Raw genomic sequence first — 72,089 nt, 5'->3', positions numbered from 1 at the left:
CAGACACTGCCAGGAATCGGTCGATTCCCCCGCTGATCCAGGTGCTCCTTTTCCTACGATTCGTGGCCACCGGGGCACACCTGCGACTTGTTAGGGACAGTTTGAATGTGTCAGAATCGTCTGCAGGAAGAGTGGTAAAATCTGTGGCAAGGGCAATTATTGAGGTGTTCACACACCTTATTAAATTCCCGGTGGGTGAGTCAGGGAAGGATTCCGCCGAATTGCAGGTAATCATTGTACACACTGTTTAGAGTTGTATGCGCCGTAAAATGAAAGTTGCCGCTTCTGCTTTAAAAGCACAATAAACATTGTAAAAGTAAACAATTCTGAGAGTTCAACTTCTTAACATTCCGTAATAAAGGTGTTTTTAAAAGCTAAGACATAAATGTTTCTGATTAAAGCTTGTACAGACATCGAACATAATTCACACATCTCCAAAGATGATTGACTTTTTGGGTTTTTTCACTCAAAAGAGTTCCGCAAAGGGCAGTTACCGAATAATAGGTGGTGGATCCAAGAGAGGTGTATTACTAAAAGTCTGTTGCACTTGTCAGTTTGATTATCAAGGATGTTCATTGTCAATTGGTTTACAAATTATTACATGTATATCCAACACACTAAAATCAGAGTACTCATACCACTACCACCCTGTGATAAAATGACTGAACATCTTAAAACAACCCACTCTCAAACACCCCCCCAACCCTCTTTCAAAATATGTATGATTAAAGTACCCTTCTTCATCTTTTCATAGCAATTATTCACTTAATTTTTAAATAAACTAGATTTTACACTTTAAAGTGAATTTGCGAGTAAATAAATTCATTTGAGTCTAAATGTGGTGAAGGGGGTGCTAGGTCAATGCAGATATTACAAATGGATACCATAGTATTTAAATAAAATTTTGTACTTACATGTAGTATATAAGATGGAATACCTTTTTCAAAGTTTATGGTTTTTTCTATATCTATCCCGCTGGGGTCTTAGTATTTTATTTGTTTTTTTTTTTTTTTGGGGGGGGGGGGCAAGTTGGTGGGTTAATGCTGGGGTTGGGTCAGCGTCTTTATAGATATACATCTGTAGCATTGAGAATCTTACAACATATTGAAATACATCTTGCAATATATTTATGGAAACAAATCTCGAATCTTAACCTGGATCACTACATGATGCGTACATGTATCATTGATAATACATGAACATACATTATAATATAAACATTTCTTTTTTCTTAGGATTTCCTAAAGTTCTAGGTTGTGTTGATGGAACACAAATAAGAATTTCCACACCGTCTGCAAATAACGCTGACTTTGTAAACAGAAAAGGATTTCATAGTCTAAATGTTCAGGTACTTTTTTTTTAAATGTATGTTTAAACGTGGACCTTGATTGATAAAAATCATAAACTTATATTGGTAAAATTTAATGCTTTATACTTAAGTCTGTAGACATTTATTTATTAAGATGAATAAAATTATAAAGTTGTTCAAGATAATCTGATGAGCAAATCGAAAGTTAAAAAATATGTATAAATATTGAATTAAATATGTTGTACAAATGTTTATCAACACAATACAGAAAATCAGAATGTCAGAATTTGTTAAACATTATAGAACATACCGTACTCAAAAATGTTTGCATTGTAATCACATTTCTCTACATAAAACAATATTTTTGTACATGTAGATGGTGTGTGACCCTAACTTTAGAATAACCTCCCTTTGTGCCAGATGGCCAGGATCCTGCCATGACTCAAGAATTTGGAGAACATCATCTATTTGTCAGCAGTTTGAAAATGGTAATTGCATGGTGTTTTAATACTTAACCTCAGCAATAATGCAATCAAATTCCTATATAATAAAATTTATGTATAACCATTCTATAAAAATCATGCAACTTTGTAAAGGTACTTATAAATACCATTATTTGATTTATATTGTGTTCATCAAGTTTTTGCAAATTTAAAATACAAAATATTGTTAAAATCTAGGAATGCATGATGGTCTACTACTGGGCGACTCTGGCTACCCCCTAACCAGATATTTGATGACCCCTATCTAACACCACGGACCCCTGCTGTGGAGAGATTTAATGCCAGCTTGTGTCGCACACGGGTTCTGATTGAACAGACTTTTGGAATATTGAAGAGAAAGTTCCAATCGCTTCATTTTGGACTGAGGACATGCCCAGACCAAGCAGTAGAATACATAACTGCTGCCTGTATCCTACACAACATCGCCATAGACAGACAAGACACTCAAGTCAGGTACAATATTTGCAACCTTAATATCAGGGACTGTCAGCCTCAGCTCCTGCAGGTCCCTGCAGCACCTGCCAGGTTTGATGGAGTCTTGAAGAGAGCTGCCATCACCAATGGATTTTTCTGAGCCACTTTCAGGCTATGTACCATAATGCATAACAATAGACTTTTGAAGTTTGATTTTAAGATAATTTATTTCTGCTAAGTAACATAATTTTAATATCTCTCTCTCCCCCTTTCTTTCTCTCTCTCCCTTTCTCTCTCTCTCTCTCTCTCTCTCTCTCTCTCAAATTATAATATGTAAATTGTCATTAACATTCAAGCAGTGATGACAACTGTCCCACTAGACATGGGAATGATGTCTGAATTTCAAAAACTAATTTTTGCTTTTGTAGAGTAAGGACCTCCTTCTTCAAAACTAAAACTTCTCTTTCTACTCTTATTTTAGCAATCTCATCCTGCAGTCTTTGGTTATCGAGAGTTATGTTTTCTCTTTCCAGTTCTTCTAAACACCTTCTTTGGGATTCTTTCTCTATTAAATTATTTTAACATATTAGTGTAATAGTAAAGCAGAGCAAAAACGATATTGATCCATGTAGACATGTATATAATATGTATTCAATTATCTCAGTGTCAATCAACTTCGTGCAAATTTATAAAGTAATTGTTTAAAATTATTAAAGATCATTTATTAATATGGTTCTATGTATGATAAACACATGATTTCTTTATTTGTTCATAAATTCATTAGTTGTGTTAAATGAATCGATCTACATGTATTTATTTTATAGGCACATAGCTGAATTAATGTATTTGTTAATAAACTAGTATATGTTTAAGTTTATAACATGTACCTTTTTTGTTGTGCTTCTTCTTTTTACATCCTGAATGTTCTGGCACTGGTAGAAAACAAAGTATAATATTAACTGATATAGTAAACTACATATACTCATATATTATATTATATTAAATCTATTATATATTACACTTTTGACAAAAATACCCTCTACACTCATATCACTTAATGCTTTGTATTTCAAAATGTGTACAATATTTCAATTCCTATCAATAATACTTGTTAGAAAAGTACGTGGAAATACCGGTACATGAAGCAAATGTATAGCAGTAAATTTGCTGGACTGGGATCTATATGTCTAAAGCTGGGGCATATGCTGACAGCTTTTCTTGCTAGGTTGTATATACGTGTATACCACTTAACAATCAATGATGATTACTTTAAAACCAATCATGGTCAATAAAATTACCACCATACCATGAATGCTGATTTCTTCTACTGCTTTTGCATTTTCTTTGTCCAAATTTTCAAGCTTTTCTGCTACTGCATTAAAATATTTTAAAACTGCAAACTTAGGTGCAAAACATGAAATAAAATGATAGAAAATAAGTGTCATATATACAGAATAATACATATCCTTTTCCATATCACAGCCAGTATCAGCCCGACGGATGATATTGGTCGAGGGCTGATACAGGCTGTGATATAGAAAAAGGGTATCTATTATAATATTCATTACATTCTTAGTAATAAAACTTTTTAAAAAGATCAACTTGAACAAATGATTTTAAATATCATTTAAAGGTAGTCTGTACATGTATTAAATAAAAATATGAGATCTTATTGTTTTACTAAACATAAATCTACAGAACCAGAATTTCCCCAGGTTTTCAAATTAACTGCTTCTATACAGTTGCTAGCATTGGTAGTTTTAAACTGCACTTTAAAATGTCAACTGTAGCAAATGTTTTATTTTTCGTTTGTAAACATGCACAAATACCGAAATGAAAGAATTAAGGCAGAGGAGTTCCGCAAGTGGTGTGATACCGATCCGTACCAGCCCTAGGGCTGCATGATAACCTGTGTTGTGATGTCGTCTGTATCACATATGCAAAAAAACTGTATTTACTACTAAGTATGTAATCAAATGTTATTTTCTTATGGATGTATTATATATACGGTATATACCGGTGTATATTATACAACATTCTCAAAGACAAGTACAAGTAACTTTATTTTACCTTCTGATGTACTTTGTTCAGATAAGCAAGACATTTCAGCTGTCGATGAGGACTGACATTGAACTGGAGCTTAAAAGTAAAGAGTGTATATTTATTGTACTATTTTAAAAGCAAATTTTATTTCGAAGCAGTAATCATATGAAGCCAGCTATTTCTCTCTCTCTCTCTCTCTCTCTCTCTCTCTCTCTCTCTCTCTCTCTCTCTCTCTCTCTCTCTCTCTCTCTCTTAAGTTTCTTAAAAATTGATGAAGCTTTTGTAGTTGTCAAAAATATATCTAAATCAAAATAATGATGCATGAAACACTTAAATTAATTGTAAGTACCATCAGTGTCAACTCCACCTTCCAATCCATGGATATTTGGCTCCCCATCAGAGAGCCGAAGGAATGTCTCTTCACAAAGTGTAAGAGGTGGTAAGGGGGGACCACCTCCAGTTTTTGGTCTTTAAACTCCATCTAATTTTTCTTTACCTGCATGCAAGAAAACTTATTAATGCACTTTAGCTATTTTGTCCAATGACCATGAAAATTATGTTTATATAATGAATAATATCAAATATTTATATCAGTTATTATTACAGCTTTAATTTAATACTGTTTATGAGCTATATACATCTATAAAACAATAAAATAAACTTTCAAAAGGATTGTAATGATGTTAATTATAACATACTTCTTGATTTGATGTTGTAATATTTCTTTTTTTATCTCGTCCAAACCCCTTCTCTTTGTGTCAAACATACTGAAACAGTAAATAAACTTCATCAATATAAAGACGATCACAAGGGATTTTCCGATTCTATTTTTAGCATCTCATAACCATTTTCAGTAAATGATAACCAGTATTTAATCACAGCGTTTTAACAATATAATGCAGATTAAAATGTTTAAAATATGTTATCCATTTTCTGTATATATACACATGTTACGTTGCATGACACTTGCCACAACTGACTGTGTTTCCGATTCAAATTTATACAGCATCTGTGCACTTGAATCCATGAGTGTTGTAAAACGAAAGTACAAGTAGGTCAGGCCTATTTAAGAAAAATGTCACCCAGATCATTCTTTTTATTGAATTTCCTTTAAAAAAAACTTACGAATTTAGTCTGTCTGCAATACAACTCCATTCCTTCTCTCTAATATCCTTTATTTTCCCCTTCATCCCGCTTCCCTTTATTGGACCAAACAATGTAAGGGACCTTTCCTTGACGTTTTCTATAAGCGCAATTTCTTCTTCTGCTGTCCAGTTTTGAGCTCTCACTCTCTGCTTTTTCTCTTCGGTTTCCATGATAATAATCAGGTAGCAGACGACAAAAGACAGAGGAAATTACGCATTTGTTTACAGTAGATACGGACATTTTCAACCTTTTTAACACAGAAGAGCTCCACTAGACCCCTTTAGTCATTGAAAAAAAATACGCGAAAACCGTCTCGCGAGAACATAAATTTGAGAAAATTCTCAACTCAAGTCTTGAGAATTACTCAGCTAAGAATATTCTCAAGTGCCTTTATGGCGGTGATTTTGAGAATATTTTTAGCTGAGTAATTATTTTGAGAATTCTCAAAGTTTTATGGCGGTGGACCCTGAAGAAAATGAAAGCGCTTCTGTTTTACTCGATCATTGTGTTTTCATTTATTTAAGTTTTATATATATTTCACCGACCACTGAGGTTTTCCTTGGAATTACCTATATATATATATATATATATATATATATATATATATATATATATATATATATATATATATATATATATATATATATATATATATATATATATATAAATATTTAATATAATATAATTAAATATTAATATTGATATTAATTAATTAATTAATATTAATTAATTAATATAATTTAATATAAATATTTTTTATTTTTTATTTTTCTTTCTCGGGCTTGAATTCTTAAATATAAAGATGTAGCTGCCACGTTTTGATCCGGTGTTTAAACTTAATCTAGTTTTTATATATCATTTAGTTTAGTTTAGTGCTAGTTTTGTAGATGTTTTTCTTCTTTCTTATGTAGTTTGTATTTTGTTGTCCTGAAGAAGGGACGGGTTGTCCCGAAAATTTGACAATATTTTACTTTATTGTTCGTGTCGTTGGTTATTTTTTGTGCTTTTATATATATATATATATGGATTGGATTATATCGGATCGATCATACGCATTAAATGTTATTACTCGTAATGATTATCAAACGAGTGATTTATTCATTTCTCTTTCTCATTGCATTATTTAAAAAATCCCTAATTCTGAATTTTATGCTTTCGACTTAAAATATCTACAATGACTCTATCTGCCAAAGTAATTGTGGGCTGCAAACCATGTCAGCAATCCTATAAAATGATTATATAAATAAAGGTAAAGTAAAACGTTTGTTCTTAAAAAAAATATAGTATTTTGAATATGTAAGATATTACAAGTTTTTGACAAAGTCATTTTACAAGGAGATATGAAAAAGTTCAGACAAGGCATAGAAAGTAACGTTGTTTATGTGCCTATGTTATATACCTAATATTTAAAAAAAATCCAGCCAAATGCGATGTATTTATTAACTGTGTATGTCAAAAAACGTATATCGTTCAGAGTTCACGAATTTTTTCCCATAAATTTAAAGTTATTTATTGTGACAGCTAAACTGCTTCGTCCGACGCCAAATCTCGTCGTACTCGGGAAATATTAAAGAAAAGTTTAAAAACTGCATTCGGGTAATGATTTGATTTTCCACAAAAAAAAATGTCTTTGAAAAACATTTATTAAAAATGTTCATTCTTGAATTTTAAATGTTGATTTTTACCACATACTTAAATACAAATAGAAACAACAACGTAAACTGTGTCTTAATATTTTTATTAGCTCCAAATCAAACTCTTATAAAAAAGGAGCTGCCACTGAGTATGGATATTAAAATATGTTTGTTGTTCTTAGATTTCGTTGTCCGTAGTTTCCAGATGCAAAACAAAATTTTAGAGTTGCGTGGATATTTCTTTCTGCACCTACATGTACGTACAACAATATACCATGATTTTCAAGACAAGTTTTATAAAATTACTTTAAATCTTTTAAAGCTTGGAAATTGTCTATTGTATATTCAAATTGAAACATTCATGAAAATATTTACTTTTACCTTTTCTCTAAACTGTTCAACTCTTTCCAACGGTTTTGATGAGTCAGTGGTGAGTAACCTTTAGCTGCACCAGATTTTATTCTATTCTCGTCCTTCTCAAAAGTTGATTTTCCTATTAAATGAAAAATAGATGACAAAAGAATTTTTAATTTTTAACATGATGATCCGAAAAAGAGACTAAAGAGATATTTTTGAAAGCACGAAGATTAAATCTAAACAATAATTCGTTTTATTTTGTATTCATTTTCGATTTCTTCCTTTAAAATGAAGCAATTTAATATTTTAGAATATACCCATGATATATTCTTGACAAACTTTATTTACTAGTCAATTTTTACTGTATTTAAAAGTTATTTTCTCTGTCAAAAGCTAATTTGAATGTATAAAATCTAGTGTTTGAAACGACAAGAGTATATAATGCATTATAAAAGGATTACTTACCGCACTTACAATCACAGTTTATTTGCAGGTCCTTTACATACACTTGCTGATTACAACACAACTCTATTTGAGGTTTGTAAATTCCTTCTGAAATCAACAACCAACGACTTCAATTCACATGGGATAACATAACAGAAAATAGTACGACTATAATGTTTTCTTGCATAAGTTTAAAGCAAAAACTCTGTCATGTTCTCTCTTTCCCTTTTTCATATTGCAATTTGCTCACTAGAAAAGTAGTCCGTATATAAACAAAATTTTGAGTTGTTTGAACACTTATTAAATACTTGCCACCACAACAATCAATTTCCATTTCCTCTTGATATCTTGCATGGACACCGGATCTTCGGCAACAAATCTGTGTTGTTTGATTAATCTTTGCGCTGGTAATTTGGTCAATCTTTGAATATACACATTCTCCATCTACAACTACATGTACATTCCAGGTCAAGCAATCTGCATTTGCAAATAGTGTATTGGTCTAAATTTTCAAAGGTTTTTTTACGTATGTATGTACCAGTACATACCTTTTAAATCCGTAGAGTTTACGACCGTTATTATGAGACGAAAACTTAGCATCAGGAATGTAAACGCCTTCATATTCTTCTTGAAAAATATTGATCCAAAGGTCCCTGGACTTCTTTGCTCAAGAATCGGGCAGTGATGTATTTGTTTAATATGATATATTAGATTGTTATACTTTCATGTTAAATACTGAAATCTGATTGGTTAAGACGCAGTTAATAATATTTACTATAACCCTCAGCGTTAGCAACGCACTTGGCAACGGGTAACATTAAAAAATGTTACATGCGCGAAAATTATGCGCGTACGGTTCGCTGTAGAATTCACGTTATTCCTATATAAAAGCAGTAACATTTTCTTAAAATTTTTAAAAAAGACATTCAGTATAACAAAATAAATAGTGCCTGTTTGGGAGGATAACAGTTGAAATTGACACCCCTCGAAAACCATTGTCAACCTCCGCTTCGCGTCGGTTGACAATGGTTTTCTCGGGGTGTCAATTTTAACTGTTACCCTCCCAAACAGGCACTATTTATATAGTATATCATAGCATACTCCTTCATATTCGGAATTTCCTTGCATATATCAACCCACGGGTTTTATCTTCTTTTGGATAGAACTTGGGATTTGTCATTTTGGATTTTCCGCTATGTTTAATTGGCCACTAATCTGTGTCCGATAAAATGCATATTGTCAGGTAGTTGTTAATTTTATCATCGTTTGATGGAATGTACATTGGGCAGCAACATTTAATATTTTCATGTACTTTATTAATTTGACTGGTTAAAATGGACTGAGTCTGTATGATTTCATAATCTTCATATATAAAGATATCAATTTTTTTGTTTTATAATAAAGGATCATATTTAACATTCGAGCAATTGAATCGAAGAACGTTTGGAACAACACACGACGACAAAACAACACATATCAAAGCAATGAAACAAATGGCAATTTTGTTGCAAAGTGTAAGTCAGAATTTAATGATTGTTTTATATTTATTAAAATTCCAATGCTATATTTGTTATGTAATGGTACAGGACATAAAATGTGAAACATATTAGTTAAACAAACAACCAAGAATACGCTATAGTGAGGATTAAATATACAGTGCGCAAAAATATGTGAACGGTTTATTCATGAAAGTCCAATCCTACGAAAAAGATATCGTTGAAATCATTAATTTAAAGAGCATTTATAAAGTATTTGCTTATCATAAATACTGAATGAAAAATTTATAGGACAAACTGTAAATACAAATCTGGCATGATACACTTAAAAAGAATGCTGAGGTTATAATTACCTTGACATTTTTTATGACATGTTTGTGTGCATTGAAATCCGGTATCTAAAAACGCGTATCAGCAATTATATATCAATGAGGCTTAAGAACACGATCAAAGCTCGTTTTGAAAACATTTTTTGCCTCACATCGATTAATTTATCATATTTATCTACACTGATTAAATTACGAAAAAAAGGGTGGAGTTGGAAAATCTTCTTTAATCATAAGGGATTATAATTATTTAAGAATATATTTAGATGGTTGTGAAAAAGAAATAAGTAAATGTACCTACAAAACCCTTTTAAGTTTAAATAGGTTATCTTCAAGAAAAACTGCGCCAGTTTGGATTACTTGTAAGCATTCTCTAGATTTCTACCCTCATTCATATATCGTTTCAAATGATGAAAAAATCTAGGATTTCAAAAGAAAAATATTTGCGTATTTCTTACGTTTTTTTAAGTTAAAGGTGGAAATAAATTGCAATGAACAAATTTGAATTGAAAATTTGTTCAGCACATCTATATTTATACTTGATATCCACTAGATCTAAACTATTACCCAAGAAAATATGAAATGAAATTAATTTTTAAAATTTTCAGCTTTATGATGCAGACGATCACTAACAATATTACACAATTCAAGATCAATGTCCCCTTATCTTGTCAGATAAAAAATGTAATAAAAAAACTTTTGTTGTTTCTAGTAGGCAAATGGCTTAAATATGCAATTTTGAATTAAACTTCTAGTTAAAACTGTTAAGCTTTAATATGCGGACGATCACTAACAATATCACACATTTCAAGATCGATGAATCCTTATCTTGTCAGATAAAAAATGAATTAACCAATTGCCGTTGATCTGTCAAATGCATTACTTTGGGTAGCTGTGGGTATCTACAACATTGACGAAGCCTGCATGTATTCATAACCTTAATGGTGAGTTGATATTTTGATGACACTGCGTACCGGAAACGCCACTGGGCCATATACTGTTAAGTAAGACACTTGTTTGAAATTTAAAGACTTAAATTTATCAATCTTGGTCATACTTTGATAAATAAGAAAAAAAATATTTACTCCACCAAGAAAGTACCTTTTCCCCATGGTTCTAATAATTAAGGTTACTATTTTAAGCTCCTTCAAGTTGTCTTAAATGTTGCGCGACCTACTGCTGCATTATTTACGTTTATATATAATGTTACTTATATTTTGAAATGAAATAGAATGTACGCACTACTTGCAAATCTGTAAGTCTAACAAACAACACAGATTAGGTTACTTCGAGGATTACCCCAGGGCGCAAAACTATGTCAATGATTCATTCACAAAAGTTCGTTACGACAATTCATACCTACATGAAAGGTATCTTTTCAATCATACATTTAAATAGCAATTACAATGCATTGCTCATTACAGTTACTTAATAAAAAGTTTCACATGGCAAACTGAGATTTAAAATCTGGCATTATACATAAATAAAGAACAATGTGGTTTACCTTGACATTTTGCAAAGTTAAGTGCATTCGTTTGATTATTTGTTGGGTATATTGAACAAAAGTATCTAAAAAGGCGAATCAAAAGTTGTATATAAATGAATCTTTAAAACACGATCAAAGTTCCTTTTTAATGCTTCCTTCACATTAAATAGAATATTCTATCATATTATCTGCATTGATTAAATTAGGGCAAAAAGGATGGTATCGGACACTTTGTCTTGAATCATAGGGTTTTTTTAAAACTTATATTTGGATGTTTGTACAAAAAGTGAATATCTGTCAAAACCCTTTTAATTTGAAATAAGTTATCGTCAAGAAAAACTGTGTCAGTGTGGATCACTCATAAGCATTCTCCAGATCTATACCTTCATTAATGCACCGGATCAAATGTTAAAAAATCAAGCATTCCAAATGAAAAAAAAATGCTTATTCCTTATATATTTTTTTTTTGGGGGGGGGGGGGGTAAAGGCAGAAGATAATTTACAATGGACAAATTTCAATTGAAAAAAAATTCAGCATATCTATATTTATCCTTGATATCCACTAAATCTAAAACAATACCCGTGAAAATATGACATAAATTTTTAAGCTTTTTCATGCAGACGATATCTAACAATTTTAAATGTGATTCATGCCTACAGGAATGGTATCTTTTCAATCATGAATTTAAAAAAGGTTGGTAATTTTTTGTCTGTTTTGTTCTTTCAATAATACGATATCTCAAAAAATGCACAAATTATTTTCGATTTAAAAAAAATTATTGATACCATGCATAGAAGATCAAATGGTCTTCTACAGGAAAGAATTACATTTTTAAGTCAGTATAGAAACTAATCTACACTTTTTAATGCTTAAACTCGAATTGGTTATTCGTTCGGCTGTTAAATATAAGTTTGTCCAAAAATCTTTACCCTTGTTTTCGTACAAAATTAATGTCTAACCCATCAATATTAAGACTTACAGATATTTATAAATAAGCTTTTTAAAATCTCTGTATTATATAATAATCAAATATTAAATGGGCATGGTCACGATTTAGTCATTTTTTATATTGTTTATTGTTAAATTGCTTTCGTCATCCTCTTCTAAACAACCAAAATGTGGATGTCAATTAAAGAGTGATAAGCAAACATATATCTCACAATAGCTCGTGCCATATTTTTGTGTTACATTAGTTCGATAAACCAGTAAAAATTCTATTTCAAGCTGATTTTTCTGTCTGTTAAATCGTTTTGAACAAACATAAACGGTTTCAAGCATATCCATTCTAGGTCTAAACCTTACATATTCTTGTCAACATTCAAAGGAAAAAACCATACAAACATGGCCTAAACTTTGTTTATATACTAAAAACTTATGACTCCTGTATCTCTCTTAAATCTCGTCGACTGACACTCAAATTGTGATTGATTTGAACGGCTTACCAAAGCATTGTGACCATGCCAAGTTACAACTGAGGTTCTGGTCACTAAAGATTTAAGTACTTGGATGCGTTATTAAATTTTTAAATAAACCAATGCCTTTATTGATAGGAATTTAAAAAAGTCAAATTCATTTATTTATTTTACAATAGAAAAACTTACATTTTTCAATTGCCAAAATTATCACTTGTTTAAAATTAGAATTTTCTAAACATTATCTGAAAGAAACGTTTTGGCCGTTTGCTTGCTAACAAGTTGAATGGGTTATCTAATGGACTAGCTACAACAGGTTCATGTCTTTATCGTGCTCATTGTATAATCTGCGCTTGAAAATGGGGACATTCTGCCTATATACACTTCTGTTGCTATATAAACACACCCATTACACACACCATAAAATTGGCTGATTAGCTGGATTCTAAAAATATGTAAATTATGTATTCAGAGTTCTGTGTGTTATTTTATGAGTTCACTTGGATTTAATTTCGGACTCGGAAAACAATTTATGGGGGCGATTAAAGTGAGAGGTGTGGAAATCCATTGTGCAGTTCAGAGAGCAATTAACCTTTTTTATCACCACACTTAAACACAAATACGCTAAATTTGAAGAAAAAAAAATCATTATATTGAAGCTGTTATTAACGTACATACAATAATGTAATGTAATATATTTGACATAAAGCTAAAAACCTGATTGAAGAGCACATACAAAAATTGATAAAAATACTTAAATTTTGAGTCAAAAAAAGAAATGTTTACACTTAATCGAACTCAGTTCATAATTATAATTACTAAAATAAGCATAAACATTTACATGCACAATTTATATCAAAGCGTGATCATGTATGCAATTTTTTTAATTTATGATAAAAAATCGCAAACTTTTTTATGCATTTAAAATGCGAAGTTTTTTTTAGTATTAACAGTTTAATAAAATTTTATAAATAATGATATCAATATATCAGCCTAGATGTTTCAACGTCTGTAAATTACAAATGCATTTTGTATGTTGTCTATTATTTTGTACTGAACGTCAACTACACAACATAATTTTGACAAAAATCAGTATTTTATTTTACATAAATACATGTAGTATATACATTGTAAATGCTGCTCTTTTAATCACGTAATAAGAATCGGTAGCTCTTAAATACCTTTGAATAATACACGATATTACTTAACGACACTTCAACATTCTTGCTCTGGTTTTCAATGTCTCCAGAATCGGACATAAACCTTTTAATTTTTTTGACCAAACAAAGAAAGTATTAGTCAGCTTTGAGGGGGATTCATGGAAACTCAATGGAAAGTTTCAACTTATGGTGATATATATTGAACTTTTTTAAACTAAGCCTCAGGTAAGGCGTTTAAGAAAGATCTCGGTCAAATAGCAACAAGCTTTCCCAAAAAAAAAAATGTGTCAGCAAATAAAGGGTTTTCTCCTTGCCATTTCTGTCACATTCTATTTGCATCATATATAAGTTGTAAACAAGAACCCTGGTATTTTTATGGATTGACTACCAATAGGACGTTCCTTATTTTTCAAAGAATAAATAGCGGAAATATTTTTTGTTTTCATTTTGTCGTATAGAATTGCACTGGTGTGCTCTCAAGCATTTAAACTATGATTAATAACTCAATTTTAACAAGACTAATTTTCTTTCGTATAACATAATTTAACAGCCCTGAAAGCAGTTGCTGCTTCACAGGTAAATGTAACTTTACCCATCATATCCCTGTTATGTGTTTAGAATTCAAATGAGACAAATAAGTAGCATCAGTTTATCTGTCAAATCTATATTTATATACCAAGAACTAAAAAAGATCCTCTGCATATGGTAATGAGAGACATTTGGACTAAATACTTGCTAATAAAAAGGTTAGTAGGATTTAGACAGCACAATTCAGGCACGATTAACACCGTTTTTGAAAGGGTGGGAGAGACTGATCCAAAATTGTGACAAGCCAAATAAAAAAAATTAAAAGTGGGGTGGGGGCAACTCTCTCTTTTTATACGTATTTTTAAGACAGATGTTTCCTGGGGGAAAGCGGGGCCCAGTCGTTAACTCACATATATTGATTTAGAAGTATTTAATTTAGCAGATCAGTAAAAGCATGCGTTCTATATAAATATTGTTTTATAAAATGAGTAATGCTATATAATTCTTGTGGTTTCCTAAAACTATTCATAGGAAACATTTTCGGTGTAATATTCAAAACAAATCTGTTTCACATTAAATCTTAATGATGAGAACAATGATGAGTTTGCAAAATACGACTTGCAAATTATCTCTGAGTAGATCACATAACTCTTGCTGGAAATTTTTAAAATAGCATAAAAATAAATAAGGCTTTTAAAGAAACAAAGCATGACTTGTATCGTGATTAAAAAAGTATTCGTTTTTGTTAACTGAACTTTATCTTTAAAAATTCAATAGACAAATTTTACAACTTATTTACCTTTGCGTTATTTATATTTTCTGTGATGTAGGAATAGTTTATTCGGTCTGCCAAGATTAGCTGTGGTATTTCCGACAAAGAGTAGTTGAAACCACGTTAATATTCCTCATACTGTGACGGATGTTAATATAAGGTGGGGGGGGGGGGGGCATTAACGTTGCCGGAAGCGAGAGCAACAGGCGAGAACTCACGTGTCCATGCGGGCGACTATCATTACCTTTCATATACAACCACTGTCGATCAAAGGGAAATGCCTTGGGTTGCAGGGATTGTATTGTCCTATATTGACACTCAGTCATAATTTCATGAGATATTCATTTAATTATATATGAATAAAAATATACGTTAAATATCAAAGCTGATTATAAATCAAGAAGGTTAAATGAGTACTCTTGCTTTAAAATTTAATGTTTTCAGAATGACAATAACTTGACAGTCACTGTTGAAAATGCAAAAAAAAACTGTGTCATCTTTCATGATGATATGTAGTTGTTCTTATGTATCACGTTTTTACAACTGTGAACATGTCTCCGATAAAGAGTTCAAAACAATTATGGGTCAATAATATTCTTTCCCATAATTAAAAGATATACCCTGTGTCAGATAAGCCAGTAATACTGAAGTCTTGTGGTTTTTTATGAATGAAGTTTATCCATTTAAAGAGCAGAATAAAAAAAAATATCCTTTTATATAACCTTAGAATTATCTGTGCTACGAATAAAGACTCTGAATACCCATTCACCTATATATGTGTCATTTAAATTCTTTTCTGTAGATCTCATTAGTTTAGCTAACGATAAAAATTCTGTATGCATAATCAAAAAATCAAGACGGTATTTGGAGCAATTCTTTAACGAATTAAAAACATAACAAGCAAATTTGCAACACATTCATTACAACTGTTTATACAAAATTAACAGACTGAGTAAAGGCTTTGTTTTTATGCCTGTTAGCAAATATTACGAATTTATTGATGTTATTTTACAGTCAGTGGATGTTTATAGCTAAGAAACATTGTCAGTTAAGCGTTTATAAAAAAAAATACGATGTTGATAAGATCATAATTAAATTAATTAATCTTAACGAATGATTTATTTGATTTTCTTTCTAAATGCATTATAAATCCCCAATAATTCTTCATATCATGTCTTAGGCAGACTCAAACTTTTTTACAATGACTCTATCTGCCAAAGTAAATGTAGGCTGCAAACCATATCAGCCATGCTATAAAATGATTATATAAAAAAAACTAAAACGGTTGTACTTCGCGCAACAAAGTATTCTATCTCATATTTTGAATATCCAAGGTACATGTATCATAATATTTTGTAATCTTTACCGACAACGTCCTTTTACCAAGAGTCATGAAGGCGAAGATCCGATTAGACATAGAACGTTAGGTTGTTTAGGTGCGTATTTTATCTTCCAAATATTTCAAACCTTTCAGCTATTTGTGATGTTTTAAATGTGTTTGTCAAAAACGCATATCGTTCAGTGTTCAGGTACTCTTTACCATTATTTAAAAGCTACTCACTGTATCAGATAAACCGCCTCACCCGACACCAAATATCAACGTATATTATTGAGACAGCAAAACATTACATTTAAAGAATAACGTATTTTCTAAAGAAAAGGTAAACAACTGCATTTCGGTAATGATTAGATTTTCCAAATAAAAGTCTTTGAAAAACTTTTATTCAAATTTTCATAGATTTAAAATGTTGATTTTTACCGTTTAATTAAATACAAATACACAAAGTTGAACAACGTAAAATGAATCTTCATATTTTTATTGGCTCATAATTAAACTCTTATAAAAAAGGATTTGCCACTAAGTATGGATATTAAGATATGTTTGATGTTTTTAGATTTCGTTTTCCGTAACTTCCAGATGCAAAACAAAATTTTAGAGTTGCTTCGATATTTCTTTCTGCACCTACGAAAATATATATTGACATGAATTTTAAGACAAATTCATTATAATTACTCTAAATCTTTTACAGCTTTAAAATCAATCTATCGCATATTCAAATTGACACATTTATGAAAATTTTTACTTTTACCTTTTTTTCAAACTGTTCAACTCTTTCCAACGGTTATGACGAGTCCGCAGTGAGCCAACTTTAGGCACACCTGATTTCACTCTGTTCTCGTCCTTCTCAAAATTTGATTTTCCTATAAAATGAAAAAATAGAATGACAAATAAAATTAAGATTTTTTAACATGATAATCCGAAAGAAGCCTTAAGGGATATTTTTGGAGAGAATAAAGATTAAATGTAAACAATAATTCTTTTTATTTGATATTCATTTTTGTTTTCCTTTTTTTGAAATGATGCAATTAAATTTGTAAAAAGAAATAACCTCAACAAACTTTATGTGCTAGTCAATTTTTACAGTGTTTGAAAGCTATTTTCTTCGTCAAATACTAATTAAATGTAGAAAATCAAATATATACACTGTTTGAAACGACAAGAGTTATATACTGCATGATAAAAGGATAAACTTACCACACTTGCAATCACAGTTTGTTTGCATTTCCTTTACGTACACTTGATCGTTGTAACACAACTCTATTTGAAGTTTGTAAATTCCTTCTGAAATCAGCAATCAACAATTTCAATTCACATAAAATAAAATTACAACAAAAATATAGTACAAAAATATTTTTTCTTCCATAAGTTAAAAGCCAAAAATCTTTTAAATATTCTATCTTTCTTTTTTTTCAAATTGCGATTTGCTCACGTGAAAATTATTCCGTATATAGACAAAATTTCGAGTTGTTCAAACATTGTTTTAATACTTGCCACCACAACAACCAATTTCCATTTCCTCTCGATATCTCGCATGGACACCTGACCGACAACAAATCTGTGTTGTTTTATTAAACTTTGCGTTGAGAATTTGGTCAATTTTCGAGTACACACATTCATCGCCTACAACTGCAAATACATTCCAGGTCAAGCAATTTCCATTTGCAAATTAAGTGTATTGGTCTAAATTTTCAAAGGTTTTCATACGTATTTATATATCTGTATAACCTCTTAAATTCGTAGAGTTTGCAGTCGTTATTATGAGAAAAAAACATAACATCCAGGGTGTAAGTGCCTTCATCTTCTACTTCCAAATGCTCAGTCAACGACTGGACTTCTTCGCTGAAGCATCGGACAGTGGTATAGTTTTATAATATGTTACATTAGATTATATTATAGCATACTCCTTCATATTTGGACTGTCCTTGCATAATTATATCAACCCACGGGCTGTTTTTTTTTGGATAGAACATATGCTTTGTCATTTTGGACTTTCCACTAATGTGTGTCCGATAAACTACGTTTAGTCAGGCAAACTCATCGTTTGATGGAATGTACATCGGGTAGCAACATTTAAAATGTTCATGTATTTTATTCTATTACTGGTTAATATGCATTACTTTTGGGCATCTCCAACATTGACGCGGCATGTAAGCATGTTTAGCATTTAAAGGTGATTTGATATTTGAGGACCCTGCGAACCAAAACACAACTGAGCCATTTCCTGTCAGGCATTGCTATAAAATTCGAGACTTAAATCTATTTATCTTGCTAATGCTTCTAACAATAATAAAGATAAGAAATAATCACTTACACCACCGAAAAAATTATCTTTTCCCATGGTTCTAATCTCGAAGGCTATTTGAAGCCCATACAAGTTTATTAAAATGCTGCATTACCAACGTGTATACAACGATATTCGTTTTTATTTGTTTTATATTAAAGTATTACACTACTGGATCTAAAAAACCCTGTCCGTATGAAAATCCCCTGTCTTCCCCTGTCACCCCCTGTGTTTTCACTGTCATCCCCTGTGCATCCCCTGTGTGCCACTGTACAGAGCCCCTGTATACCCTGTCATCCCCTGTGCGCCCCTGTACACATCCCCCTGTGTGCCACTGTAAGCCCCTGTCACCCCCTGAACGCCCCTGTCATCCCCTGTAAGCCACTGTATACCCCTGTGCATGTCCCTGACATCCCCTGTACGGCTTTTGACTGGGTTTTTTTTTCAATATCATTTTCTTAATTCAACTATTGAAATCACATGTGTTATATTTTGAGCTAAAAGTCAATATTTGCACTCAACAGCGCCGAATCACAAGACACACTGTTATCGTAATTTTAGAAATCACATTTTTTAGTTGATAATTTGTTGATACTTCAAAAATTATGCTAACAACTGAAGATTTGAGATTCACCGGGTGGTAAACCTCAGGTGAGGGCGGGAATTATTTTTTTATATTAGGTGTGCAAGCCCTTAGGGCATGTAGTCCTTTTGAGCTCGGGAACATCGCTACTCCCTAATATTTGAAAAACAGACATAAAAATACAACATATAATGAATTATTAAGTTTTTAAAGTTGTCTACAGATATATGTACACTTTACTTAAGAATATCTTAAGCCTATGGTAATAAACATACACTAGAAACTAAGATCAAGCGCGGAACATGGTTTTGTATATATCTAAACATATAGGAGCGCACTTAAACCAATAAAGCAGTCAGAATAAAGAATTTATAATCAGCTATGTAACGATAGAGTACACCTTTCTTCTTTTTTCTAACCAAGTTCTTGGTTATACCTTTATTAATTTCCCGTGAAAAGCAAAATAAAGCTTCAATAGCTTATATAAGTTTGTCTAAGAAATATTTTAGTATGTTTGTTCAATACGTTTCTGACCGGCTTATTGGACTCTTGAATTGAATTAAAACTCATGTTTTAATCTCATAATCAATTTCATTAATTTCCAAAATCTATCCAAGAGAGAGAGAGAGAGAGAGTGTGTGTGTGTGAGAGAGAGAAAGAGTTTGAGAGAGAGTTTGCATTGACTTTGAATTAAATTTATTAATTATATAGTTTACCCGGGAATTAATTTCCTAATAAGTAAACATGCAATCCTAATCTTTATTACCTATTCTTTATCATTCCGCAGCCCATGTGGTCAGAACATACACAACATAAATGTAAATGTAGAACTAGTGTTTTCTATACATGTAGCCTATGGAGTTTATACACTGAGAGAGAGAGAGAGAGAGAGAGAGAGAGAGAGAGAGAGAGAGAGAGAGAGAGAGAGAGAGAGAGATTGCATTGATTTTAATTAAATGTTACAAATAGTTTAAACGGGAATTAATTTCTTAATAAGTAAACATGCAATCCTTATTAATTTTTAAAACCAATTTTCTTTAGTTATTTAGATTAACTTAGAGCTGTCAAATTGATTTTTAATTCATGTATGTTTTATACTACTCCAGATCAATTGATCAAAAAACTTGAAGACACATGATTAACAACTAGCTGATTGAAGCTACAGTTTTCAAAGGAGATGATGTTGACATAATTTCACTCGTTCAGTGATTATATAATAGCTACTGTACACAGCCCTTCTTGACAATTTGCAGTTCACGGTAGCGAGATAAAAGAACAAGAGATGATAGACACCCGTGTACACGTATATATACACACACTTCCTCAGATCTGAATGGTCGGTCAGTGATTATATAATAGCTATATACTGTATACAGCCCTTCTTGACAATTTGCAGTGCACGGTAGCGAGACTGGGAACAAGGAGGTGACAGACACACGTGTACTGGTCTGGATGCTCGGTAATGCTACACAATAATGCAATATGTTGTTTAAACACCCCTTATGACCTTTTTCCCAGTCTGTCAAGTAAAGAAACAAGATATTGAAAATTTCAATTTTTCAGTTCTGAGAATTTCAAACATGAAAAGATTGATGAGCTTTAAATTCAGAACATTATTTGGCACAGTGATATGAAGTAAAACTGTATATTGCTCTTTTATATTTTTCATTTTTCAAATGAAATAAAATTAAAATAAATGCCTGATATTGTTCTGATCCGAAACCCGGACCATTGTTTAATATAATGCATGTGTGTATAATTAAATGGTACCCCGTTACCGGCATTTGCATACAATCATGCATTAAATCGTTCATTAACGGTATCATTGCTCTACAGTGTATATGCATGTGGACAATTCTATACAATAATACATATGAATAACTAAACTGGAAAATGCACACTAGCTGATAGAAGTTTAAAGTGTCAATGGACCGGTCTAATCCCCCTTTCCGAAAAAAATCAACTCTCTCTCTCTCTCTCTCATGATTTATAAAAAAACAATACTGACAGCAATTATCAGCGATTTACATTAAATTCATAAAGGCTGTTTAATTCTATGCATCATTGCACTGGTCAAAACAGTCAAAATATAGGTGATCATTTCGAGCGGTGTGTGGTTATCTGCACGTGCTGATCATGTTGTGTTATTATTATTATGCGCTTTCTCTCAGTCAGGTTACATGGCACAGAACATTGCAGATTTCACGCACTCCTCCACTTATTTTTCTTTCTTTTTTCTTTCTATTTTATTTTTACAAAATACAGAACATGGTCATTTGTTTAAATGCACGTAATAAAATAAGCGGTTTATCGGTATACAAGTATATCTTGATTTGTGTCAATGTTGAGTCAAAATTATTCACACTTGTAATAATATTGCCTTCTATGAAATGCAAAGAAAACCTGAAGCACCGTCTAAAACATGAATGCTATATATAAATTTTTAAAAATCCGAATTAATTAAAAGCTATTTAATTACTTAGCGAGCAGTTAAAGACCGTACAGGGGATGTCAGGGGCATGCACAGGGGGAGACAGTGGCTTACAGGGGATGACAGGGGCGTACAGGGGGTGACAGGGGTTTACAGTGGCACACAGGGGGATGTGTACAGGGGCGCACAGGGGATGACAGGGTATACAGGGGCTCCGTACAGTGGCACACAGGGGGTGTACAGGGGATGACAGTGAAAACACAGGGGGTGACAGGGGAAGACAGGGGATTTTCATACGGACAGGGGTTTTTAGAGCCAGTAGTGAATTATGCTTTACATTTGAACAGTTGAATCGAAGAAATTTGGAACAACCTACAATACAAACACAAAACATATCATAGCCATAATAAGACATTCGTGAATTTTGTTTTAAATTCTTACACAAAAATTATTGGTAGTTTAATTCTTATTTCAATTTCAATGTCATGTTGTTTTTATAATGTTACAATACTTATATTATAAAATGAAGTTTAATGTATTCACTACTTACAATCTGTAAGTCAAAGAAACAGTCTAGAATATGCTACCTTGAAGATTACTCATCCGGGGCGCAAAACTATGTCAATGATTCATTCATAAAAGTCCATCACGGCAATTCAAACCTACATGAAAGGTATCTTTTCAATCATAAATTTAAAGAGTAATTACAATACATTTGCTCATTACAATTACTTGATAAAAAAATGTTTACATGGCAAACTGTGATTATATATCTAGCATTATACATGTATAAAGAACAATGTGGTTTACCTTGACAATTTTTTCTTAAAGTTAAATGCATTCGTTCGATTAACTGCTGTGTGTATTGAATAAGTATCTAAGATCGCGAATCATCAATTGTATATCAATGAATCTTTAAAACACGACCAAAGATCCTTTTGAATGCATTCTTCACATTAAATCAAATATTCTATCATATTATCTTTATTGATTAAAGTAGAGCAAAAAGGGTATAATTGGACAATTCTTTTTTAATCATAGGGGGTTTTATTTTTTTAAAAACCCTAATATTTGGATGTTTGTACAAAAAAGTGCATATATATCTGTCAAAACCCTTTTAATATTAAATAAGTTATCGTCAAGAAAAACTGTGCCAGTTTGGTTCACACGTATGCGTTCTCCAGATATGTACATGTATCTTCATTCATGAAGCTGGGTGCGTCTTTTTACCCCAATGAACCCCAATGATACCCCAATGAACCCCAATGACACCCCAGTGAACTTTGAGATACCCCAATGATACTAAGTTTGTTCATAATCAATACACTTAATGAATTTTATGTACCAACATATCATGTTACACAAATGAATGAAATTTCAACTACGCGGCGTTTTTTCACCGATTGATTTTCCAATGAACCCATTGTTATCCCAACCAAATTTCGTTGATACCCTCACGAACCACAATAACTTTGAAATGAGCTCTGTGCAATGATTCATTCACCAATGGATTTTAATTTTCCAAATGATACGGCAATAAATCTCATTGATACAAAAATGTACCTTAACTTAATGAACAATTAACCCCAACCAGACCCTGAATAACATTAACTTACCAATGATACCGTATATTGGCTGTAATGATACCTAAGTAAGCCCCATTGATACTTTGATGAACCCCAACAATACCTAGACATTATTTAAAAGCCCAACCCCACCCCTAAACAAAGTTTTTTTTGTTAGGGGGGAGAGGGAGGGTTATAGGAATTATCTTGTCCATAAGTCTGTCTGTGCAAAATTTGTGTCTGTTCAATACTTGTACTTTTTTACCCTTGGACTGAATTGTCACACTTTCATTGGTTTAAACATAGCACGTGATTGCCTCATATATCTCTATATTTGTACTGTGAGAAATAATATTAGGCAATATGGCCGCCATTAGCCGACGCTTCGCTTACTCATTTCGACATTTCATAGTATTTAATACATAAACCGCATGCCGTACGTTCTTAAGGTATTTGGAGTAGTTGCCCTTTGAAATTCTTTAAAATTAGAGTAGTTGCCCTTAGAATATTGACGTCACATTGTTTTGTCTGGAGCAGAACAAAATGGCAGCGTCGACATTTGCTCAAATCTCTGCAGAGGAAAGGGAGAAAACGTATAAAATTGAATAGCAACAAACATTGTAAGTGAACATGGGTGAAGCAAAGATTTTCAAAGACTATTTGAAAGGTGAGATTGTAAATTTTGAAGAGTTTAAATGTGTTAAATTGGACGAGATGTTAGGAATCTTGTACATGGTTTTGCGTAGATCATCGCAATTTGTGAATAAATACGTCACTTGATAGTCCTCGGTAAAACATAACATTTATTAGGTTAGTTACTGACTATATGGAACGCCATGGCTGCCTTATGTTATGTGATTTTATTATATGTTGTGGGTCTATAATTATATGCTGTGGTTCTATAATTATATGCTGTGGGTCTATCATTATATGCTGTAGGTTTGTAATTATATGATGTGGTTCCCTTATTATATGCTGTGGGTCTATCATTATATGCTGTGGTTCTATAATTATATGCTGTGGTTCTATTATCATATGCTGTAGTTCTATAATTATATGCTGTGGTTCTATAATTATATGCTGTGGTTTTATAATTATATATTGTGGGTCTATTATTATATGCTGTGGGTTCATATTTATATGCTGTTGGTTCATAATTATATGCTGTGGTTTCATTATCATATGCTGTGGGCTCATTATTATATGCTGTGGGTACATAATTATATGCCGTGGGTTCATAATTATATGCCGTGGTTTCATTTTTATATGCTGTGGTTTCATTATTATATGCTGTGGGTTCATAATTATATGCTGTGGTTTCATTATTATACACTGTGGTTTCATTATTATATGCTGTGGGTTCATAATTATATGATGTGGGTTCATAATTATATGCTGTGGGTTCATATTTATATGCTGTGGGTTCATTATTATATACTTTGGTTCATTTATTATATAATGTGGGTTCATTATTATATGCTGGTATACTTAAATTTTACACAGGGGCTCTTATTATAAATGTTCCTAAACAAAATGGCGGCAGATTCCACAGGGTTGATAGGAAAGGTATTGGAGGATTTAAACTTACATCTGTTTCACGACAGGTTCAGGGCTGAAAAAATAACCACAGATATTGTATGTAAATTATCTGCACACGAATTCCAAACTTTGGGGATCTCAAATACAAGGGATATGATGAGATTAGAAACGAGTGTGTGAAATATGGAACTGAAAAGCCAAAAAAGGTATGGCCTCAGTGTGGTCCTCCGATGTATGATACTCTAACAACAGTATTAGAAATGTTCCTTGAAAATGGATGCACAATTACTTACATTTCAAACCTTCTCTCAGTGTCAAAAAGAACGATTTACAGAAGAATGGCACAGTATGGACTTAGTAAAATGAATTTTTCAGAAATATCCGACAATGACCTCGATTTAAAACTCGGGGAAATTTTAAAAGATTCCCCCCTCTGTGGAGAAAATCTCTTAAGACAGATGATAACTTTAAAAGGGATAAGGGTTCCTAGGTGGAGACTAAGAGAAAGCATACATCGAATGGATGAACGTGGTGTTTGTGAGAGACAAGCTGGCAGACTGCACAGACGTGTTTTTTATGTAACGGGCCCAAACCATTTATGGCACTTAGACACTAATAATAAACTTGTGCGTTGACGATTCATAATTGTTGGCGGAATAGATGGTTTTAGCAGACTGGTGATGTTCTTAAGATGCACAGACAATAATACAGCTGGAATAGTACTGCAGTGTTTTTTTAACACATAATTTGATATAAAATCAGACCAAGCAGTTTTAAAGAAATTTAAGAAAATGTAGGAAAGCAGATTGATTAATAAATTCATTGAACTGTTTATCAATAAGAAGGATACATGTTATTTGTTTTCAGACTACAAAGTTTTAATATACAAAATCAATTATTTTCAATATGCATGTAGGTTGTGTATGAAAATATAAAATACAATTCGGGTAAATCCTGTATATCCATTTTTGAAACTATATAGTCATTAAAATCATCTGTAACTAATAGAATTGTGTTTTTACGACTATAGGTTTACCTGGTATTTACTTCGGAGTGGGATTATGATATATGTTGAAAACTCTTTCCACGTATTCATTAAGATAAAATGTCAAATCCGATCATTTTATGTAAAAATTAATGAAAAATGATCGTTGTTATCTAAGAATTAATCAAAATTAGATCAACGCTTCTGGAAAGAAAAAAGTTAGACTGAAAGGGTGATCCAGTCGACTAGGAGGTCTTTTTAGAAACGCAACATTTCATATAAATCTTTTCTCGTAATTACGAGATAACTAACTCGTAATAACGAGATCTTTTCTCGTAATAACGAGAAAATTATCTCGTAATAACAAGATCTTTTCTCGTAATAACGAGATAATAAACTCGTAATAACGAGATCTTTTCTCGTAATTACGAGATAAAAATATTTTTTTATGTGGCCCTATTCGTCTTTCGTACAATGTTGAAAACACTATCTTTTATTTGTTTGAGGAACTGAAGTAGAGATGTGCATTCAGCCTCGCCCAATGCCCGGAAATCCAACACAGATTCAATTTTGCGGGTGAAGATCCTAATCAGTGTAGTGGTAATAGAGTACGTGCAATATTATTATGCAATAGCAGTTTTATTTTATGCCACTGTCATCGAAGATTTGGGGGGTACATAGTTTTTGCCCTTTCTGTCCATCGGTCTGTCTGTTTGTCCGCAAAAACTTTAAAATTGCACATAACGTTTGAGTGGTTTGGGCTCTGGCTTTCATATTTTACAAAAGTATTCCTTATGACCAGGCCTTTTTTGCGGTAACACCAAACTTGACCTTTTGACCATGAAGTTTGATCAACTTTTACAAACATTTTCACACTTTTACCTTGGCCATAACTTTTGAAAATTGGTGCTAAGGCTTTCATACTTCACATAAGTATACATTCTGACAAGACCTTTCAGTGGGTATATTTTTTACCTTGACCCAAGAGTTTGACCCACTTTTCAAAAACTTGAACCTTGGTCATAACTTTTGAACATTTAGCACTAGGGCTTTCATATTTCATAGATGTATTTCTCGTTTCAAGCTCTTCCTTTGGATAACAACAAATTTTGTCTTTTGACCTTGACCTTTGGAGTTTGACTTGCATTAGAGAAACTTCAACCCTCGCCATACGCTGCCATTCTGGGACATCAGTGTTTCACAAACACATCTTGTATTTATTTTGGTTAACTTGGCTTTTTCCCTTTGAAGAACTACTTATAATTTATCAAATTACATGAATTTAAGATCAGAATTTTCTCACTCTCTTAATAAAAAAAATGATTGCAGATCCATAAAAAAAATACAGTAACGTTACATTTAGAGGGCAAACAAATCATCAAATTAAAATCAGATGCGTTTGTGAAACACTATGAGCCCGGCGGCAACAGATTTCGAAAAAGCAATTTTTTAGCATATAGGTCACAGTTAAGGTCACAAACTCATTGTCCTATGTGTCATTTAAAAGCACCTAATTAGTGAAGTATGCATACCAAATACGAAGTCTCTATCTCCTATGGCTAAGGTTAAAGTTGACAACAGACGGACAAACAGGACAAAAACAATATACGATTCGGACGCATAAAAATGTGTCCTTATAGAATTCGTGAGCAAACACGTACGGCTGCGCTAAGAGAGATGCCGAGACATAGAATTTTTTGAGCTATTTGGACTTTCAGTAACGTACTCTCAAATGATGGTATATATTCTCAAGCTTGTACTTGATTTTTAATAGCACACTCCCTTTAAAGAATCTTAAACATCAACAATTTAATTATTATAGTTGATATACAGTACAGGCAACGCGGATCCGGTGTTTCCCGCGCCCCGTCACGGTATAAACACATCGAGGTGAGACAGGTATACCGCGTTCCCATCACGGTAAACTCATCATCTACCTGTCCCCGCCACGGTAAAATTATCGATGGAAAAGTATCGTATAGAAGCGGGAGTTATCTCCCCGAATGAAAAATAAATTGCATGTTTCTTTATATCTAATATCGATATTTAACCAGATTTTGACAGAGATTATAATCGAAATACTTGGAGTCTTTTTTATTTCATAGCTATTAAATAAATTATAAAAGTATTTAATTTAATACTTGTGCAGCAATTGCAAATAAAATATTTTCGAATCCATTATCATATTTTAAATAGGTCGTTAAATTAAAAATTATCATGAAATGATTTTAATTGCCAATAAAATTATAAATGTGTACGCAGTGTGATTGTGTTTTCTTAACAATTAATTGGTCCGCCTACATTTTTATTGTTTGTTGTTGAAGTCCATGCGTGTCAACTAATGATGAGGAAGTGATTAAAAATTAGGGCTTCCTATAAAATTACCAACCCGGTATTTTAAGCACGTTCCGTTCATTTCTTACAAGGTCTTCTACGTGTAAAGAACATTTTTTGTGAATTCACGTTTTAGTGAATTTGTGTTACGTTACTTTAGGTACATGTATGACCGAGTGTCTATCTTTGCCACCTTCGAATACGCCCCATTGTAATGCAAAAAAATTAAATTAACGTGTATCTCTCTGAACTGAATTATAACAAATAGAGAGTAAGAAGCCTTAGAGATACCCAGAGTTGCATAAAATTATGTAATCGAAAGATATTGTGGGTATCCCATGTCATGGTGTCGTGATGGTGTACCAGCTACACGCCGTGACGGAGGTTAGCGTTCGCTCGCGACCGAGCCCCTCTCTCTCTCTCTCTCTCTCTCTCTCTCTCTCTCTCTCTTAATGGAATAACTAGATAATTTTTTTTTAGAAGGAAATGTTGCTAAACCGTTCTTATGTTCTTACACATTTCAAAGAAATTAAGAACATGTTTTGAAAGTTTTGCTGTTGATATTTCATGCCGATAAAAAACATTTAAACATTTCAGTAAACGTATTGATATCATTTATATGTGTGCATGAACTTCCTGTTATCGTAACCTTACCGCCCCCCACCCCACCGCCCTTTGACTGTCGAAGTTAACTTTATTTGACTTTAGTCCCAATTGTTTGACACAAAGGTGTGAAACCGTCGCACTGACAGGAAATCACTCTACGCTTGAACGCACAGAATACACAGGAATGAGGCAGGTAGATAATTTTGTGTAACGATTGACCAAGAAGAATTCTACATGCATATCAAACAATTTTACTAATAGCTGTATCAAATAATTGATTCATTTTACTGCGTTCTTTAACCGCTAAACGTGTTGAAGATGTTCCTTCCCGCAAAAAACCTCCATTATAAACTAAACGAGAGATAGAGAAAAAACACAACGAATTAAACTTTCCAAACACAGTATATCATGCATCACGAACATTGTAAAAAACTTAACTGTTAAACATACTTCTTATTTTCTTTATTAAAAATAAAATTGATGAAACGAAACAATATCATGGAGGAAACACGTGGTAGAGCTAGCGGGCTGATTTGATTGACAGGTGCAGATGGTGGACTCAAATCTGAAATTGCACGATGGATTCAATCAGTGTACCATATTCTTTTTTAAATACTAATTTTATGAATATTGAGTATTGGATATTAGTATATTGCACATAAGTGTACGTTAAATTACGCCTAAACGCCTCTCTCTCTCTCTCTCTCTCTCTCTCTCTCTCTCTCTCTCTCTCTCCTGCAAGGTGTTGTGCGATTAGACGAAGCCGTACGCGATATAGAATTTTTCTTTTGTCGTGAATAGGTGTGAAAACCCTCAAGGGCATGTCGTTTTCTACCCTGAGTTTGTTAATCACTACATGTATACACAAAAAATGATCATGACTTAAACTTTATATGTATACACAGGAAACGCATACTGATAACACGTTATGATTCCATGTGCTTTAACGCAGCACCAACTTTATATATGAATGATAATTTTATTATTGAATGGAAAAATAGAAACTGAAATAAGCACGTCAAATACAAAGATATGTGTTCTTATATACACATCACAAAACTTAACAGCATAATGATCATGTTATGTTGTAATTCAAATGTAGTTTCCGATTTCATGAAATTCTATTTCATAAATATAATTTATTAATTTTATAATAATATGGACCACAATCTATTTACAATGCAGCTGTTACGCTTAAATCTGAAGTCGCATATTTGATGGGATTTACGCGACCCGCATTGCCTGTAATGTACAGTACAGGTAAAGTTAGAACAACAAGCAGCAGCAGGAATAACGGTAAATCACACCGTCGCGGTGTCATCACGGTCGCAATCCATACCGCGATCAAAAACCGTGATGGTGTATCGCGGGAACGATAAAAATACCGTGACGGTAACGCGGGCCAATACGGGATCCGCGTTGCCTGTACTGTAATAAATAAAACAAGAAATCAATTTTGTATACTCAGTATTTTAATCATTTTTATTGTAGTTAAAAAAAATAAAAGAATTTAGAACACAAACGCATTTTCTGCTTTGTCTGAAAGTATTATATTGATAAATAGAAACAGGATGTTTTTGTGAAACACTATGCACCCGGCGACAACAAAGCTCTAAAAAGCAATTTTTAGCATATGGGTCTCATTCAAGGTCACAAGATCATTGTCCTTGGTGTCAGTTGAAAGTGCTTGTAAATTTAAATTATAAAAAGAGAAATCCGGATTCGAATAGCTAGTTACGACTAAATCGACAGCATATATAATTATGAATCCACAGCATATAATAATGAAACCAGAGCATATAATTATGAACTCACAGCATATAATTATGAACCTACAGCATATAATTATGAACCCAGAGCATATAATAATGAAACCACAGCATATAATAATAAAACCACAGCATATAATTATGAACCCACAACATATCATAATGAAACCACAGCATATAATAATGAAACCACAGCATATAATAATAGAACCACAGCATATAATAATAGACCCACAGCATATAATTATAGAAACACAGCATATAATTATAGAACCACAGCATATAATAATAAAACCACAGCATATAATCAAGAACCACAGCATATAATTATAGAACCACAGCATATAATAAGGGAACCACAGCATATAATTACAAACCCACAGCATATAATAATAGACCCACAGCATATAATAATAGACCCACAGCATATAATTATAGACCCACAGCATATAATAATAGAACCACAGCATATAATAATAGACCCACAGCATATAATAAAATCATCTAACATAAGGCAGCCAAGGCGTTCCATATTTCTCCATAATATTACTTATTATGTTATGAAGAAACACTGAACGTTCTCTAATGACCTGCGTGTGGTCATTAGAGAACGTTCAGTGTTTCTCCATAATATAACTTATTATGTTAGTTACTGACTCACTACGGAAATATATTGGGTTGATCAATCTCATAGATGGCGAGGCAAAGCCGAGCCTTCTATGAGATTTATCAACAGCATATAATAATAGACCCACAGCATATAATAAAATCATCTAACATAAGGCAGCCAAGGCGTTCCATATGACTCACTACGGAAATATATTGGGTTGATAAATCTCATAGACGGCTCGGCTTCGCCTCGCCATCTATGAGATTGATCAACCCAATATATTTCCGTAGTGAGTCAGTAACTAACATAATAAGTAATATTATGGAGAAATATGGAACGCCTTGGCTGCCTTATGTTAGATGATTTTATTATATGCTGTGGGTCTATTATTATATGCTGTGGTTCTATTATTATATGCTGTGGGTCTATAATTATATGCTGTGGGTCTATTATTATATGCTGTGGGTCTATTATTATATGCTGTGGGTTTGTAATTATATGCTGTGGTTCCCTTATTATATGCTGTGGTTCTATAATTATATGCTGTGGTTCTTGATTATATGCTGTGGTTTTATTATTATATGCTGTGGTTCTATAATTATATGCTGTGTTTCTATAATTATATGCTGTGGGTCTATTATTATATGCTGTGGTTCTATTATTATATGCTGTGGTTTCATTATTATATGCTGTGGTTTCATTATGATATGTTGTGGGTTCATAATTATATGCTGTGGTTTTATTATTATATGCTGTGGTTTCATTATTATATGCTCTGGGTTCATAATTATATGCTGTAGGTTCATAATTATATGCTGTGAGTTCATAATTATATCCTCTGGTTTCATTATTATATGCTGTGGATTCATAATTATATATGCTGTCGATTTAGTCGTAACTAGCTATTCGAATCCGGATTTCTCTTTTTATAATTTAAATTTACAAGCACTTTCAACTGACACCAAGGACAATGATCTTGTGACCTTGAATGAGACCCATATGCTAAACATTGCTTTTTAGAGCTTTGTTGTCGCCGGGTGCATAGTGTTTCACAAAAACATCTTTTTTCTATTTATCAATATAATACTTTCAGACAAAGCAGAAAATGCGTTTGTGTTCTAAATTCTTAATTTTTTTTAACTACAATAAAAATGATTAAAATACTGAGTATACAAAATTGATTTCTTGTTTTGTTTACTATATCAACTATAATAATTTAAGCTTTACTATTAATAGTTGATGTTTAAGATTCTTTAAAGGGAGTGTGCTATTAAAAATCAAGTACAAGCTTGAGAATATATACCATCATTTGAGAGTACGTTACTGAAAGTCCAAATAGCTCAAAAAATTCTATGTCTCGGCATCTCTCTTAGCGCAGCCGTACGTGTTTGCTCACGAATTCTATAAGGACACATTTTTATGCGTCCGAATCGTATATTGTTTTTGTCCTGTTTGTCTGTCTGTTGTCAACTTTAACCTTAGCCATAGGAGATAGAGACTTCGTATTTGGTATGCATACTTCACTAATTAGGTGCTTTTAAATGACACATAGGACAATGAGTTTGTGACCTTAACTGTGACCTATATGCTAAAAAATTGCTTTTTCGAAATCTGTTGCCGCCGGGCTCATAGTGTTTCACAAACGCATCTGATTTTAATTTGATGATTTGTTTGCCCTCTAAATGTAACGTTACTGTATTTTTTTTATGGATCTGCAATCATATTTTTATTAAGAAAGTGAGAAAATTCTGATCTTAAATTCATGTAATTTGATAAATTATAAGTAGTTCTTCAAAGGGAAAAAGCCAAGTTAACCAAAATAAATACAAGATGTGTTTGTGAAACACTGATGTCCCAGAATGGCAGCGTATGGCGAGGGTTGAAGTTTCTCTAATGCAAGTCAAACTCCAAAGGTCAAGGTCAAAAGACAAAATTTGTTGTTATCCAAAGGAAGAGCTTGAAACGAGAAATACATCTATGAAATATGAAAGCCCTAGTGCTAAATGTTCAAAAGCTATGACCAAGGTTCAAGTTTTTGAAAAGTGGGTCAAACTCTTGGGTCAAGGTAAAAAATATACCCACTGAAAGGTCTTGTCAGAATGTATACATATGTGAAGTATGAAAGCCTTAGCACCAATTTTCAAAAGTTATGGCCAAGGTAAAAGTGTGAAAATGTTTGTAAAAGTTGATCAAACTTCATGGTCAAAAGGTCAAGTTTGGTGTTACCGCAAAAAAGGCCTGGTCATAAGGAATACTTTTGTAAAATATGAAAACCAGAGCCCAAACCACTCAAACGTTATGTGCAATTTTAAAGTTTTTGCGGACAAACAGACAGACCGATGGACAGAAAGGGCAAAAACTATGTACCCCCCAAATCTTCGATGACAGTGGCATAAAATAAAACTGCTATTGCATAATAATATTGCACATACTCTATTACCACAACACTGATTAGGATCGTCACCCGCAAAATTGAATCTGTGTTGGATTTCCGGGCATTGGGCGAGGCTGAATGCACATCTCTTCTTCAGTTCCTTAAACAAATAAAAGATAGTGTTTTCAACATTGTACGAAAGACGAATAGGGCCACATAAAAAAAATATTTTTATCTTGTAATTACGAGAAAAGATCTCGTTATTACAAGTTAATTATCTCGTAATTACGAGAAAAGATTTATATGAAATGTTGCGTTTCTAAAAAGACCTCCTAGTCGACTGGATCACCCTTTCAGTCGATCTTTTTTCTTTCCAGAAGCGTTGATTTAATTTTGATTAATTTTTAAATAACAACGATCTTTTTTCATTAATTTTTACATTAAATGATCGGATTTGACATTTTATCTTAATGAATACGTGGAAAGAGTTTTCAACATATATAATAATCCCACTCCGAAGTAAATACCATGTAAACCTATAGTCGTAAAAACACAATTCTATTAGTTACAGATGATTTTAATGACTATATAGTTTCAATAATGGATATACAGGATTTACCCGAATTGTATTTTATATTTTTATACACAACCTACATGCATATTGAAAATCATTGATTTTGTATATTAACACTTTGTAGTCTGAAAACAAATAACATGTATCCTTCTTATTAATAAACAGTTCAATGAATTTATTAATCAATCTGCTTTCCTACATTTTCTTAAATTTCTTTAAAACTGCTTGGTCTGATTTTATATCAAATTATGTGTAATAAAAACACTGCAGTACTATTCCAGCTGTATTATTGTCTGTGCATCTTAAGAACATCACCAGTCTGCTAAAACCATCTATTCCGCCAACAATTATGAATCGTCAACGCACAAGTTTATTTTTAATGTCTAAGTGCCATAAATGGTTTGGGCCCGTTACATTATACATTGTAAACACGTCTGTGCAGTCTACCAGCTTGTCTCTCACAAACACCACGTTCATCCATTCGATGTCTGCTTTCTCTTAGTCTCCACCTAGGAACCCTTATCCCTTTTAAAGTTATCATCTGTCTTAAGAGATTTTCTCCACAGAGGGGGAAATCTTTTAAAATTTCCCCGAGTTTTAAATGGAGGTCATTGTCGGATATTTCTGAAAAATTCATTTTACTAAGTCCATACTGTGCCATTCTTCTGTAAATCGTTCTTTTTGACACTGAGAGAAGGTTTGAAATGTAAGTAATTGTGCATCCATTTTCAAGGAACATTTCTAATACTGTTGTTAGAATATCATACATCGGAGGACCACACTGAGGCCATACCTTTTTTGGCTTTTCAGTTCCATATTTCACACACTCGTTTCTAATCTCATCATATCCCTTGTATTTGAGATCCCCAAAGTTTGGAATTCGTGTGCAGATAATTTACATACAATATCTGTGGTTATTTTTTCAGCCCTGAACCTGTCGTGAAAAAGATGTAAGTTTAAATCCTCCAATACCTTTCCTATCAACCCTGTGGAATCTGCCGCCATTTTGTTTAGGAACATTTATAATAAGAGCCCCTGTGTAAAATTTAAGTATACCAGCTTATAATAATGAACCCACATTATATAATAAATGAACCACAGTATATAATAATGAACCCACAGCATATAAATATGAACCCAAAGTATATAATAATGACACCACAGCATAAAATAATGAACCCACAGCATATAATTATGAACCCACAGCATATAATTATGAACCCACAGCATATAATAATGAAACCACAGTGTATAATAATGAAACCACAGCATATAATTATGAACCCACAGCATATAATAATGAAACCACAGCATATAATAATGAAACCACAGCATATAATAATGAAACCACAGCATATAATAATGAAACCTCAGCATATAATAATGAAACCACGGCATATAATAATAGACCCACAACATATAATTATAGAACCACAGCATATAATTATAGAACCACAGCATATAATTATAGAACCACAGCATATAATAATAGAACCACAGCATATAATTATAGAACCACAGCATATAATGATAGACCCACAGCATATAATAAGGGAACCACAGCATATAATTACAAACCCACAGCATATAATGATAGACCCACAGCATATAAATATAGAACCACAGCATATAATTATAGACACACAACAGATTATAAAATCACATAACATAAGGCAGCCATGGCGTTCCATATAGTCAGTAACTAACCTAATAAATGTTTTGTTTTACCGAGGACTATCAAGTGACATATTTATTCACATATTGCGATGATCTACGCAAAACCATGTACAAGATTCCAAACATCTCGTCTAATTTAACACATTTAAACTCTTCAAAATTTACAATCTCACCTTTCAAATAGTCTCTGAAAATCTTGATGAAAACCCATGTTTACTTACAATGTTTGTTGCTATTCAATTTTAAATGTTTTCTCCCTTTCCTCTGCAGAGATTTGAGCAAATGTCGACGCTACCATTTTGTTCTGCTCCAGACAAAACAATGTGACGTCAATATTCTAAGGGCAACTACTCTAATTTTAAAGAATTTCAAAGGGCAACTACTCCAAATACCTTAAGAACGCACGGCATGCGGTTTATGTATTAAATACTATGAAATGTCGAAATGAGTAAGCGAAGCGTCGGCCAATGGCGGCCATAATGCCTAATATTATTTCTCACAGCACATATATAGAGATATATGAGGCAATCACGTGCTATGTTTAAACCAATGAAAGTGTGACAATTCAGTCCAAGGGAAAAAAGTACAAGTATTGAACAGACACAAATTTTGCACAGACAGACTTATGGACAAGATAATTCCTATAACCCTCCCTCTCCCCCAACAAAAAAAAAACTTTTAGGGGTGGGGTTAGGCTTTTAAATAATGTCTAGGTATTGTTGGGGTTGATCAAAGTATCAATGGGGCTTACTTAGGTATCATTACAGCTAAAATACGGTATCATTGGTAAGTTAATGTTTTTCAGGGTCCGGTTGGGGTTAATTGTTCATTAAGTAAAGGTACATTCTTGTATCAATGAGATTTATTGCCGTATCATTTGGAAAATTAAAATCCATTGGTGAATGAATCATTGCACAGAGCTCATTTCAAGTTTATTGTGGTTCGTGAGGGTATCAACGAAATGTGGTTGGGATAACAATGGGTTCATTGGAAAATCAATTGGTGAAAAAACGCCGCGTAGTTGAAATTTCATTCATTTGTGTAGCATGATATGTTGGTACATAAAATTCATTAAGTGTATTGATTATGAACAAACTCAGTATCATTGGGGTATCTCAAAGTTCACTGGGGTGTCATTGGGATGTCATTGGGGTATCATTGGGGTTCATTGGGGTAAAAAGACGCACCCCGGTTCATGATGAAGATACATGTACATATCTAGAGAATGCATATGTGTGATCCAAACTGGCACAGTTTTTCTTGACGATAACTTATTTAATATTAAAAGGGTTTTGACAGATATTTATGCACTTTTTTGTACAAACATCCAAATATTAGGGTTTTTAAAAAAAATAAAACCCCCTATGATTAAAAAAGAATTGTCAAACTATACCCTTTTTGCTCTACTTTAATCAATAAAGATAATATGATAGAATATTTGATTTAATGTGAAGAATGCATTCAAATGGATCTTTGGTCGTGTTTTAAAGATTCATTGATATACAATTGATGATTCGCGATTTTAGATACTTATTCAATACACACAGCAGTTAATCGAACGAATGCATTTAACTTTAAGAAAAAATTGTCAAGGTAAACCACATTGTTCTTTATACATGTATAATGCTAGATAATTAATCACAGTTTGCCATGTGAAATTTTTTTATCAAGTAATTGTAATGAGCAAATGCATGGTAATTACTCTTTAAATTTATGATTGAAAAGATACCTTTCATGTAGGTTTGAATTGCCGTGATGGTCTTTTATGAATGAATCATTGACATAGTTTTGCGCCCCGGATGAGTAATCTTCAAGGTAGCATATTCTAGACTGTTTCTTTGACTTACAGATTGTAAGTAGTGAATACATTAGACTTCATTTTATAATATAAGTATTGAAACATTATAAAAACAACATAAATTGAAATTGAAATAAGAATTAAGCTACCAATAATTTTTGTGTAAGAATTTAAAACAAAATTCACGAATGTCTTATTATGGCTATGATATGTTTTGTGTTTGTATTGTAGGTTGTTCCAAATTTTTCGATTCAACTGTTCAAATGTAAAGCATAATACTTTAATATAAAACAAATAAAAATGAATATCGTTGTATACACGTTGGTAATGCAGCATTTTAATAAACTTGTATGGGCTTCAAATAGCCTTAGAGATTAGAACCATGGGAAAAAATAATTTTTTCGGTGGTGTAAGTGATTATTTCTTATCTTTATTATTGATAGAAGCATTAGCAAGATAAATAGATTTAAGTCTCGAATTTCATAGCAATGCCTGACAGGAAATGGCTCAGTTGTGTTTTGGTTCGCAGGGTCCTCAAATATCAAAAATCACCTTTAAATGCTATACATGCTTACATGCCGCGTCAATGTTGGAGATGCCCAAAAGTAATGCATATTAACCAGTAATAGAATAAAATACATGAAAATTCTAAATGTTGCTATCCGATGTACATTCCATCAAACGATGAGTTTGCCTGACTAAACGTAGTTTATCGGACACACATTAGTGGAAAGTCCAAAATGACAAATCACATGTTCTATCCAAAAAAAAACAGCCCGTGGGTTGATATAATTATGCAAGGACAGTCCAAATATGAAGGAGTATGCTATGATATAATCTAATGTAACATATTATAAAACTATACCACTGTCCGATGCTTCAGCGAAGAAGTCCAGTCGTTGACTGAGCATTTGGAAGTAGAAGATGAAGGCACTTACACCCTGGATGTTATGTTTTTTTCTCATAATAACGATTGCAAACTCTACGAATTTAAGAGGTTATACAGATATATAAATACGTATGAAAACCTTTGAAAATTTAGACCAATACACTTAATTTGCAAATAGAAATTGCTTGACCTGGAATGTATTTGCAGTTGTAGGCGATGAATGTGTGTACTCGAAGATTGACCAAATTCTCAACGCAAAGTTTAATAAAACAACACAGATTTGTTGTCGGTCAGGTGTCCATGCGAGATATCGAGAGGAAATGGAAATTGGTTGTTGTGGTGGCAAGTATTAAAACAATGTTTGAACAACTCGAAATTTTGTCTATATAAGGAATAATTTTCACGTGAGCAAATCGCAATTTGAAAAAAAGGAAAGATAGAATATTCAAAAGATTTTTGGCTTTTAACTTATGGAAGAAAAAATATTTTTGTACTATATTTTTGTTGTAATTTTATCTTATGTGAATTGAAATTGTTGATTGCTGATTTCAGAAGGAATTTACAAACTTCAAATAGAATTGTGTTACAACGATCAAGTGTACGTAAAGGAAATGCAAACAAACTGTGATTGCAAGTGTGGTAAGTTTATCCTTTTATCATGCAGTATATAACTCTTGTCGTTTCAAACAGTGTATATATTTGATTTTCTACATTTAATTAGTATTTGACGAAGAAAATAGCTGTCAAACACTGTAAAAATTGACTAGCACATAAAGTTTGTTGAGGTTATTTCTTTTTACAAATTTAATTGCATCATTTCAAAAAAAGGAAAACAAAAATGAATATCAAATAAAAAGAATTATTGTTTACATTTAATCTTTATTCTCTCCAAAAATATCCCTTGAGGCTTCTTTCGGATTATCATGTTAAAAAATCTTAATTTTATTTGTCATTCTATTTTTTCATTTTATAGGAAAATCAAATTTTGAGAAGGACGAGAACAGAGTGAAATCAGGTGTGCCTAAAGTTGGCTCACTGAGGACTCGTCATAACCGTTGGAAAGAGTTGAACAGTTTGAGAGAAAGGTAAAAGTAAAAATTTTCATAAATGTGTCAATTTGAATATGCGATAGATTGATTTTAAAGCTGTAAAAGATTTAGAGTAATTATAATGAATTTGTCTTAAAATTCATGTCAATATATATTTTCGTAGGTGCAGAAAGAAATATCGAAGCAACTCTAAAATTGTGTTTTGCATCTGGAAGTTACGGAAAACGAAATCTAAAAACATCAAACATATCTTAATATCCATACTTAGTGGCAAATCCTTTTTTATAAGAGTTTAATTATGAGCCAATAAAAATATGAAGATTCATTTTACGTTGTTCAACTTTGTGTATTTGTATTTAATTAAACGGTAAAAATCAACATTTTAAATCTATGAAAATTTGAATAAAAGTTTTTCAAAGACTTTTATTTGGAAAATCTAATCATTACCGAAATGCAGTTGTTTACCTTTTCTTTAGAAAATACGTTATTCTTTAAATGTAATGTTTTGCTGTCTCAATAATATACGTTGATATTCTCAAAATTTGATTTTCCTATAAAATGAAAAAATAGAATGACAAATAAAATTAAGATTTTTTAACATGATAATCCGAAAGAAGCCTTAAGGGATATTTTTGGAGAGAATAAAGATTAAATGTAAACAATAATTCTTTTTATTTGATATTCATTTTTGTTTTCCTTTTTTTGAAATGATGCAATTAAATTTGTAAAAAGAAATAACCTCAACAAACTTTATGTGCTAGTCAATTTTTACAGTGTTTGAAAGCTATTTTCTTCGTCAAATACTAATTAAATGTAGAAAATCAAATATATACACTGTTTGAAACGACAAGAGTTATATACTGCATGATAAAAGGATAAACTTACCACACTTGCAATCACAGTTTGTTTGCATTTCCTTTACGTACACTTGATCGTTGTAACACAATTCTATTTGAAGTTTGTAAATTCCTTCTGAAATCAGCAATCAACAATTTCAATTCACATAAGATAAAATTACAACAAAAATATAGTACAAAAATATTTTTTCTTCCATAAGTTAAAAGCAAATAATCTATTAAATATTCTATCTTTCCTTTTCGAGTTGATCAAACATTGTTTTAATACTTGCCACCACAACAACCAATTTCCATTTCCTCTCGATATCTCGCATGGACACCTGACCGACAACAAATCTGTGTTGTTTTATTAAACTTTGCGTTGAGAATTAGGTCAATCTTCGAGTACACACATTCATCGCCTACAACTGCAAATACATTCCAGGTCAAGCAATTTCCATTTGCAAATTAAGTGTATTGGTCTAAATTTTCAAAGGTTTTCATACGTATTTATATATCTGTATAACCTCTTAAATTCGTAGAGTTTGCAATCGTTATTATGAGACAAAAACATAACATCCAGGGTGTAAGTGCCTTCATCTTCTACTTCCAAATGCTCAGTCAACGACTGGACTTCTTCGCTGAAGCATCGGACAGTGGTATAGTTTTATAATATGTTACATTAGATTATATTATAGCATACTCCTTCATATTTGGACTGTCCTTGCATAATTATATCAACCCACGGGCTGTTTTTTTGGATAGAACATGTGATTTGTCATTTTGGACTTTCCACTAATGTGTGTCCGACAAACTACGTTTAGTCAGGCAAACTCATCGTTTAATGGAATGTACATCGGGTAGCAACATTTAAAATTTTCATGTATTTTATTCTATTACTGGTTAATATGCATTACTTTTGGGCATCTCCAACATTGACGCGGCATGTAAGCATGTTTAGCATTTAAAGGTGATTTAATATTTGAGGACCCTGCGAACCAAAACACAACTGAGCCATTTCCTGTCAGGCATTGCTATAAAATTCGAGACTTAAATCTATTTATCTTGCTAATGCTTCTAACAATAATAAAGATAAGAAATAATCACTTACACCACCGAAAAAATTATCTTTTCCCATGGTTCTAATCTCGAAGGCTATTTGAAGCCCATACAAGTTTATTAAAATGCTGCATTACCAACGTGTATACAACGATATTCATTTTTATTTGTTTTATATTAAAGTATTATGCTTTACATTTGAACAGTTGAATCGAAGAAATTTGGAACAACCTACAATACAAACACAAAACATATCATAGCCATAATAAGACATTCGTGAATTTTGTTTTAAATTCTTACACAAACATTATTGGTAGTTTAATTCTTATTTCAATTTCAATGTTATGTTGTTTTTATAATGTTACAATACTTATATAATAAAATGAAGTTTAATGTATTTACTACTTACAATCTGTAAGTCAAAGAAACAGTCTAGAATATGCTACCTTGAAGATTACTCATCCGGGGCGCAAAACTATGTCAATGATTCATTCATAAAAGTCCATCACGGCAATTCAAACCTACATGAAAGGTATCTTTTCAATCATAAATTTAAAGAGTAATTACAATACATTTGCTCATTACAATTACTTGATAAAAAATTTTCACATGGCAAACTGTGATTATATATCTAGCATTATACATGTATAATGAACAATGTGGTTTACCTTGACAATTTTTTCTTAAAGTTAAATGCATTCGTTCGATTAACTGCTGTGTGTATTGAATAAGTATCTAAGATCGCGAATCATCAATTGTATATCAATGAATCTTTAAAACACGACCAAAGATCCTTTTGAATGCATTCTTCACATTAAATCAAATATTCTATCATATTATCTTTATTGATTAAAGTAGAGCAAAAAGGGTATAGTTGGACAATTCTTTTTGAATCATAGGGGGTTTTATTTTTTTAAAAACCCTAATATTTGGATGTTTGTACAAAAAAGTGCATATATATCTGTCAAAACCCTTTTAATATTAAATAAGTTATCGTCAAGAAAAACTGTGCCAGTTTGGATCACACATATGCGTTCTCCAGATATGTACATGTATCTTCATTCATGAACCGGGTTGCGTCTTTTTACCGCAATGAACCCCAATGATACCCCAATGAACCCCAATGACACCCCAGTGAACTTTGAGATACCCCAATGATACTAAGTTTGTTCATAATCAATACACTTAATGAATTTTATGTACCAACATATCATGCTACACAAATGAATGAAATTTCAACTACGCGGCGTTTTTTCACCGATTGATTTTCCAATGAACCCATTGTTATCCCAACCAAATTTCGTTGATACCCTCACGAACCACAATAACCTTGAAATGAGCTCTGTGCAATGATTCATTCACCAATGGATTTTAATTTTCTAAATGATACGGTAATAAATCTCATTGATACAAGAATGTACCTTTACTTAATGAACAATTAACCCCAACCAGACCCTGAATAACATGAACTTACCAACGATACCGTATTTTAGCTGTAATGATACCTAAGTAAGCCCATTGATACTTTGATGAACCCCAACAATACCTAGACATTATTTGAAAGCCCAACCCCACCCCTAAACAAAGTTTTTTTGTTGGGGGAAAGGGAGGGTTATAGGAATTATATTGTCCATAAGTCTGTCTGTGCAAAATTTGTGTCTGTTCAATACTTGTACTTTTTTTCCCTTGGACTGAATTGTCACACTTTCATTGGTTTAAACATAGCACGTGATTGCCTCATATATCTCTATATTTGTACTGTGAGAATTAATATTAGGCAATATGGCCGCGATTAGCCGACGCTTCGCTTACTCATTTCGACATTTCATAGTATTTAATACATAAACCGCATGCCGTACGTTCTTAAGGTATTTGGAGTAGTTGCCCTTTGAAATTCTTTAAAATTAGAGTAGTTGTCCTTAGAATATTGACGTCACATTGTTTTGTCTGGAGCAGAACAAAATGGCAGCGTCGACATTTGCTCAAATCTCTGCAGAGGAAAGGGAGAAAACGTTTAAATTTGAATAACAACAAACATTGTAAGTAAACATGGGTTTTCATCAAGATTTTCAGAGACTATTTAAAAGGTGAGATTGTAAATTTTGAAGAGTTTAAATGTGTTAAATTGGACGAGATGTTAGGAATCTTGTACATGGTTTTGCGTAGATCATCGCAATATGTGAATAAATATGTCACTTGATAGTCCTCGGTAAAACAAAACATTTATTAGGTTAGTTACTGACTATATGGAACGCCATGGCTGCCTTATGTTAGGTAATTTTATTATATGTTGTGGGTCTATAATTATATGCTGTGGTTCTATAATTATATGCTGTGGGTCTATCATTATATGCTGTGGGTTTGTAATTATATGCTGTGGTTCCCTTATTATATGCTGTGGGTCTATCATTATATGCTGTGGTTCTATAATTATATGCTGTGGTTCTATTATCATATGCTGTAGTTCTATAATTATATGCTGTGGTTCTATAATTATATGCTGTGGTTTTATAATTATATGTTGTGGGTCTATTATTATATGCTGTGGGTTCATATTTATATGCTGTTGGTTCATAATTATATGCTGTGGTTTCATTATTACATGTATATGCTGTGGGTTCATTATTATATGCTGTGGGTACAGAATTATATGCCGTGGGTTCATAATTATATGCCGTGGTTTCATTATTATATGCTGTGGTTTCATTATTATATGCTGTGGGTTCATAATTATATGCTGTGGTTTCATTATTATACACTGTGGTTTCATTATTATATGCTGTGGGTTCATAATTATATGATGTGGGTTCATAATTATATGCTGTGGGTTCATTATTATATGCTGTGGTTTCATTATTATATACTGTGGGTTCATATTTATATGCTGTGGGTTCATTATTATATACTTTGGTTCATTTATTATATAATGTGGGTTCATTATTTTATGCTGGTATATTTAATTTTTACACAAGGGCTCTTATTATAAATGTTCCTAAACAAAATGGCGGCAGATTCCACAGGGTTGATAGGAAAGGTATTGGAGGATTTAAACTTACATCTGTTTCACGACAGGTTCAGGGCTGAAAAAATAACCACAGATATTGTATGTAAATTATCTGCACACGAATTCCAAACTTTGGGGATCTCAAATACAAGGGATATGATGAGATTAGAAACGAGTGTGTGAAATATGGAACTGAAAAGCCAAAAAAGGTATGGCCTCAGTGTGGTCCTCCGATGTATGATACTCTAACAACAGTATTAGAAATGTTCCTTGAAAATGGATGCACAATTACTTACATTTCAAACCTTCTCTCAGTGTCAAAAAGAACGATTTACAGAAGAATGGCACAGTATGGACTTAGTAAAATGAATTTTTCAGAAATATCCGACAATGACCTCGATTTAAAACTCGGGGAAATTTTAAAAGATGCCCACCTCTGTGGAGAAAATCTCTTAAGACAGATGATAACTTTAAAAGGGATAAGGGTTCCTAGGTGGAGACTAAGAGAAAGCATACATCGAATGGATGAACGTGGTGTTTGTGAGAGACAAGCTGGCAGACTGCACAGACGTGTTTATAATGTAACGGGCCCAAACCATTTATGGCACTTAGACACTAATAATAAACTTGTGCGTTGACGATTCATAATTGTTGGCGGAATAGATGGTTTTAGCAGACTGGTGATGTTCTTAAGATGCACAGACAATAATACAGCTGGAATAGTACTGCAGTGTTTTTGTTACACATAATTTGATATAAAATCAGACCAAGCAGTTTTAAAGCAATTTAAGAAAATGTAGGAAAGCAGATTGATTAATAAATTCATTGAACTGTTTATCAATAAGAAGGATACATGTTATTTGTTTTCAGACTACAAAGTGTTAATATACAAAATCAATTATTTTCAATATGCATGTAGGTTGTGTATGAAAATATAAAATACAATTCGGGTAAATCCTGTATATCCATTATTGAAACTATATAGTCATTAAAATCATCTGTAACTAATAGAATTGTGTTTTTACGACTATAGGTTTACCTGGTATTTACTTCGGAGTGGGATTATGATATATGTTGAAAACTCTTTCCACGTATTCATTAAGATAAAATGTCAAATCCGATCATTTTATGTAAAAATTAATGAAAAATGATCGTTGTTATCTAAGAATTAATCAAAATTAAATCAACGCTTCTGGAAAGAAAAAAGTTAGACTGAGTGGGTGATCCAGTCGACTAGGAGGTCTTTTTAGAAACGCAACATTTCATATAAATCTTTTCTCGTAATTACGAGATAATTAACTCGTAATAACGAGATCTTTTCTCGTAATAACGAGAAAATTATCTCGTAATAACAAGATCTTTTCTCGTAATAACGAGATAATAAACTCGTAATAACGAGATCTTTTCTCGTAATTACGAGATAAAAATATTTTTTATGTGGCCCTATTTGTCTTTCGTACAATGTAGAAAACACTATCTTTTATTTGTTTGAGGAACTGAAGTAGAGATGTGCATTCAGCCTCGCCCAATGCCCGGAAATCCAACACAGATTCAATTTTGCGGGTGGGGATCCTAATCAGTGTAGTGGTAATAGAGTACGTGCAATATATTCTAATGCAATAGCAGTTTTATTTTATGCCACTGTCATCGAAGATTTGGGGGGTACATAGTTTTTGCCCTTTCTGTTCATCGGTCTGTCTGTTTGTCCGCAAAAACTTTAAAATTGCACATAACTTTTGAGTGGTTTGGGCTCTGGCTTTCATATTTTACAAAAGTATTCCTTATGACCAGGCCTTTTTTGCGGTAACACCAAATTTGACCTTTTGACCATGAAGTTTGATCAACTTTTACAAACATTTTCACACTTTTACCTTGGCCATAACTTTTGAAAATTGGTGCTAAGGCTTTCATACTTCACATATGTATACATTCTGACAAGACCTTTCAGTGGGTATATGTTTTACCTTGACCCGAGAGTTTGACCCACTTTTCAAAAACTTGAACCTTGGTCATAACTTTTGAACATTTAGCACTAGGGCTTTCATATTTCATAGATGTATTTCTCGTTTCAAGCTATTCCTTTGGATAACAACAAATTTTGTCTTTTGACCTTGGCCTTTGGAGTTTGACTTGCATTAGAGAAACTTCAACCCTCGCCATACGCTGCCATTCTGGGACAGCAGTGTTTCACAAACACATCTTGTATTTATTTTGGTTAATTTGGCTTTTTCCCTTTGAAGAACTACTCATAATTTATCAAATTACATGATTTTAAGATCATAATTTTCTCACCCTCTTAATAAAAATATGATTGCGGATCCATAAAAAAAATACAGTAACGTTACATTTAGAGGGCAAACAAATCATCAAATTAAAATCAGATGCGTTTGTGAAACACTATGAGCCCGGCGGCAACAAATTTCGAAAAAGCAATTTTTTAGCATATGGGTCACAGTTAAGGTCACAAACTCATTGTCCTATGTGTCATTTAAAAGCACCTAATTAGTGAAGTATGCATACCAAATACGAAGTCTCTATCTCCTATAGTTCAAAAGTTATGGCTAAGGTTAAAGTTGACAACAGACAGACAAACAGGACAAAAACAACATACGATTCGGACGCATAAAAATGTGTCCTTATAGAATTCGTGAGCAAACACGTACGGCTGCGCTAAGAGAGATGCTGAGACATAGAATTTTTTGAGCTATTTGGACTAACTCTCAGTAACGTACTCTCAAATGACGGTATATATTCTCAAGCTTGTACTTACTTTTTTAATAGCACACTCCCTTTAAAGAATCTTAAACATCAACAATTTAATTATTATAGTTGATATAATAAATAAAACAAGAAATCAATTTTGTATACTCAGTATTTTAATCATTTTTATTGTAGTTAAAAAAAATAAAGAATTTAGAACACAAACACATTTTCTGCTTTGTCTGAAAGTATTATATTGATAAATAGAAAAAAGATGTTTTTGTGAAACACTATGCACCCGGCGACAACAAAGCTCTAAAAAGCAATTTTTAGCATATGCGTCTCATTCAAGGTCACAAGATCATTGTCCCTGGTGTCAGTTGAAAGTGCTTGTAAATGTAAATTATAAAAAGAGAAATCCGGATTCGAATAGCTAGTTCGACTAAATCGACAGCATATACAATTATGAATCCACAGCATATAATAATGAAACCAGAGCATATAATTATGAACCCACAGCATATAATTATGAACCTACAGCATATAATTATGAACCCAGAGCATATAATAATAAAACCACAGCATATAATAATAAAACCACAGCATATAATTATGAACCCACAACATATCATAATGAAACCACAGCATATGATTATGAAACCACAGCATATAATTATGAACCCACAGCATATAACAATGAAACCACAGCATATAATTATGAACCCACAGCATATCATTATGAGCCCACAGCATATAATAATAGTACCACAGCATATAATAATAGACCCACAGCATATAATTATAGAAACACAGCATATAATTTTAGAACCACAGCATATAATAATAAAACCACAGCATATAATCAAGAACCACAGCATATAATTATAGAACCACAGCATATAATAAGGGAACCACAGCATATAATTACAAACCCACAGCATATAATAATAGACCCACGGCATATAATATAATAATAGACCCACAGCATATAATTATAGACCCACAGCATATAATAATAGAACCACAGCATATAATACTAGACCCACAGCATATAATAAAATCATCTAACATAAGGGAGCCAAGGCGTTCCATATTTCTCCATAATATTACTTATTATGTTAGTTACTGACTCACTACGGAAATATATTGGGTTGATCAATCTCATAGATGGCGAGGCGAAGCCGATCCGTCTATGAGATTCATCAACCCAGTATATTTCCGTAGTGAGTCATATGTAACGCCTTGGCTGCCTTATGTTAGATGATTTTATTATATGCTGTGGGTCTATTTTTATATGCTGTTGATAAATCTCATAGAAGGCTCGGCTTCGCCTCGCCATCTATGAGATTGATCAACCCAATATATTTCCGTAGTGAGTCAGTAACTAACATAATAAGTAATATTATGGAGAAACACTGAAAGTTCTCTAATGACCTGCGTGTGTGTCATGAACTTGCCCCAAGTTCATTAGGTGCGATGGCACGATGAAGAGGTAGCGCTATGACGCGATGGTACGATAGCGATAACGAGATGGTGCGATAGCGAGGACGCGATGGTGCAATAGTGATGACGCAATGGTGCTATAGCAATGACGCGATTGTACGATAGCTATAAAGCGATGGTGCAATAGCGTTGACGTGATCGTACGATAGTGATAAGGCGATGGTGCGATAGTGATGACGCGATAGTGCGATAGCGATAACGCGATGGTGCGACAGTGATGACGCGATGGTGCGATAGTGATGACGCGATAATACAATAGCGATATCGCGATGGTGCGAAAGTGATGACACGATGGTGCGAATAAATGATGTATGCAGAAAATTGGAAAGTTGAATGAGAGAACCCCTCTCTCCCCAATTGCTTTTTAAAAACAGTCTTAAAATTCTTATTTGGGACAGTAATAAAAATATATAGAGAAATTTGACATTAGAACAAAATTGTATATCCATGTATTATCATCCATTTCAGTTTGGATTTGCTCCTCTAAATATTCAGCCATGGTTTCGGTTTTAAGAATAGTTAAAAAAAAAAATTAAGAAAACTTTCGGTAAAAAATAAACAAAAAAGGGGGAAAAACCATGATATTAATGTGTAAACGGTGTTTATTCACATGCTTGCGCGGAATATATTTTAACTATGCACATATTTAGTATCATTTGGGGTTTTTCAATGTTCAGTAGGGTATCATTATGGTTCATTGCGGTTCATTGTGGTATCATTGGGGTTCATTGGGGTATCATTGGGGTTCTTTGGGGTATCATTGGGGTTCATTGGGGTATCATTGGGGTTCAATGGGGTAAAAAGACGCACCGCATGAACCGGATCAAATGTTTAAAAAATCTAACATTCCAAATTAAAAAAAAAAAAATTATTTATTCATTTTTTTGTGTAAAAGCAAATAACCTACTTAAGCTCATTTAAGTTAATCAATAATATCTGCAATTATTTAATAAGGACCAAAATTGTAAATTGGATTTTTTTTTTATTTTATGGGGATTAAGCTTTTGAATTTATTTGAGGTTTGTGCACAAAAGGAGCGTCTTTTAAACGCCCATGATATTTGTTTGTAATATTCAAATGTAAACGTGTCATCTACGTTTGGCCTTTGTTTGACATTTTTACTATTAACCAATGCTTATAATATATAATGAAAATACATGTACAGGACTATCAACAAAAGTAGGAAATAAGGTTCAAAGCAAGCAAAATAGATATATCAATTGTGAATTTCATTTTGACATTTTAATAGCATCCAATCTTAGATGGTTATGGCAAAACACTTACAACAGACGTTATCTTTTCCAAAACATTTGCCATCTTGGATTAAAAACAAACAACAATTCTTTCTTTTTGTACCGTTATGCAAAAGAGTTCTGAATATGATTTATTAAAATCGACTATTTCTTTCCGATTTTTAAAAAAGAAATCGATACATGGAAGAACAATAAAAAGACAATTTCGAATAATTCATTTCAAAAATCACACGAATCGTTTGTTGCAGATTTTCTAGCCACTGATGCGCTCATTCTTGCCATTGGAAATTCTGTGCCTGCTTTGTTCTTTTTATTAATACGATATCTCAAAAAATGCGTAAATAATTTTCAAAAATATATCTATAATACATTTTTTAGATACCTATTAGATTAAATTGTCTTCAGCAAGAAAAACTTACACGTAAAAGTCAGTTTAGAAACTTGTCTACACTTTTTTATACCTAAATTGATTATTTGTTTGGCTGTTTTTAATTTTTGTTTGCCCAACAATCTTTACCACTTATTTAATATATAATCAGTGACCTGTAAACATACAATATCTGGACTGATAAAAATAAACGAATAAGCTTTTTTAAATATCTGTATTATATAATTATCAATGTATTTAAAGAGAAATGGTCACGACTTGGTAACATTTTATTTTTCGATTATTATTGTTTATTTTGCTTTGGTCATGCTTTTCTAATAAACCATAATTTGAGTGTCAGTCAAAGAGATACATGTAAGATATAGAGCTCACAATGGCTCGTGTCATTTTTCTTTACATCGGTTCAATTTACCGGTAGAACTTCTTTCTCAAGCTGATTTTTCTGTCTGCTTTTTCGTTTGAACCTAAATACATGGTTTCTAGTTTATCCATTTTAAGTCTAAACCTTGCATTTTCTAGTCAACATTATAATGTAAAAAAAAGACCTGTTCTTTATTTACATTCCAAAATCTTATGACCTCTGTATATTGCTTATAACTCGACAACCGACACTTAAATTTATGTTGACTATTGGAAATGCCTTACTAAAGCATCAGAAACAATAAAAAAAAAAAACAGAAATCGTGACCATGCCTTTTTAAAACTGAGATTCTGGTTACATACGATTCATGTACGTGAATGCGTTTTTCAATTTTTAAATAAATAAATGGCTTCATCATACGGAATAAAGACAAAAATCAGATTCATTTATTTATTTTACAATGTGAATACTTACGTACGACCTTCAATTGTCAAAACTATAGATTGTTTACAGTAAGAGTTTAAATGTCTTTTCTAACACAATAATAACATTCTACAGTTCATGTTTCTACCGTGTCCAGTTACAGTTGATATAAAATTGTGAACGCTAAATAGTTATGATTGTTAAAGAACTTGATGGCCTTAACTTATTATATATGTCATCGTCTGTAAAACATTACAACAAATCGTATAGGTATACATCGGTATTACTAGTATCTATTCATATGAATCCGGACAGTTGATCTTCATTCACTTGTATTAGTCTATTTAAATACATGCACAGTCATTACAAACATCATAAACCCGACTTTCAAATACTGAGTGCGTTCCGCATTCAGCGTTAAATATTTTTTCATCATATGAGTTCACTTGGACGGATTTCTTTTCGCATTTGATAAAGGTTTTTTGAGGGCGTTTACAGTGGGAGGTAAGAAAATCCAATGGGCAATTCCTAAAGCAATTAACATTGTCTTGTGAATCAGCTACATCGAACTCCATATTGTGTTTTGCTAAATCTGCAAAACATTCATAAAAAGTAAATACGGATTATAAAAACTCAAGAAACAATGAGACAGTAAGCATACATTGAAACCATATGTTTTTGATACACTTTCTCACAAACAAGATTCCTTCAGATTTTTTAATAGTGTCCTTGAACGTTTTCTATTTGAAACTTAAATTATAATACTTTATACAGCGTTTTCAAATTGGCTTTCTTTTATGTAATGTACACTTGACTTGAAATAGTTAACGTTGTTAAAACATTTGTTTTAAAACAGTGTTTTTTCTTTGTCTGATAACAAAGACCGAATTTGTACACTAGGTATCATCTACACTTGAAAACTCTACCTTCATAGACTTCTTTTTACTTTATAAATACTTCCATTACACATACCATGAAAAAGGAATTTCAAAAATGCATAAATTATGTATTCAGCGTCTCGTGTATTTTTTTATGAGTTCACTTGGATTTAGGCTAGGACTCGGAAATTTTTTTTTTGAGGTCGGTTAATGGAGGAGGTAAGGAAATTCTATGGGCAATTCCAATAGCAAATAACAGTTTATTTATCATACGTAAACACATATACATTATTTATTCAATTTTATCGATTTATTTCTAAACTGCAAAACATTCGTAAAAAGTTACTAACTTATATAAAAACTGCAAAGATATACACATAAAAGCAATCATTTCTTTGCAAGCTTTTAATTGTAACGTGCATAAAGTAATATATTTGATATAAAAAGAATTTAGTCAGTAGTTATAATTACCCTGGTTTGGTAAACATGTCATATCACGCTAATTATAAAATAAATTGGAAATCTTTTAATAATTGGTCAATTCATTTCATTAATCTCAAATCATTTACAACCCATACATGTAACATGATATAAATATGAGTTATTTCTTTGCACTAGACGTCAACAACACAAAATAATGTTTGACAAAATTCAAAACTTTTTTCAAAAGTCTCCGGTATGCATCATATTCAAACCGTAGACGAGAATCTTGGTTTTTATGGATTTGACAACCTCATTATGCAAAGAATGAAAAACGGAAATATTTTTGTTTCCATTTCGCCACATAGAATTTTACTGGTGTGCATTTCAAGCATTTAAACTTTGACAATAACTCAATTTTAACAAAATTATATATAATATCCAGATAAGGCTACTTTCCTTTCGTACAAAAAAGTTTAACAGTGCTGAAAGCATTTGCTCTAGCACAGGTAGATGTAACTTTACCCAACAATTTCCTATGCGTTAAAGCCAGTTCATAATTCAAATGAGAAAAATATTTAAGTATAATTTTATCTGTTTAATCTATCTTTAAATACCAAATACCAAAACAACTCTGTGTGTTGAAAAAAGAGACAATGATATAAAAGTTAGGCAAAATGCTTGCTTACAAAATGAAAAATACAAAATAAAGTTCGCACAATTATCATTTAATCAGTTGTATGCCATGTCTACACTTTTGGAATCTACCTGTGATATTCAACACCCCATTTTGAAATTAGTCAACCAGAAAATTTGTGTCGGTTGGATTACTTGTGTATTTCACACATTTGTTCTTTTACGATACTGTTTTAATTTTTTACAATGCTCGAGGAATGCATTTTTAATAACCATATAAAATTTGAGAGTCAGTCGTAGGGTTATATGCAAGATAAAGAGCTTACAATTTTTTGTCATGTAAACAAGGCACGTGACATGTGTTTGTTTATATATGATCAATAAACTATTAAACAATCTTTTTAAAGCTGATTTGTCTAGATCTCCCTATTCATTTTAAGCATAAATAAACAGTTCTTAACGTTTAACACTTTCATTTTAGGTCTTAAACTGAAATTGTTACAGTATACTTCAACATTCAAAATGTGAACAAAAGATTTGTTTACACAACAAAGAATTGTTAACTCTGTAACTCACTTAAAACTCAACAAAGGATCCTCAAATTTTGGTTGCCGTTGCCTATTTAAGATGCCCTACTGAAACATTGTAAACATTAAAGTTGGAAAATAATTTTTGGCAAAAATCGTAACCATGCTCCTATAAATGCCCCTTTTTACAAACAAAACGTTATAATTGTATCGAAGGGAGTACAATAATTAAACGCCATTGTTTATGACATATGTGTTATTATGACAGTCGATTTCAATTTGAGCAAAAACAAAAGCCTTTTAAAAAAGGTGATTTAATTATTATTTTAGAATTGATTCATGTGTATCATCCAACAGGACTTTTTTCTCTAAAGTTACAGAACATGTAAACAGTCGACTAAATTTTGTCGATTAATAAAACCTCATTCTGGTTAGAACCATCCCCTTTCTTCTTGCATTGGCCAAAATAAAGTGAAAAAAGAAACACATATTTGATGTGTTTGAATTAAAGAATTAACTGTAAAAGTATTCTTCATTGTAAAAGTAACATCAGCAGTGACCTATTCAGTTTCGATCTTCCTAGCAACGATTTCAGATTCATTACATTCTGTTTATTATTTTCGTTTTGCTACCTCTTCAAACAACCACTTGTGTGCACTACGCAATGTGATGGAAAAAAAAGTATTTAAATAGCTGAATATCGTCAAATGTAATGAATGAAAACATCGTTGCCAAAAACGTATTACCGCATTTTTTAAATCTCATCTGTACATTTAAAAGGTCAGTGTTAAGAAAATGCTTACTATGCAGTAAAAATAATGGCAGGCCGCGGTTTTTAGAACTCTAAAAGCAGGACAGAATGCACAACGCTTGAAAAACTGGATAATAACTCATAACAAGACTTGCAATCGAAACGTCTTAACCCTTGATTTTAATGCGCAACGCGCTGTCATTGTAAGTAAAAACATCATTAGATTTAATCTTTTAATTAGAAAAGGATATGCTACTTCTTTTTCACTTTTCAATTACTATTCAATTGCCGACGAAAAAGTGAACTTGGGAGATGTAAAATGATGTTTATTATAGGGGGCATTTTAGGCCCATATCATTTATATTCCTTTTCAATGTTTTCTCTCACGATTTAATGACTCTTGTTTTTAAACATTTTATTAAGGAATATTAATAGACAACAAACTGTTGGTCGTTGACATGAACAAGTCCGCTATATTTACTTAATTTACATAATGTGCAATATTTTCTCAAAAATCCACCTTACCTTAACTTTTAATATTGATATGTATACAATCATTTATTTGTTAAGCGTTAAAACCTTTTATAAATCAACTCCCGTCGCATCAACATTTGTCTTGTAAAACAATTCTGTTTATATAATTACGAGTTAAACAATATCGAAAAAAATAACGTATCTAATTGATACACGTAAATGATCATGCATAATTGAATCCCACCGATTTATCTTTCAACATTTTAAACGTATTTAAGTGTCATTTATTTAATGATTATGTTTCGTACAAATGAAATGTACAAATATAGTAACCTCAGATTGTGTTTTGACAATAAAAGTTTTACATTTGACAATCTTCTGGGTAGTTAAGTTATTGTCAAAAAAGGAAATAGTAAGAGAGCAACAAATGATAATTCATCAATGGAAATATATGGCTATGGGGAAATCATAAAAACATATTCATTGATCATAAATAAGTGTGGTTGATGTTCCTTTTATTATCAGAAAATTGATTTTATGATTTATGATGAAACGAATGAAGTTTAAATAATTACTATTATTCAATTGATTTATATAATATATATTTTACCATGGATTTTGTTTGATATTTGCTGAAATGATCTAATGAAAAATTCTTTATGCTTAACATTTTTAAATAGATGTTGTTTTTTTTTTTACAGAGACGGAGTTCTTGGGAGTGTGGAAAAGCATTGTGTGAAGTTGTGCAAAAACAATTTTTTGGCTCTTTGACTAATCTTTTATCAAAAAGGTATATCTTTTGTGAATCTGTTTTTATATCTGCACTTTCTAAAGAAAGTTCGAATATATTGTTGTTACCCTGTTCTGTCCGTCCGTCCATCTGTCACGTTTTACTTTCTCAAACTGCCCTTACATCTTATGAACCAGCAAACTGAACTCTTGGAGTTTGATTTGGGGTGTCATTTTGTTTTGTAAAAAGGTTGCAAAAATTCTCTGGTAGTCCTGGGGGTCGAATAATTGGTAAAAATTACGTTTTTTCACCAAAAAACCTTCTTCCTCGAATTCCTCCTACATTTTCAACAGTAGATAAATCATCTCTTGGAATATGTTTTAGGGTATCCTATAGATGCGCAATAAGGTTTCGGATTTTTTAATTTTGTTTTCGGGGTCATTTAATGGCTGAAAAATTACAAAAAACTGGTTTCAAAAACGTCATTTTTTGCAGTAGCCAAATGATCTTTTAGAATATAATTGAGGGCGTTAAATTGAAGTGCGATCAGGTTCCAGAATTTTTTTTTGCAAAAGAAGAGTATGGTTCCCAGAACCCCTGAAGTGTAAATATCTTCTCGCGTAAAATACCACTTTTACAGTAGAATCATAGCCAAATTCAGCATTGATGTTGTAAAATGTGAACCAGAAGCATTTTGTTTAGTGTGCAATTATACAATTACAAGAAATCTGTAATGCACTTAAGGATAAAACCTTATTCCTTAAAAGCATTTAGTCTGTAGAATGAATCATTATAATACCATAATGTTGTTGCTTGTTTCCTCTTTGGTGATTTTTTGATGATACCGGTTGGTTATGCAAAAAGTGTTTTTAAAGATATTATAACCAGAGCTTAGAACTTACCCCGTTTTACTGTTATATAATATATATTATATTTCAAGCTTTTAGATCTCGTTAACAATTTAGGAGTGTGTTTTTTTTTGTCTTATTCACGAACAGAAAGAAACCCTGCAATGCTTTTAGGATTACAAATTGAAATGATTTCACGATACTACACTTGAGATTCACCTCCACAATCTTTATGAAACGTAAAATAATCCAAGTTATCTCAGTCACCCTGTGTTTTATTGATACATGATATGCAGTACACTGTGCAGGTAATATTTTCATCAAGCTATATAAATGTTCTGTAAAAGGACGTAAATTAAAGCAATATGATTTGTATTTTTTAGAATTTTATTTTGCTGCAAAAACCTGCTAGTATACTAAGTCTGCCTGTAACTTCAACTTTTATGATAAATAAGATTTGAAAAAATCATTAATTTTTGTCAGGAGAAAGATTTCACTTAAAAGAAATATACAGCAGATCAATTTTTGAACAGGACAACAATAATTCAATTTTGCTCCAGTTAAGGCTTCTTAATGGCTTTTCCCACAAAAAGAGAGCTAACAGAAATTTTAAAACCATGATATTTTTTGTCATTTTAGTAGAAAAAAACATTTTCTTAAAAAAAATTTCAACATGAATATTGCAGCTCATATTGCTTTAAACGTACCGGAGCAGGTTAATGAATGTTTAAAGAATGTATAATCGTCCTGGTTCACACGAACGTGTATTAGCAGTATAAATCACGTGGTACTATTTAGATAATTAACTTAAATGAATTTATTCAGACGCTTTGAACGGCTTCTCACATTAAAAAAAAATTAAAGCACTGACTGCCATAGCGAAAACATGAATCGCCAGTCGTCGAAAGTAAGCGAGTATGAAAAAACGCACAATATGATATTTTCTTTTAATATTGTTAAGTTTTTCATACCTTTACTAGTAATATACATTATAAGGGCAGTGCAATTTTATTCAAATCTATTCAAATCTATTCAAAACAATGAAATGAAACAAAAAACATCATATATTTTTCTTTTCATTACTTATAATTTAGGCGTATTCTATGCGCAATTAAAACCAAAGAAAGCGTTTCAAAATTATTTTTCTACACACAAAATTAAATTTTCCAATTAAATTTCTACCTCAGTACGACAATAGAGAAAATTATGAATGCCTACTTGTAGCTGTATTGTATGTATGTGTATGTTTAAAATCTGGCAACCTTCATCTAAAATTAATAGAATACATGTAATAAGATCAGTGCAAAATGATAGCTTAGGAAAATCCAGTTGCAATTTCTCAATTCATACTCCTTTCTTACATATCTTTTGTTAAAGTCATGTGTCATATCTGTATATCTGTCATATCATATCTGTCATATCCCCATATCTGTATAGAAGGACAAAACTTCTTTACAAGTTAAAAACGTTTGACTCTTGTGGTGCATCTTATGATTGTTTTACAACTAGGTACAAGTACATGTAATCTTGTCTATCATTTTAGCAGGCAAACTGAGTCCATTTGCTGATATTATTTAGTGTGATGATGATATTATTGCATTGTTTCTTTTCAATCTTTAAGGTTATCCATCAATGCATGTAACTATAATATTTCATATCTAATAGATTGCAAGTTTGATCACTAAAATCTAAGTTTGATTGTAAGGGGTTTATTAAATAATAAAGATTCACTTCAGAATTTTTTTTTTTAATTTAATATTAACAAATATATCATATGTTGAAGTTAACAATAAAATCTATGTGGAAAGTGCATTTTTAAATACAATTTTTTTTTACATTCATCTTGGTAAAAAGCTGCAAAAGCTTTCCTTTCCTTTGGATATGCTAAAATGATTCATAATTTACGGTACATATTTTCAGAAAATGATTTTTAAAATTTTTCCTAAAGGCCAGATTACTCTTTAAAAAAGTTTTAAGTGCAAAAAGGTTTTTTTTTTTACTACATACATCCCCCCGAGTTTGGTTTACGTCAGTCTCATAAAAACTTTAAAATACGTATTTTATGTAGTATAGATCAATCAAAAATGTTTAATACGTCTAAGTTATATTGATGGACTACCTTAAATTTGATCCCCAAAGAGAGATTGCACAATATTCTGCTGCATTAACAACATCCCATCTACACTGATCTGTTTTTTACTGATTACCACTGTTCAAGAGACAGACCAACCCTGGATAGTACTCGTCCGTCCATCCGTCTGTCTATCTGTGCAAAATTCGAGTCCGGTCCATATCTTTCTTATCGGAAAACAATGGAAGATCTTACTGCATAAAAATTGCTGATGACTAGAAGGTGTGTATTGATTTTGAACCCTGAAGGACACATCTGCTAAGTTAAGGCCACTAAGAAAGTGCAAAATTCGTTTTCATGCAATATCTTTCTAGTGGAGAAACATTGGAAGTTCTTGCTTCACAAAAACAATGCTTTTGACCTGATAGTGTGTAATGACCTTAACCCAAGGTCAGTTGGGCAAGGTCAAAATCACTGGTAGGAAAAGTACAAAATTCGTGTCTGGTCCATATCTTTTTTATCCAGAAACATTGGAAGTTCTTACTTTACACAGAAATTAATTATGAACACAGGGTGTGTAATGACTTTGACCCAAGTTCATTTGAGGAAGGTCAAGGTCACTGGTCAGAAGAGTGCAAAATACGGGTCCGCTCCATATTTTTCTAATGCAGAACCATTGGAAGTTGTTACTTGACACAAACATTGTTTATGGCCTGATCGTCTGTAATGACCCGGACACAAGCTCATTAGGGCAAGACCAAGGTCACTGGTAGGAAAAGTGCAAAATTTATGTCCGGTCAATATATATTTTTTATAAAGAAACATTGGAAGTTGCAACCTTACACAAAGATTGTTTATGTCATGAGGGTATGCATTTTTCCCGAGGTTCTTTGGGCAGGTTAAAGGTTTATAGTGTTTTTATGGTGAAACATCGGAAGGTCTAATTTCTCATAGAGTTTGCTTATGAACCGAGAATTTGTCATGAACTTGACCCAGGTTCAGTTATATTTAAAAAAAATGATTAATTCTCGTTTGAGCTATTTCTTGTAATTGAAAATGATTAAAAGCTAAAATTTTAAACAAAGATTGTTTTGACCTGTAAATGTGTTTTTTCTTTAGCTTTGGTCTTTTTTGCAAGTTCAATATCACTATTAGAAAAAGAAGCAACTATTATTTTCTAATAGGAAGATGCTTTAGTTTCTATACTTTCTTAGCGGGGAATATCATATGTTAAATGATAAACCCTGGAGTTAAAATTAATTGTATACATTAGTCTTGTAAATATGTTTTACAAAGTCTTTTCAAACAAATTCGACAGTGTTTTTACTCCAATCGTCGATTCATAATTAAGAGTGACAAGTACAAAGATGCATCGTATACAAACACTTACGGGAACATTATAACATCTTTCCAGTTAATTTTATAATGTTAATTTCGTTAATCTTTGATTTTATATGAATATGTTTTAAAAGGAAATTTCCACTTATTTGTTTTGATATTTATTTCTTAGAACCTTTCTTTTAAAAAGTTAAATCTGATGAAACCAAATTATACCTGTATAAATCAATTATTTATTCCATTTAGATTTCAACTCTAATATCTTATTCAAATGTCCTAGAATTAGATATATTTAATCTCGCATCCACAATCCCTTGTTGCTATATTTTAGAAAGCTTTTTACATCGATAATGCATTTTTAGATTTTATACTGGTTCACCAAGCGTATGGGTAATTGAAGCTGTCTTACAAATAGAATACTTGACTCTGAAGCAAGAATATCTTCATTTCCAACAACTATACAATTAAACTTTTCTTCGTATTATAGGTAGAGTTACATAAAAAATATTGTCACATTTATATTATCATTATCAAATGTTAACTGCAAGATATAGTATATATTTAACATTTCTTGTTTAAACTGTAATTTCAAGGAAATTAATATATCAATTCTCTGTGAAATTACTGAGATCGTTGAATCTTGAAAACCATTTACTTAAGCCAGTACAGCAATTATCTTTATTAGTTTTTATCTTGCCACCTACACAGAAATAGACACTGGTACCAAATCCACTATCAAGCAAAACAAGCAATTTTAAATGAATTGCTCGGTACCACAACCTTGTTTTCCTTCTAACAACTCTCCTGAAACTTTTGAAAAGTATTGCTATAAAGGTTACGAAAAAGGTCACCGCTTACCAAAGGAGGGAATTTCCACCTTATGTTCGATGCTCTCCGGCCAACTGTTCATCGCTAGCCAGGGGAGTGTTGTATGTGCATCTACTATTAACTCTTACATGAATAACAATAACGTTATTCAGGAAGCCGTCGAAGCAGCAATTGAAAAACAATCCGATATGATAACAACAAATAGGTTAACAATCGGCTTTTTCAGCGGTGTATACGACATGCACTTGTAATCTTGACAGACATTTCATATACCCAACCCGTGTACATTTTACTTATATTCATAGTTCCAACAAAGTGTTAGTGTCCGTTGTCAAATTGTAAGAGAGTTACAGAGCTTGCCTCCTCTTTGGTGCTTTTACCAGACAATGAATAATTTTAAACCATATATAATAAGCATGTTCTTTATTTCATGACATAAAAAATAGATGTAATACTATATGAATCTACACTTTTTGATAAGGGATATTTTGTTATGACGTTACATGATATATTAAAATGCAAAAATAAAATGCTTGAATACAAATGTTATCATAAAAGAAAAAAAATAAAGGTAATAAATCAGGCTATTGAGTCTTAGATGCTTTCATTTGGACAGGTTAGTGAACACTAATGGATTTTTCTGTTTAAAATGCCCCTTGAAATACTTTCATAAGGCGACTGATGGCTTTCTTGATCTTTTTAACTTCTTTGGCTAATCTACAAAAATTGAAAGGAAATTTGGAATTATGATATGACAATAACATTTTCAGTTATCAAACGAAGTATATTACACCCCTCCAACTTTCAAAAAAGAAAAAAAGAACGTTTTAGCGTAAGTTAATTTTCTACCTTTCATTTGAAAGTTGATCAGCCTCCATACTCCATTGTTGATGCAGTAGCAAAGAATCCCTCATTCCGGGCAATTTGGTAGTGTCTTTTCGTGACTGGGATATTTCTGAATCTGTATTCACAAGTTTCAAAGTATAATATTGTTGTTGACTTTTTATATTATATCATAAGAATCAAAATATGTAATATTTAAACATTGCTATAAAGAGACACAAAAACCAATAGACTATAAATACAAAGCATGCAGCTGTCATCCAAAGGATTCTTATTTCTAGAAATGAACATTGAACTAAAATTACGTTTTAAAACTTACTTTTTCTATATGTCTTCTTGACATCCTTTTTTAGTGTATTTTTATCTGGACATGGCTCAGATTCCACTTTGCAGATATATTCTGTATTCAAGAACGTTGTTATTCTTTAGAATTTGCAGAATTGCAAACACGCACACACCCACCCAAGCACCCACCCACACACACACACATATGGATAACTACTTGTATGTACAGTTACACTTAATACTTGCGTTTATATTTTAAGTAAACTTCAAATCAATTCAATTATCTGCGTTGTACCATGCATTTTGATTTCATTTGTAGTAAAAAAGCTTTAAATTTGTATTAACATTCAAAAACTATATACTTGATCCAATACTCACCTCCACAACAGCCAACTTCCTGATTGTCTTGGTATCTTTCGTGAACACCTGAGTTTCTGCAGCAAATGTGTGTTATGTTGCGTTCAGCCTCTTCGTTACTTTCTTTTTCTTAAAGGTCATATGAAACAAATTTTAACACTGTGATTTTTTTTACAATGATAAAAAGCTTGGTATAAATAAATGTTAAAATACGTGAAGTAAGATTTTTTGCTTTTAACCGTAAAAACACAGCACCTGAAAAAATTCTTCCCCGCTTATCGTACTTGATTTTGTGGATGTATGACGTCACAGAGACCCAACGATGTAAACAATGCATTAAAACTTCGTAGTACAGATGACTTAGTTTTAATTGGTCGTTAATATTGTGAAAGAAATGCAATAGTAACAGCTGATTAATGAATTATTCTAATCCTTTTGAAACAGACACATCTTTCTTCTACGATACGTATGAAGACTGAGTTACATTTAAAAAAGATTAAAATGTTTTAGCTCATTTGATTTATTTTGTCACATGAAAAAGTATAAGACAGGTCAATGAAAATGTTTGAGGCATTGTGTACAGTTTGGATTTAAAAGCTGCTATAAAATACCGCAAAAATATTCTCATTAATTTTAAAAATTAGATTGGCAAATTCTAATTAATCTGGCCTAAATAGTTCTGATTTATTGATATATACATGTATATACATGTAGCAATACCTTTAGGAAATACTTTGTGTACACGTGTATTTACAGATCGCGGAAACATGGCATTTAAGGATTTGAAAATGTACCGGTAAAATAAAACGGTTGTTTGAGAAAAATCAAATGTGAAAGAATGCGTAATCAAATGTGAAAGAATGCGTAGTTAATCAACAGAATTATAAATGAAAAACAAGCATCAATAAATATAATAAAGGAACGAAAGCAAACATTAAGGAAGAAAGTGAGATAAAAGGAATCATTGAGTAAACACCGAACATACACGTTGTAAGAACAAAACACCGAACATACAAATACACGTTTTAAAATCAAAACATTCGAAGGAATTTTCTAAGACTAAAAATAATGAAATGGTATTATATTTCTAATTTTAAAACAAAACTAACAATTCAATTTTGAAGTGAATGAGGCAGCATATGTTGCTTATAACATGTGTAAAAAAAAATCATGAATTGCATGAAACTGGAAATGAGAAAAAAAACCCGATCAGTTCTTTCTGAATTTGACAATTTTATCAAAATTAATTGAAACACAACATATATACATGTACATGCATATATTAAAGTTGTATTATGAATACATGTAAATCTATGAAGAAAATCATTGATTCTCGAGTCTCTAATATAAATTTAATATATACACAATATTAAATATAAACGCACACGATTTAATTTCTTGAGAAGATATACTGTAATGGTTGACTATTGTATGATTTTATAAGTCTTTATGTAAAATAGCATTTTTTTCTTTTAAAATACTGCAAACGACATGGATATTTGAATTCACTATAGAGCTTTATAAGACCATTGGGTCTTACTGGCGTATTAAACAAGGGAGGTAAGCCGCGTTAGTCAATGTTCCTTTTCTCGATTAAGTGATTTTGATAGACCGTGGCGCTAAAATTTTGCATAAAATAAAAAAAACAACAATGCCAGTCTTATTGAATAAGCACTTATGAACTCATTCCCGTGTATAACTCATTATTGTCAGGATATCGTTTCATATGACCTTTGATAAATGTAAGAACATATGTATATCATTAAAGTTTTGTGTTTGCGTTAGTTGCTTACATCCACAAATAAAAGTATTATGCTACGTTTTATCATTGTTTTTTTGGACATTCATTCATTTTTGTTCACAGTGAATAATTCTAAGCATTGTAATATATTTCTTACCCCCACAACAGTCCATTTCCTTGCCTTGCTGAAATCTTTCATGGACTCCTGATTTTTGACAGCAAATCTGTGTTGCCGGGTCAAACTTTGCATCTGAGAGTGTGTCCTTTTCTGTATACACGCACTTTAAATCTACGATAACTAAAAACACTTCTAAAGTTATCATATGTTTACAAATAGTTTTTGTTTAAATTTCATACCTATATCAAATTCTTTAACCACCTTTTGCAATAATTGTCTTGCCGAGAGATGCGACTATCATCAAACAAAAAAAGTTCATCTTGAGGACCTGTAGACTTATCAAATGTTGCTTCAAGCTTATAGCGCCAAGGCCCTTGGAATTGGTTGTGTTCAAAACAAGATTGAGATGTGATTTTTAAAGCAGTATAAATCGGGTTTTCCTAGGTATTGTTTGCTTGATGAGTGTGGGCGAAAAACAGAAATGTGCATACTATTCAAAATCATTCTTTCATTTACGTTAACCACGTGCACATCTCCTTGCTTTTTTTTTATATAGAACGCTTTTCAGTTTATACTTGCAAGTAATTAAGCCTATATGTTAGGAATATATTGTTACTAAATGATAGTAATTGAGAACCTGTTCTACGAAAATTATCGATGATACTTAGGTTTTTGTGATTCTTGACAATTATTTCTTTTAACTTGTGGTCAACCAAGGAAGGTTATATATCTCACATTACTGATTGTAAAGCTTTACGATTAGGAATACTGTTGTTGAAATTGATATCTTAAGAGCATTTTTAAAATGTTTAAAGACACAATACTGGAATGATTGCATACTCTTTGTATTAAAAATGGATTATATCGGGCTACATATCAACAACCTATTGTAGATTATATTTTTAACTGTAAAAATGATATTCATCCAATATTGTCGTATATAAATTGAAAATTTCAAATTTGACAAAATGCGCCATGTCCCTATTAGCACAAACAATTTAAGGACTTTTGAGGGGGAAGCACGGAAAACCATCGAAAAATTCCACTTTTTATTTATCAGATTTTTTTTCTGTGACAATATCTGCATAGATAAATACATTTGTCGGTCAAACACCTACGTTTTTTTCTTATTTTAGATAAAACTCATGGCTGTTTTGGTATCAGCAAAATTATTATTTAACTTAGTAGATACATAAACTATATGAAATGTATAATTTGACCATAAAAAATACTACTGCTTAATTCTAATATACAATTTGACATGTATATTGGGAATGGGAGGAATTGGTTAGAATGAAACTTGCAACAAAATATTTAGTGATAATTCTAGTTCTCTACGTTTACAAAATTCAGACATTAAAAGCACCTAGCATGCTGAATTATTTTACATATAAAATGTAAAATGAAAAATCATAACCGCATGAAGTGAATAATTGTCAGCATCGATTTTTTTTTACTTTATTGTCCTTTTTAATTTTAAACAATATTTGTATTTACGTTTTTGCTACACTGTTTTCTTTTGGTTAAACACAAGGTATTCATTGGATATTTCAAGACAGTCAATTAAGTTTCAATAAAGAAAAATACACCATTTCATGCCAATATAACAGAATTTTTGTTATCGCTAAAACATTATCTTTGTGGAAGAAAAAAAGACGGTTGTACAAATCTAGGACAATTTGTTTACTTTCAAATTGACCAGATTAATTGGTAGTAGTGTGGTATGTTGATTACCACGATTTTCAATTGTGACTTGACTAACGAATATGATTAGTTTTTGTGACTTTTTCACGCTGTTTTTGCGAAATCAGCTAAACACAGATTAACAAAACACGAATAAATGTGATTATGATTATATTTAATGAATTATCAATTAAAAATTGGTTAGCTATGTCTAATATTGCAATGATTGTTCTTTAAAATAATGTAAACCTACATTTTCTCATGGATATTGTATTTCGGCAGTTTAACATGCCAAAGTTTATTTTTTCATTCATGGCTCTCTGTTAATGCAGATAAAACTTTAAAGAAGGAGATTATCTCATCGCCTATTTCATGATTTTATGAGGGGGAGAAAGGTTAAAAAAGTTGAAATTTTGATGGAGTTTTAGAGATACCAATCAGTAGATTGGAGAGTTCTATCTACTTCTTTAATGCATATAGTAAATATACCTACAAAACAATATAATGTGACATATGAAAAAATTAAAATCTTTATGATCCATTAATACAGCTTAGCCTGCTTTACAAAATTTTTGTAGGGTTTTGAATGAAGTTTATGCATTTAAACAATAGAATAAAGTTGATATTTTTAAATTATCCTTCTAAACATTACATGTGCTACGAACAAAGACACTAAATATCTATGCATCTATCTACGTGCCTTTTAAATTTTTTTTGAAGATGTCGTCAGTTTTGCTTACGATCGAATTATGATTTTATATACACATTCTAAAAATCGCGACGATATTTGAAGCGATTCTTTAAAAGTATGATAAATGGTTCAGCAATCACTTGTAGTGAGGTTAAATAAGGATTTTGTCGGGAGATTTTGACACTTAACTCGGAATTCTCTAAGAACTGGTAGAAACTAATAAATACAATGTTGATTCGTTAACAACTAACAAGCGTGCCTTAAACATTTTCAAACTTTATCAGCAAATATTGTATAAAAGTGCGACTTGTTATTTATTAAATTTAACTTTCATTGCAATAACAGTATTCTTTTAAAACAACCACATTTGAGAAAGATTCAATATATATGCAGATAATCAACATATCGATTGAAATATTTAGTTATTATAAACCTAAGCAAACAATACGTAATCAATGATGTCATAAAATGTCAGCAAAGTTCTACGGTCAGGAGATGTTTATTACTAAGAAAATATTTTAGTATTTGTATTTGCATTGTTTATAAGATCAATACCACGCAATGTAAAAAGACTTTCCTATATTGGTTGTTTTTGCTACATTTTGTAATTGACATGTATTTATAAGTTGCATTCGGATTTGTTGGAATACAGAAGATATAAGATATTATCGGATCATATAATTGCATTCAATATTATTGATCAAAATGGTGATTGAAAGAATTGTCTACTAAAGTATCCATGTCTTCTGATAAAAAGCTGAAAGGTTCAAAAGGTATTTCTGTCCTTGTATTATTGAAAAAAAACTACCAAAATATTTTAGTTTGATATCTTAGACAGTCTATACTTTGATTATATACAATGACTCTATCTGCCAAAGTAAATACCAGTGTGAAGGCTGCAGACCACGCCAGAAATGCAGTAAAAAATAAGAAGCAAATCAAAACGCATGTTCTTCAAAGAATGATAGTATTCTGACTCATGTTTTGAATGTCCAAGGCATGACAATGTTTTGGCAGTCATCATCGACAGAGTCACTTTACAGGGATGTGTGATGGGGAGAATCGGACCAGAAATAGAACGTTCCGCTATTTTTATACATGTTTAATGCACTTTATGTCCCAAATATATCAAAAATTCTAAACATTTCCGCTATACACTAGTATAAATGTACCTGCATATGTTAAAACGTATATCGGTCAAGGTTAGCGTGTTCTTTCCCATAAATTTAAAGTTCCTTATCGTGTCAGCTAAACACTAATGGCGGCTGCGTATATATTTTTTTTACAAGCAATTCTTATATTTGGTTTTGACAAAAGTTGAAGAAGGTAATACATATATACTTTAAATGTATCCACAAATATCAATGACTCTCACTTAAAAACGTTGCAGGAACCAATACAATGCAGGAGAGAAAGAGAGAGAGAGAGAGAGAGAGAGAGAGAGAGAGAGATATTAGTTACATTAGATATAAATTAATGTCTTGGTTGAAGCTCATGGATCGAATTTGTTCGAGAAAACTTTATCAAAAAGAATGTAACTAATATATGCAAACAATTTTATATAAAAAAAAGTAGGTCAGGACATCCCCAAGTCATCAAGTCCAGTTTATTTTCGTATTCGTCATTTTTACATGCGTTTTCAATAAACATTGAAACTCAATTCACAACCATTTTTACATAACATTAAAATCTTAATTATTTTTTGTCTGATGTAAATATACGCGATAAAATAAGAATGGACCTTTAAGTTTTAAACTCTTTATGTTGTATAGGAAAAGGATATCGGTCAAACAGACTTGTAAGACAAACACTACTGCAAGTGTCAACACTTAAATACATTAAGATATTTACAATTTTTAACTGTCTTTGATAATATTACGAATCATTTTTTGAAGCTTATACCCTAATAATGTTTTAAAGATGAGTGGCACAAAAAGGGGGATGTCTGATAGCAAAACGTAAAAAAAAAAACGTATTGACTGCGCCATATAATAATACAAAGCATTTGGATACTATATATGAGGTGATAATTTCGGTCGGACCGTGGTCACATCTATCATAAAGCCACTCTGGCTCTATTATATTTGACCATCTACCGACCAAAAGCATCACCTCATAATACTCAAAGAATGATTCCTTGTTCCTTAAATAAATTAAATTAAAACAAAAAACATTATATATGTATGGTTGAGCTTTGTCCTTTAATACTTGAATTATTTTGATGACACATTACGGTTAAAAAAGATTGATTATCTGTTTGCGTAAACCAGGACAGTTTTATAAATTCAGTCACCTGTTAAGGTATGTTTAAATACCGTCCTTGAAAAGAACAATCAGGTGTCTTGTTGAAAAGATTACGCGTGTGTTATGTACTACGATGTAATGCCTGTCATATATCAATGAAGTGTTTAGTGAATCATTTGACATGGATTTGTTTTAGAGCACAAAAGGGTTGTTTGGTGGAATATCAAGAGTAGGATTGTTAAAACATTAGGTGATTCTAAGAGTAATGCAGGTTTTCTCTCTTTTCGCGTATGAGCTCGAGACAAGAATCATCACACAAACACTTAATAAGATCAATATATTGTTTAATATAAATTACAACACTTAAAGGAAGTCAGTTCTGATCTTTGATTTTTATGTTTGACAAAAACGAACACGCTTGTGTAGAACCAATCGCTTTCGTTCTTTAAAATCTAGAGAATTATTGAGTATGTAAAACTGCAAAAACTAAATACAAAGCTCCTGATTCATTTTTTACCATCTGTACTGAATATGGCTTTTAACAAATGCTGGCGTTCATTTTTTTTCTTCCACATATTGTACCGATCATGTTTAATTTAGGCTTTAGTAAATATTCGATTCATTTCTATCATTAGCCATTCAGAATATGATATTTCTGACAAAATTGGCAATCTTTTTTTTAGAATTCAGGTAAAGTAAAGTGGTTAAATACATTTTTGCTGATATTGTTATGTGAAGAGAATTTATATCAAGTTGCAAATATTTTTACCCGATATAAACCTATTAAATATTAAAACCATTTATTTCTGGGTGAACTTTTGAATGACTCAAAATGATTTCCGCACGCGCTGATCGTTTTATGGTTGTATTATAATGAATATAAAATCACGGTTATATTTATAATTCTGAACGAATAGCCTTTCTCAAACGTAAATAAAAGTAATAAACAAAAATGTTAAAAAAGTTCACTAGTTAAACTTGGTCAGTACGTGATTAAATCTTCTGGGAAACCCTTCGAGCTTTAGAGGATTGATCAATAAACAATAAACAAGTTCATATTCCGGTGAACTTTTAATATTGCTACTTATTTCTCAAATACTTTCTTTTACCAATATTGTGACGCAAAACAAATGTGATATGTATACAAAATAGTTCACACAATCGATTTACATTAAGTTTTTTTGGATATGAAAATACTCATTCAAAGCCAATATGTAAGGACAAAACCTATTTAGGAATATTTTAAGTCTCAATCGAAAGGTATATAAAAAAGTAAGAAATTACTCAATTTAAGTTCTAAAATTTAATCATTGGTTACAGTAAAATTATCATCAACAGTGTCTTTTTCACTTTCGATTTTCCTAGCAAAGATCTCAAATCTAAAATACTCTGAATCTCCTTTCGTCTCTTGTTGCATCTACAAGAAGATTTTTTTGTTAAAAAAAACATAGACTTTGCAGAAATTATCTTAAAAGACATATTTCTTTTAGCTGCTTACATATTTGAAAAAAGAGAGATTTACAAACTAAATACCTTTTTGATAAAAGTTTAGTAGTGGCACAACATTTTGGATGCGATGTCGAGTAAGTTTTGTCTTTGCATAACTTTACAGTGCTTTTCCTCTTTTCCAAGAGCTCCGTCTCTGAAAAACCCAACATATTTAAAAATATTGTTTTCCTACTTTGAAAAAAAAAACTAAGGAAGTATTTAAATACTATTTTTTCTAAATCAATCAATAAAATATACAAACACAATCCCTGGTAAATGAGATATAATACAAATCAAACGACTAATTCAAATCATTTTAACGTAATTCGTTAAATTAAAAAGACTAACAACAACAGCTACATGTACATATATTCATAATTACATTTTTAACGTAGCATTATAGAAATAGCTAGATTTATATCGACACATTACATTGACCACAATGAGATGTAAAATGTCGAGATTCGTTTCTACTTATCATGCTTCTAATATGTCAAGAATAACTAGCAGAGCATTTAAGCTTCCAATGGCTTCGCCACTTGGGCCTCCACCTGGGCTTTGCTCTTGACCCATTGGGGACCCTAAGGCGGTTTCAACCCCCCTTTTTAACAAGTTTTTATTTTTAACTCTGTATATTTATTAACTATATATCCGTTGACATTTCCATTGCTGAGTTATCTTTCGTTGCTCTCTTACTATAAATTTTCCAAACGTCTACTAAACTTTCAAATAAATGTTTAAATGTAACAACATGTAATGCAATTTATTATATTGATTCAAAACACACCAATCTATGATTAATTGATTACCCATTTGTAATTCAGATGCGTTCATAATATTTCCTTGCGTGTTGCAATTCAATTGAGTGATTTCAAAGCCATGATTGCAGTACAAGAGATATTGAGATATAAACGATAAACAAAATAAATGATTGTATATATCAAAAATGAAAACTCATTTAAGGTAGACTTCAGTAAAAACATTGCACACTATAAAATTATTAGTAAATATAAGGGGTACATGAATTTTATTTTATTAAAACGACCTAGAATTAGTTTTTGACTAATTCAAATGTTTTTTATAACTTTAAATTTAAAAAATTTCAATACAGCAATTATGCTAAAGAAAAAAATTAAATTTGCTTCTAAATCAAAGACAATAACAAATGAAGGTGGATAGTTTTATGTAATCTGCAACTATAAATCATCTTAAAATGTGGAAATAAAAAAAAAGATCATGAAATGTTTTTGATACACTTACGTTTGTCACAGGTTTTCGTTATTATATCCATCATAAGTACTTTGTTGTTGCAGCAGAGATCCACTCCTAGTCTATATATTCCTTCTTCAATTGTAATAAATGGTTCAAAATGAAGCATTGTAGAATTGACTAGGTTAGAAGCAAACAATTAGAGCCTGAACGTGTTTTAATTTTTCATTTGAATATTTGCATTTGTTGTTAATATTATACTGTTAACAATGATACAATTTTTTTTAATTAATTGTCTCATTAAATTTTATCTTTTTAGAGTGAAATTAGAGCACATATTTTTGTAAAGTACATGACATTGTATATTCGCTTATTCTTACCTCCACAACAGTCTACTTCCTGTCCTTGCTGATACCTGTCGTGAACTCCTGATCTTGAGCAGCAGATCTGTGTTGTGTTATCAAATTCTGTTGAATCTATTGTATCGTTCTGTGTGAAAACGCATTCTCCACCTACAGCTAGACGGCATTTTATGTATATTATATAGCATTTATAGAATAGTATTCTTTGAGATTTTTGAGGCAAGTACGTATGGAAATTTGTTTTTACCTCTGGCGACAGTTTCGCCGTAGAGGACCCCCAGTATCAGCAAAATGCAAGCCAACATTTTCAGAGTACAGTTTTTTTCTTGATTATTATATATAGAACCCTTCATCAAAATTCAAAATGGGCTATATGCGAGGCTATATGTGAGCGTTGTTTTATATAACATGGAAAAGCGGAAAGACCAAATATCAGCACCCATATAATTTTTTGAACAAGGATCATTCGGGTATTTTTTTTAAATGCTTTGTGCTATTGATCTTACATATGATACCTGAGTTTTTGTTTACTTATTTATGACGATTTATATTTGAAGTAGAAAAATAATTCATTCAATGTATTATTTTTATTAGTTTTAACTT

At 31.7% G+C, this 72,089-nt stretch overlaps 8 protein-coding genes and 1 pseudogene across 8 annotated transcripts in view; 3 read left to right on the top strand and 6 right to left on the bottom strand.

Annotated features, from left to right (window-relative positions):
- Positions 1-253, top strand: part of LOC128186348 (uncharacterized) — a 596-nt gene extending 343 nt beyond the window's left edge. The window contains exon 1 of the mRNA XM_052856151.1: positions 1-253. This exon is cut by the window's left edge and continues 343 nt beyond it. Coding sequence (XP_052712111.1) covers positions 1-251 — 251 coding nt within the window. The 3' untranslated portion in view covers positions 252-253.
- Positions 254-1,137: 884 nt separating this feature from the next.
- Positions 1,138-2,386, top strand: LOC128186343 (putative nuclease HARBI1; annotated as a pseudogene).
- Positions 2,387-2,570: 184 nt separating this feature from the next.
- On the bottom strand, positions 2,571-4,909 carry LOC128185392 (uncharacterized). The gene is made up of 6 exons (XM_052854996.1): positions 4,890-4,909; positions 4,619-4,737; positions 4,297-4,365; positions 3,533-3,598; positions 3,114-3,158; positions 2,571-2,791 (listed from the first exon to the last, which is right to left on the bottom strand). Exons 1-6 carry the CDS (start codon positions 4,907-4,909, stop codon positions 2,571-2,573), a joined length of 540 nt encoding a protein of 179 aa, XP_052710956.1.
- Positions 4,910-7,143: 2,234 nt separating this feature from the next.
- LOC128186346 (uncharacterized) lies at positions 7,144-8,784 on the bottom strand. Its single transcript, XM_052856149.1, has 5 exons — positions 8,399-8,784; positions 8,163-8,300; positions 7,872-7,958; positions 7,431-7,542; positions 7,144-7,299 (listed from the first exon to the last, which is right to left on the bottom strand). Exons 1-5 carry the CDS (start codon positions 8,469-8,471, stop codon positions 7,167-7,169), a joined length of 543 nt encoding a protein of 180 aa, XP_052712109.1. The 5' UTR covers positions 8,472-8,784; the 3' UTR covers positions 7,144-7,166.
- Positions 8,785-16,861: 8,077 nt separating this feature from the next.
- Positions 16,862-22,271, bottom strand: LOC128186349 (uncharacterized). The gene is made up of 5 exons (XM_052856152.1): positions 22,256-22,271; positions 17,865-17,999; positions 17,568-17,654; positions 17,122-17,233; positions 16,862-16,994 (listed from the first exon to the last, which is right to left on the bottom strand). The coding sequence occupies exons 1-5, from the start codon at positions 22,269-22,271 to the stop codon at positions 16,862-16,864; spliced, it is 483 nt and encodes a 160-aa protein (XP_052712112.1).
- Positions 22,272-37,500: 15,229 nt separating this feature from the next.
- LOC128186347 (uncharacterized) lies at positions 37,501-39,733 on the top strand. Its single transcript, XM_052856150.1, has 5 exons — positions 37,501-37,516; positions 38,596-38,730; positions 38,941-39,027; positions 39,362-39,473; positions 39,601-39,733. Exons 1-5 carry the CDS (start codon positions 37,501-37,503, stop codon positions 39,731-39,733), a joined length of 483 nt encoding a protein of 160 aa, XP_052712110.1.
- A 217-nt stretch (positions 39,734-39,950) lies between these two features.
- LOC128185391 (uncharacterized) lies at positions 39,951-40,873 on the bottom strand. The gene is made up of 4 exons (XM_052854994.1): positions 40,801-40,873; positions 40,567-40,701; positions 40,323-40,409; positions 39,951-39,988 (listed from the first exon to the last, which is right to left on the bottom strand). Exons 1-4 carry the CDS (start codon positions 40,871-40,873, stop codon positions 39,951-39,953), a joined length of 333 nt encoding a protein of 110 aa, XP_052710954.1.
- Positions 40,874-60,961: 20,088 nt separating this feature from the next.
- Positions 60,962-64,066, bottom strand: LOC128186344 (uncharacterized). The gene is made up of 5 exons (XM_052856147.1): positions 63,849-64,066; positions 61,972-62,079; positions 61,628-61,708; positions 61,315-61,426; positions 60,962-61,182 (listed from the first exon to the last, which is right to left on the bottom strand). The coding sequence occupies exons 1-5, from the start codon at positions 64,012-64,014 to the stop codon at positions 61,110-61,112; spliced, it is 540 nt and encodes a 179-aa protein (XP_052712107.1). The 5' UTR covers positions 64,015-64,066; the 3' UTR covers positions 60,962-61,109.
- Positions 64,067-69,741: 5,675 nt separating this feature from the next.
- Positions 69,742-71,839, bottom strand: LOC128185390 (uncharacterized). Its single transcript, XM_052854993.1, has 5 exons — positions 71,734-71,839; positions 71,505-71,642; positions 71,176-71,259; positions 69,961-70,069; positions 69,742-69,844 (listed from the first exon to the last, which is right to left on the bottom strand). Exons 1-5 carry the CDS (start codon positions 71,837-71,839, stop codon positions 69,742-69,744), a joined length of 540 nt encoding a protein of 179 aa, XP_052710953.1.
- Between the last annotated feature and the right edge of the window lie 250 nt (positions 71,840-72,089).

This window comes from Crassostrea angulata, chromosome 5, assembly GCF_025612915.1.
Source record: "Crassostrea angulata isolate pt1a10 chromosome 5, ASM2561291v2, whole genome shotgun sequence".
In the NCBI taxonomy this organism is placed as follows: Eukaryota; Metazoa; Mollusca; class Bivalvia; order Ostreida; family Ostreidae; genus Magallana; species Magallana angulata.
Note: the sequence above shows the minus strand (reverse complement) of the source record. Positions and strands in the feature narration are given on the sequence as shown.

Bases quoted from the DNA above. Each gene is read 5' to 3' on its own strand.
- LOC128185392 (XM_052854996.1), bottom strand. From the start codon at position 4,909: ATGTATATAGCTCATAAACA. The intron at 4,738-4,889 runs GTATTAAATTAA...TGGAGTTTAAAG, and splicing joins ATGTATATAGCTCATAAACA to ACCAAAAACTGGAGGTGGTC. The intron at 4,366-4,618 runs GTACTTACAATT...TTTACTTTTAAG, and splicing joins AGGTGGAGTTGACACTGATG to CTCCAGTTCAATGTCAGTCC.
- LOC128186346 (XM_052856149.1), bottom strand. From the start codon at position 8,471: ATGAAGGCGTTTACATTCCTGATGCTAAGTTTTCGTCTCATAATAACG. The intron at 8,301-8,398 runs GTATGTACTGGT...ATGTACATGTAG, and splicing joins AAACTCTACGGATTTAAAAG to TTGTAGATGGAGAATGTGTA. The intron at 7,959-8,162 runs GCAAGTATTTAA...TGTTGATTTCAG, and splicing joins GGAAATTGATTGTTGTGGTG to AAGGAATTTACAAACCTCAA.
- LOC128186349 (XM_052856152.1), bottom strand. The intron at 17,655-17,864 runs GCAAGTATTAAA...TGCTGATTTCAG, and splicing joins GGAAATTGGTTGTTGTGGTG to AAGGAATTTACAAACTTCAA. The intron at 17,234-17,567 runs GTAAGTTTATCC...TTCATTTTATAG, and splicing joins AAACTGTGATTGCAAGTGTG to GAAAATCAAATTTTGAGAAG.
- LOC128186347 (XM_052856150.1), top strand. The intron at 39,028-39,361 runs GTAAGTTTATCC...TTCATTTTATAG, and splicing joins AAACTGTGATTGCAAGTGTG to GAAAATCAAATTTTGAGAAG. The intron at 39,474-39,600 runs GTAAAAGTAAAA...ATATTTTCGTAG, and splicing joins TTGAACAGTTTGAGAGAAAG to GTGCAGAAAGAAATATCGAA.
- LOC128185391 (XM_052854994.1), bottom strand. From the start codon at position 40,873: ATGAAGGCACTTACACCCTGGATGTTATGTTTTTGTCTCATAATAACG. The intron at 40,410-40,566 runs GCAAGTATTAAA...TGCTGATTTCAG, and splicing joins GGAAATTGGTTGTTGTGGTG to AAGGAATTTACAAACTTCAA. The intron at 39,989-40,322 runs GTAAGTTTATCC...TTCATTTTATAG, and splicing joins AAACTGTGATTGCAAGTGTG to GAAAATCAAATTTTGAGAAT.
- LOC128186344 (XM_052856147.1), bottom strand. From the start codon at position 64,014: ATGATAACTTTAGAAGTGTTTTTAGTTATCGTAGATTTAAAGTGCGTG. The intron at 61,709-61,971 runs GTGAGTATTGGA...TCTTGAATACAG, and splicing joins GGAAGTTGGCTGTTGTGGAG to AATATATCTGCAAAGTGGAA. The intron at 61,427-61,627 runs GTAAGTTTTAAA...TTGTGAATACAG, and splicing joins CAAGAAGACATATAGAAAAA to ATTCAGAAATATCCCAGTCA.
- LOC128185390 (XM_052854993.1), bottom strand. From the start codon at position 71,839: ATGAAGGGTTCTATATATAATAATCAAGAAAAAAACTGTACTCTGAAA. The intron at 71,260-71,504 runs GTAAGAATAAGC...TTACAATTGAAG, and splicing joins GGAAGTAGACTGTTGTGGAG to AAGGAATATATAGACTAGGA. The intron at 69,845-69,960 runs GTATTTAGTTTG...ATCTTCTTGTAG, and splicing joins ACTAAACTTTTATCAAAAAG to ATGCAACAAGAGACGAAAGG.